The sequence below is a fragment of the Silene latifolia genome, chromosome 5, assembly GCF_048544455.1.
Source record: "Silene latifolia isolate original U9 population chromosome 5, ASM4854445v1, whole genome shotgun sequence".
In the NCBI taxonomy this organism is placed as follows: Eukaryota; Viridiplantae; Streptophyta; class Magnoliopsida; order Caryophyllales; family Caryophyllaceae; genus Silene; species Silene latifolia.
This window is the reverse complement of record NC_133530.1, coordinates 19,915,153-19,986,960: the sequence shown is the minus strand read 5'-3', so window position 1 is coordinate 19,986,960 and position 71,808 is coordinate 19,915,153. Positions and strand designations below refer to the sequence as shown.

The 71,808-nt window shown below is 42.0% G+C and overlaps 5 protein-coding genes and 1 long non-coding RNA gene across 8 annotated transcripts; 4 read left to right on the top strand and 2 right to left on the bottom strand.

Moving 5' to 3' along the window:
• Positions 1-11,951: 11,951 nt before the first annotated feature.
• LOC141654983 (putative E3 ubiquitin-protein ligase WAVH2) lies at positions 11,952-14,283 on the bottom strand. The gene is made up of 4 exons (XM_074462087.1): positions 14,226-14,283; positions 13,274-13,830; positions 12,359-12,743; positions 11,952-12,238 (listed from the first exon to the last, which is right to left on the bottom strand). Exons 1-4 carry the CDS (start codon positions 14,281-14,283, stop codon positions 11,952-11,954), a joined length of 1,287 nt encoding a protein of 428 aa, XP_074318188.1.
• A 6,527-nt stretch (positions 14,284-20,810) lies between these two features.
• On the bottom strand, positions 20,811-22,263 carry LOC141656997 (long-chain-alcohol O-fatty-acyltransferase-like). The gene has a single exon (XM_074464096.1). The coding sequence runs from the start codon at positions 22,007-22,009 to the stop codon at positions 20,915-20,917; it is 1,095 nt and encodes a 364-aa protein (XP_074320197.1). The 5' UTR covers positions 22,010-22,263; the 3' UTR covers positions 20,811-20,914.
• A 5,147-nt stretch (positions 22,264-27,410) lies between these two features.
• On the top strand, positions 27,411-29,264 carry LOC141656996 (uncharacterized). Its single transcript, XM_074464095.1, has 5 exons — positions 27,411-27,476; positions 28,001-28,064; positions 28,186-28,393; positions 28,508-28,587; positions 28,786-29,264. The coding sequence occupies exons 3-5, from the start codon at positions 28,308-28,310 to the stop codon at positions 29,016-29,018; spliced, it is 399 nt and encodes a 132-aa protein (XP_074320196.1). The 5' UTR covers positions 27,411-27,476; positions 28,001-28,064; positions 28,186-28,307; the 3' UTR covers positions 29,019-29,264.
• A 3,081-nt stretch (positions 29,265-32,345) lies between these two features.
• Positions 32,346-33,822, top strand: LOC141655974 (putative long-chain-alcohol O-fatty-acyltransferase 5). The gene has a single exon (XM_074462951.1). The coding sequence runs from the start codon at positions 32,446-32,448 to the stop codon at positions 33,547-33,549; it is 1,104 nt and encodes a 367-aa protein (XP_074319052.1). The 5' UTR covers positions 32,346-32,445; the 3' UTR covers positions 33,550-33,822.
• A 10,686-nt stretch (positions 33,823-44,508) lies between these two features.
• LOC141655973 (putative long-chain-alcohol O-fatty-acyltransferase 5) lies at positions 44,509-45,732 on the top strand. The gene has a single exon (XM_074462950.1). The coding sequence runs from the start codon at positions 44,541-44,543 to the stop codon at positions 45,717-45,719; it is 1,179 nt and encodes a 392-aa protein (XP_074319051.1). The 5' UTR covers positions 44,509-44,540; the 3' UTR covers positions 45,720-45,732.
• Positions 45,733-65,412: 19,680 nt separating this feature from the next.
• LOC141655972 (uncharacterized) lies at positions 65,413-67,265 on the top strand. Of its 3 annotated transcripts, XR_012548272.1 has the most exons (4): positions 65,413-65,516; positions 65,836-65,945; positions 66,269-66,436; positions 66,884-67,265. It is a non-coding gene; the product is annotated as an uncharacterized LOC141655972 (long non-coding RNA). The 3 variants fall into 3 exon arrangements; XR_012548271.1 differs by lacking the exon at positions 66,269-66,436; XR_012548270.1 differs by having other exon boundaries at positions 65,836-66,436.
• Positions 67,266-71,808: the final 4,543 nt, after the last annotated feature.

Below are 71,808 nucleotides of genomic sequence, written 5' to 3'. Positions count from 1 at the left end.
GGTGGATAGGTACCATTAAGCTTAAAATTCAGGATTGCTTGGAACCAGGGTTCCTGCGCAATTTCCTCTTCATTGGTGATTTGGTGGACATGAGCCGGCTCTGACCGTCGTTCGATGCACAAAGGCATTTCCACCATGTGATCTGGCATATTAATCAAAGATGCAAGTTTCGCAAGAGCGTCTGCAAATTATTTTCTTCCCGAGGTAGGTGTAGGTAGGTTACGTGATCAAAGAATTGGGCAACTTGGTATATTCTGCCTTGATAAGGTGCGAGGCTTTCGCTTCGGATTTTCCAAGATCCTGTAACTTGGTTGATGATCAGTGATGAATCCCCATGTACTCGGAGGTTTTTAGTGCCTAAGCTTACTGCCGCTTGTAGTCCAATGAGACAAGCTTCGTATTCTGCAGCGTTGTTTGTCACCTCGAAGTCGAGTTTGACAGCAATTGGTGTATGCTCGCCTTCAGGAGAAATGAGCAACACTCCTATTCCAAATCCTCTCAAGTTTGATGCTCCATCAAAGTAAAGGTCCCAGGAATCTACATCAGTTTGGAGTATATCCTCGTCTGGAAATGACCAAGTGTCTATCGTTTGTGCGTCATTGATGGGATTTTCTGCGAAGAACTCGGCGACGGCTCGCCCTTTAATAAATTTCAGTGGCACGTATTTGAGGTCGAATTCTGAGAGCATCAGGGTCCATCTTGCTAGGTGTCCGTTGAGGACGGGTTTCTCGAAGAGGTATTTGACTGGATCCATTTTGGAGTATATTTTGACGGAGTAGCTAAGCATGTAATGGCGTAGCTTCTTCGTTGCCCACACAAGAGCGAGGCATGTCTTTTCGAGTTGTGAATATTTGCACTCGTACTCCAGGAACTTCTTACTAAGGTAGTAGATAGCCCTTTCTTCACTTCCTACAGTTTGAGCCAACATGGAACCCATGGCTGTTTCGGTTACTGTGAGATATAAACCAAGAGGTTGATCTCGTTGTGGTGGCATGAGCACTGGCGGTTTAGCCAATATCTCTTTGATTCGGTCGAATGCCTTTTGACAATCATCATCCCACATGGTGTGGTCCGTTTTCTTGAGCTTCTTGAAGATAGGCTCGCAAATCATCGTAAGTTTCGATATGAATCGACTTATATACTGCACTTTTCCCAGGAATCCTCTGACTTCTTTTTCTGTTTGAGGTTGTGGCATTTCGATCAGAGCTTTGATTTTGGAAGGATCTATTTCTATACCTCTTTGACTAACGACGTATCCCAGGAGCTTGCCCGATCTTACCCCGAATGTGCATTTCTGAGGATTGAGCCTCATGTTGTACTTTCGTAGCCTTGCGAAGAACTTGCGAAGGTTCACAATATGCCCCTCTCTTTCCTTGGATTTGACAATCATGTCATCTACGTATACCTCAACTTCTTTGTGCATCATGTCATGTAAGAGTGTAGTTGCGGTGCGTTGATATGTAGCTCCGGCGTTGATCAATCCAAATGGCATGACCGTATAACAATAGGTTCCCCATTGAGTGACGAAGGCGGTCTTATGCATATCTTCCATGGCCATTTTGATTTGATTATAACCCGCATACCAATCCATGAAGGATAGTAACGCGTGGTCAGCAGTATTGTCCACCAATATGTCGATATGAGGTAGAGGGAAGTCATCTTTTGGACTTTCTTTGTTCAAGTCCCTAAAGTCAACACAAACACGGATTGTCCCATCCTTTTTGGGTACAGGTACTATGTTGGCTACCCAGTCAGAATAATCGGAAACTTTGATGAACCCGGCTTTGAATTGTTTGTCAACTTCTTCTTTAATCTTGAGAGCCCATTCTGTCCTCATTCGTCGAAGCTTCTGTTTCACAGGTTTGAAACCTGGCTTAATCGGAATTCTATGTTCAGCGATATCTCTGTAGATCCCTGGCATGTCTTTGTAGGACCAAGCGAAAATGTCTTTGAATTCGTTTAGGAGGTTTATGAAATCGGCCCTTTCGGTAGAGCTCAAGGTAGTCCCTATCCTAAGTTCTTGGGGTTCTAGTTCGGTTCCTACATTGATGGGTTCGGTGTCCTCTATTACTGGTCCCCCTTCCTCTTCCTGTAATATTTCTTTGGCTATGTAGGGGGGTATTTCGATCGAGTCCGGTCTTGGTCATCCTCAGTATCATCGTTAACAGAATTGCACTCAAGATAACACAAAGAGTAAGCAGAACCTGATTTATTCATATTAAAATTTGAGTAGAGTTGAAACAAAGAAGCCAACTGATCCATGGCCAGTCGTGGCAAAGGGACAGTGGTTGGGGCATTTCCCGAACTACTGTGACTACTCGAGGCTAAGCTAGGAGAAACAAAGGAAATGGGGATGACGACAGGAGGAGACTCTCTAATGACTTCTCTAGACTCCGAGTCTGACTCCGACTCCGGCTCGAACTCATCGTCTTCTAGTTCTCCTTTGAACATCTCTCCTTCTCCAGTGGTGAGCTTGAAGAGTCTTCCTTGATTGTTGGTCCACTTGATTGATTTTCTCCATCCTTTCTGCTGTCTTGAGTTGGTTTCTGTGATTAACGCGGTGGGGTTGAAGCGATCGTCTTGAAGTATCATGGTAATGATCTCATCCTGCGCGGCCCTAACAAATCGATCTTCTCCGAATAATAGGCTAACAGCTTGCTCGTCTAAGCAAGGTGCTTGACGGGTTTTGACGGTAGGAACCGTTTCTGGAGGGATAAAGTAGCAATCGTGAAAGATCTCGATTCCGGCTAGCTTCCTCTCGAGATAATGCCAAGGCTCGGGAAATCCGTGAAAGAGTTCTAGACTTCCTTCTTGAACGAAGTACCCATTTTAGGTAGGGAGATATGGTCTCATTTGAACTCCTACATGCTTACGGTTTTGGACTTGAGCAAGCATTTCGAGAACTTCTTCTTTAGTGGGTTTGTACCCGAGTCCAAGTGGTATCCTCTTTGAGTTGCCTTCCTTGTATGGTGCAAAGGTGTTTCTTTGGGTAGGGTTCAAAGGCATTCCAGGGAAGTATCCCTGGGTTTTGAGCATGTGGTTGACCACCAAGTTGGAGTAGGGATCATAGTATAAGGGTGCCAACTCGCTTTCTATGACACTTACACTTTGGAAGCCCCCAAGTTCGTATACGGGATCTGCAAGGACTTGATTGTTCGACTGTTTTTCGATTATTGCCTTGATGGGTGACGAAGTGATCGTCACTACTTTGCCATTTAGTGGGATCTTGATCTTTTGATGAAGGGTGGATGTTACTTCTTTGGAAAGCGTGAATCCACGGCCTTCCCAGAAGTATGTTGAAGGAAGCTTCAATGTCCACTATTTGGAAGTTAACCTTTCGTTCAATTGGCCCTGTGGCTATGGTTAGGTTAACAAGTCCTACCACCTTTCGTCGTGTACCATCATATGCACGCACACCTTGATTGGTAGGGGTCCAATCCGACTCTTTCATGCCTAGTTTGTATGCCGTTTTGAGGGGTATGACGTTGACCGCGGAGTCATCATCTACCAAGGTCATTGGCACGTTCTTCTTTAGACAAATGACAGTGATGTAAAGAGCTAAATTGTGACTGGCGCCAAAAGGTGGCAATCTTCGTCTGAGAAAGTTAATAGGATTACTTAGCTTCGGTGATTCTTGGAAGACCAAGTTGACTACATCTTCAGGTGTCGAGTTATGTGCTACATTTATTTTGGCCAAAGCTTGCAGTAAAGCTTGGCGATGTGGGAATGAGCTTACTACTAATTGCAAGACTGAAAGATCAGCCTTCGTCTTCTGTAATTGCTTGAGCAAATGGTCCGTGGAGTCCTCTTCGTTATCATTTGGTGTGACAACGTTGGTTGGACCGTTTTGAGTAGTGCTTTGATATGGACAACCCGAACGAGTTAGGTGGTCCACATCTTGGTCTTCACCATTTTGGACTATTTCCTTGACTAGGGAGTTTTCAATGAGATACTCGTCCTCATCATCGTCGGCCCAAACTCCATTGATTGCAGTTAGCTCTCTCATTCTCATGATTTCATCTTCCAGTCGTATGATTTGGCCAACTAGTTTATCAACCACGGTGACTACTTCTTGCATAGTAGCATTTTGAGAGAAGATTAGTGGCACATGTTCTTTGGGTGTTGCGTTGGGATCGCGTAAAGTTGTCACCATATTTTCTAACTCCCAAACTTGCCCATCTACACTCCTTGCCCATATGATGAAGTCGGAAATGGTAGGGGAGATAGTAGAGTAGAACTCTTCATTCTTGATTGCATAGATTTCATTTTCGATTGGAGAAATGAGGTGTGAGCAATCTAAGGTAGATTCGTCACTTGTAATTACTAGAACTCCAAGAGGATTCTGAGTGTTGTTGGGTTTACCTCCCGGTGGTATTGGCAATCGACCATCTTCAATCATGTCTTGAAGCACGTTTTTCAACTTGTAGCATTTTTCTGTGTCGTGCCCCTTGCCCCTATGGTATTCACAGTACGAGTTCTCGTCCCATAATTTGGATTTCCTTTGGGGTTCGGGAGTAGGTCCAATGGGTTGGAGTTTGCCTTACTTCATTAACCTTTTTAGAGCGTTGGAGTAAGTGTCCCCAAGATTTGTGAATTTCCTTGGTGGGGTACTTTTCTTGGATGGCTCGAGAAGGTTAACTTCATCGATCTTGCTAGTAGAGCCGTATGAACGACTTGTTGAACCTTGATATCCTCGACCTACCGTTTTGGACAAGAGTCCTTTACGGATGTCATCTTCAATCCTTGTCCCTAGTACGGTCAAGTCCTTAAAAGTTTTGATGTTTTGGTACCTCAAATGATTGGCATAGATGGGTTTGAGATTGTCCACGAACTTCTCCACAAGGGTAGCCTCATCCGGGCGTTCAAATAGTTGGGTACTAGTCTTCCTCCACCTACTTAGGAAGTCGGTGAATCCTTCTTTGTCATTTTGGGTAAGAACCTCTAGAGTGCGCATGTTAACTTGGATCTCGGCATTATCCGCATATTGTTTAGAAAACTCGATTTCAGCATCTTCCCAAGTAGCGACCTTCTTATGATCTAAGGAGTAGAACCATTGCTTCGGGATGGTGTCAAGAGATGAAGGAAATATCCTTAAGAACATCTCGGGTTTGATGCCTTTGATAGACATGTAATCCTTGAAGGCACGGATGTGGTTTAAAGGGTTATCGTGCCCCTTGAATTTAGGGATATCCGTCATATTGAAGTTGGTTGGCAATTTGGAATTGACGGCCTCGTACTTGCGATTGTTCTCCCTATAAATGTCATCCCCCTTAAGGTACATCAATTGCTCCTCTAAGTATTGGAGTCTTTTCTCAGCTACAGTCATCCCCATGAGAGGATTTTCATCCTTGGATTCATTATCATAGTCACCTAGTACTTCACTTTCATGAGGAGGCAACCTTCCCTCTACGGCATAGATACGGCCCTCGATGAGCTCAAGGCGGTCATAGACTTGGTCTTGGGTAACTTGCATTTGGGCTAGCGCGGCTAGGATTCGATCATTACCATCTTAAAGTTGGTGGAGGTTTGTTTCGCTGGATCCAGGCATCTTGAAAACTGGATAAGAGATCGGCGACGAATCAAAACACGATCGACCATTCTAACACACTTTCTAAAAGAAGAAATGTTTTGACTCGTTAAGTGGGTGTGTGCCACTTGTGTTGAGTGAGCTTTGAAGAAAGACAAGGTTTTTGAAAATGTGTGTCCTAGTCAACTATAGTGTAGTTGTAGGAGTGGACTCAAAGTGAGGTTTTGAAATGGGCTTGTGGCCCGAATTTTGACACGACAAATGGACAGAGTTTTGACTGGATTTTGCGCTAATTGAAGGCCTATTTCGAAATTTTGATTAAGAAAAGGGTTTTGATTTTTGAAAAAATCGTCATGGTTTTGTTTAGAAATGGTGATCACGTAAGGTACAAACATTTATACAAGCATTATAACGGGATGCTGAGTGCATTTAAAAGGGTTTTGGTTTAAAGGGTGGGTTGCCATACCGAACCATCAAACCCGAAGTCTGTGGAGAGGCTCGTGCCAAACAAGAGTAAGGCCGATTCCTAGTCCATTTCCTCAAGTAGTGAAGGCCCTTGATACAAACAAGAGTAAGCATCATGGTATGGATGACGTCAATCGCTATCCATCCTTAGGCCCAAATAAGAATTAGGACCGTTTAGACGGGACGATTGGTCGAATGGGTTGGGTTGTGTTGGGGCTGGTGTCCTTTACAGGTAGTGCAAGGACTTATAAATCTCTAAAAAGATCAAAGGGTATACTTTTGTATTATAATCAGTTGGTCCACGTTTATCAATAACGGTTGGCTTGCTAGATAAGTTTGACGTTATTGTCATACAGATGGCGGTGATCAACTGGTCCCTAAAAGTCACACCTATAGGTAACGTTTGAGAGATGTGACGGTATGAAAATACAGTCATGTTGATGCCAAATTTGACTAACCAGTTAGTCTGAGTTATTTGACTAATAATTAGTCAAAATGTGATGTTGAGATATTTTATTTAATACGGATTAAATAATAATGGCTAAGGCGAATTAAGCAGTTAATTCGTAAATTGAATATAAACGATTTATATTTGATTAATGTATATTGAATAAATTAATTATACGATATTGTCTTTGTCGGACATGTGTTAACATTTCAACTAATCCGTGTTATTAGTTGATGTTTTAATTACCGATAACCGATGACAATTTATAATTAAAAACCCGTCGTATACGTTTTAGCAATTCAAGTCGGATCACGAGTTTAATAAGGAGGAAGTGGAAAGCCCACTCCCTCCCTAATGAAACCCACGGACCGAGCATGGGTAGAACAAAAGGAGAGTTTCTCCTCCTTTCTAACCTAATTGTCATTTTGCAAAAATAATTAGGGTTTTGAGAAACATTTTCTCTCAAAACTTTAGATCTCACATCTAGCCAAAAACTCACACAACAAATTCTCTCAATATTGCAAGGCAATTAGAGAATTCATTTCTAGCACAAGGGCATAGTCTCAGACGGTCTTGGGTGCAACGATTAGGAGGAAATCTCTGTTGATTTCTGTTCTTTACGCCGCACTACGAAGGACCCGAGGTTGATTCTTATTCTTTATCGTTTCATTGTTGTTTTTCGTTTATGACTATAAATTGCATATTAAATTTACGTTATAGTCCTATAATTTAAGGGTATTATACGGATATTACCCCTCAAGTTTCCACTCCCTCCTTATTAAACTCGTGATCCGACTTGAATTGCTAAAACGTATATGACGGGTTTTTAATTATAAATTGTCATCGGTTATCGGTAATTAAAACATCAACTAATAACACGGATTAGTTGAAATGTTAACACATGTCCGACAAAGACAATATCGTATAATTAATTTATTCAATATACATTAATCAAATATAAATCGTTTATATTCAATTTACGAATTAACTGCTTAATTCGCCTTAGCCATTATTATTTAATCCGTATTAAATGAAATATCTCAACATCACATTTTGACTAATTATTAGTCAAATAACTCAGACTAACTGGTTAGTCAAATTTGGCATCAACATGACTGTATTTTCATACCGCCACATCTCTCAAACGTATCCTATAGGTGTGACTTTTAGGGACCAGTTGATCACCGCCATCTGTATGACAATAACGTCAAACTTATCTAGCAAGCCAACCGTTATTGATAAACGTGGACCAACTGATTATAATACAAAAGTATACCCTTTGATTTTTTTAGAGATTTATAAGTCCTTGCACTACCTGTAAAGGACACCAGCCCCAACAAGCTCCCACTTGTCCGTACAAGTGTATGTGCAATGACGTTATCCGCACTAACTGGAGGACACAGCTCGTATTAAATAAAATATCTCAACATCACATTTTGACTAATTATTAGTCAAATAACTCAGACTAACTGGTTAGTCAAATTTGGCATCAACATGACTGTATTTTCATACCGTCACATCTCTCAAACGTATCCTATAAGTGTGACTTTTAGGGACCAGTTGATCACCGCCATCTGTATGACAATAACGTCAAACTTATCTAGCAAGCCAACCGTTATTGATAAACGTGGACCAACTGATTATAATACAAAAGTATACCCTTTGATCTTTTTAGAGATTTATAAGTCCTTGCACTACCTGTAAAGGACACCAGCCCCAACAAGCTCCCACTTGTCCGTACAAGTGTATGTGCAATGACGTTATCCGCACTAACTGGAGGACACAGCTCCAACAGGTTGGGCCTAGGAAGGCCGAATAAAACGATCTAAGAAGACCGAGTTATGAAAACCGACAATTGTCTTGTACAAACTATTCCCTAACCTTGTTCAAGTTTCACCCTTGCTACACGTAAGTGTATTATCCCCAGCAGAGTCGCCAAACTGTGGACAGCGGGGGTGCCCACGGGGGCGCTTGGGAGAGAGGAGAAACAAGCGTTTGCATTTTTGTATGGAGTCGCCACCAATTTTTATGGGAAATTGGAACCATTCGAATACCTCGTGCCATGTCAAGACACAAAGTAGAGACATGAACACCAAGAACTCGTTGCCCTTAGCATTCTATGTCTAGAATGACTCTCGTGGATGCCAATGAACACGGGTGTTCACAGATATCTGGAGTAAGGGGTGAGGGTACGTATTAGGAAGCTCTTTTGATCGAACACCTAATCCCGCCCGCCTCGATAGCGGCCTCTACTAATGATTAGGGACATCATATATACTCGATATATCGTCGGTTATATGCATGCAATGCAACATCCAAGTTTTAATCCTAGCATATGAGAATTAGGCTAAGTCGGTTGACACGTAATTAGCAAACAATTGGGTCGAAGTAGGATTTAATGTTCAATTACATGTGAAAACATACAAATGGTACAAGAAATATGATAAATACAATAGGAAAAATACGATAAATAAAAATTACATTAATTACAACGGGATAGGAGATTTATGTCGAAAATACCTTTAAAACGGATAATTTGAGAAAACGAAATAATAAAAGAATTAACGAACAGAACAGAAGGTGATAATACGAGTAATAGTTAATTATACGTAAGCTAATTAAACTAGGTCAAGGCAAAAACGGAGTTCAGGGACAGAATTCAACCGAATAAAGTAGCAAAGCAGAGTGCGTCCTTTGAATAGGCGCAGCAGACAGCAAGCGTCGTGTTCTGACTTTGAATTCGGGTCGTGAAGCGGAATTGCGAATTGTTAATATCAATTGGTAAATTTAACGATTGATTAAATTATTTACTCGGATGAAAGTGATTAATATGTTATTTACATGTGATTAATGGGTCATAAAAACAACAAAACATGGATAAGACGGAATATTGCTAATTAATTTACACGAAAGAATGATTGATTAGTGACATGAGTGAATGAAATAGATTAATTATAACGAATTAGTGACAAATATACGATGGTGATAATAATAAACAGATGCAAATATGTCAAAGATGAATTCCAGAGACTCAATATTGATAAATTGAATTTCTACAACCCGGATTGAATTTAATGACGAAAACCCGCAAATATTGATTATAAGGGATTTAAGTCGGATTTAACAATGAATTATATGAACTAATGATGATGATTAATGATATACATGTGCAATTATTAGACTATTGCGTCGAAGAATTAACAAACAAACGAAAACAAATAAACACGACGAATTACAGAGGACGAATGAAGAAGAAAGGAAGCAGGAACTGCGGCAGCCTCACGAAGAGGCGCAGCAAGTACTGCGCTCCTTCGAAGAGGCGCAGCAGTTGCTGCGTCCTTTCTCGACGGTTATCTACTGGAAATCCGTAAAAAAGAGGTTTTAAACATGGTTTTAGAAATCGGTTTTAAGAGGTATTTTCGACATAAACCTTACAATAATGATACAATAATTAAAATACAATAAATAAAAGAGAGATTATACACCCTCAGACTTACATGTTGACGAAACGAGAAGGACTAAGATATCGATTAGTGATGCTCGACGCGAATGTAAAGAAAGTGCCCTCCTAAGAGGAAAACGATTAAATTAATTAAAGTTGATTGATTGTGGAGTTGGTCAAATTGGTCGGTCATGCAAACGAGGTTGGTACTCAGAAGGATCCGAGCTTACGTGGTCGAAAGTTCAAGCACGTAGACGCCAAAAAAGTAAGAACAAAGGTCTAGAATGCAAAGGGAGAAGAGAAGGGCGGACACTCGCGTGAGAAATATGAGGAGCGAAGGCTCCTATTTATACTAATCACGTGAAGGAATTAGGGTTTCGGAGACTCTTTGGAAGTGAATCTCGGAAAGATATGAAAAAGATACGAAAAATACGCGAGAAAGGACTGGGAAGAGGCGCGCGAATCGCGCGTCTCTTGGAAGAGGCGCAGCACCTGCTGCGTCTGTTCCCAAGTGGTTTCCTCCTGCGGAAGAAAGATTTCCGTGTTTAAGTTATGGTAGGACGGAAATAATTTGGTTTTCCTTAATATCTTATGTGAATATTTCGGGAAATTGTTTACCAAAAGATAAAAATTATGAAATATGGAATAGAAATATCCGGAACATTCCAGAACATTCTGACTCGGGATTTAACGGTTATCAGAAAATGGAGACGGTTTTAGGCCCGACTCCAAATGTACTCTAATTACTGTCAAAACGACCGTATCGGCACGTAGATGACAGCTAAGAGGTAGACATTAATATTTGAGCAATCACTTGACGATAAACTTACGAATTGTCACAAATCGTTCCGCGTACCAAACATGCGGCCCAATCATCATCGGGTTGTTTGCGAGAGGTGCAGAAATGAGGTATCTACAAAGTTACGCTCTCCTAAGGCACAAGAACCTTCAAAGGCTTCCATGGAGGTTATATGGTGAAGGGAAGGGAAGGAGGCGGCCTAAGGGTCTGAAGAAATGAGGCGGAAATGGTTTGCGGATTTAACAAAACGCGACTATAAACCCTCGCTGAAAACCCGTTACTCGATCGAGTGTCCCACATACTCGATCGAGTGCCACCCTACTCGATCGAGTATCCAAGCTACTCGATCGAGTAGCCTCTACTCTATCGAGTACCACGCACAACTCACAACCTAAGGTAACTTGGCACGCACTTCTAAGGATTATTACCGCTCCCAAGGTCAGTCAACGCTGGTCAAAGGGTCTCTAAAAGGACGGGTATTACAGCGACTCTCCGGTCTCTTGGAAAACGAAAAAACAATATACGGTTTCACTCTCTTCTAGTGAAGCTGAATATCGCTCAATGGCCGCTCTTGTATGTGAATAGAAATGGCTCAAAGGCCTCCTTACTACTTTGGATGTTACGATTTCCACTCTTATGCGTCTATTCTGTGACAATCAATCTGCCATTCATCTTGCTTAGAACCCGGTCTTCCATGAAAGAACGAAGCACATTGAAATTGACTGTCACTTTGTTCGCGACGCTATCACCGAAGGCCTCGTCTAACCGTACCATGTGCCCACTAATGAACAAATTGCTGACATTTTTACGAAGCCTTTGGGAGTTATCCAATCACTATCTTCTCCGCAAACCGGGCATTCTCGACCTCCATGCTCCGGTTGGAGGGGGTATTAGTCCGAGATATTAGCCCGTATAATATCTCGTCTTCAATATTATATCACGTCTAGTATGGAAGTGATTTAGTCAAACATATCTTGGTTAGTATGGCATTGATTTAGTCAAATATTGGTTTTGATATGATCTTAATTGATAGGATATCTTGTATTATATAAATATTGATTGACTAATGAGAAAGGCAAGCTTGAACGATACAATTCGTAACAACAGATAGGTATAGCCACTGCGACAATGTGGCGCTATAGAATATTATTCTTGGTTATTTCTCTTCATCTCAAAAATTTTCTCGATCAAACTCTACGGCTTGGTTAGCGAACAAGCCAACGAGAGGTATCGCCAAAGTGCAAGTAGTTGGGTTGCGTCCCCTCTTGCTTTAAAATCGTTGCACCATGAGACGATTCGAGGAAAGAGCAAATGCGCGACCTTCTTCACTATAAATCTCTGGTTCCACAAGCAACCTGAGGAATTCTTGGACTTCATATTTCAATGCCTTGATTAATGCATTTGACTCAGGGTTAAGCTTGTCGAGTGACCTCTCTCGATTTTTAAGAGAAGTCTTTGCTTCGTCGTAGTTGTGGATGTCGGCCTGTTTTCTAGCTTCTATAATTGAGTTAGCTGTATCTCCACGCACAACCTCGTTGATCAACTGGACTGGCTCCACTGTCACACGGTGTACTTGTACGTGTCATCAGTAGCGAATATAGGTGGGGCTTCATACAAGTCTTTCCCACCCCGGTTGGCCTGCACGTGATATCACGCATTTATGTAAGACTATTTTACACAAAGTCAAAGCAAAGTCAATAAAATTGAGGTGAGTAATCGACCTGAAGGAGTATGAGATTCTGAGAATATCAGATGTAGTTCGAGCTGGAACAAGAGGAAGACTAAGAAACACGGTCGTCCTACGTGTCTCACGGTTATAGAGATTCCCAAATGAAATAGTAACAGATTCATTATCACGAGTCTGGTCATAATTCCCTGCACGCACATCTTGGATATCAGAGTCGAGTTGGGTGACCGTCAACTCCAAGTCTTGTACAACCACGCTAAGGATCCCCGCCCGACACGATGAAAATGCTATATTCAAACTCGCCGAGTCTGGACCTTCTACATCCGCAATCGAATAAGTTCCCTTGTCACTTCTGCTTGCTATCTCGTAAAGCACCTTCACATAGCAACAAAACAAATTTATAGCCAAAAACCAAAAACAAAAATTACTATTTATAGTAAATCGATGTCTGTGACCGCGACTTTCATTACTATTTTTGGAAAGTCGTTGTCCTGAGCCCTGACAACGACTTCTTATTAAAAAAAAATAGTGCATGCTAAGTCATTGTGGGGCACATCGACTAGCTAGAAATCTGAGGGGAAAAAAAACGAAAGGCGATGACGTGAACCCATTTCTTGTAATTTGTTTGAAATGAGCTCCATTTTTGTAATAAGCTTCCGTTTCAACCCCATGTAAGCTAAAATTCTCAAATTATCTTCCTGATTTCTCAAAATACATATTGGAGTATATTGACGGTATTGGAATCTACCAACGGAGACAAGGCATACACGGAATGTGAAGGAATTACTTCACATTTCGTGTATGCCTTGTCTCCAGATTCCAATACCGTCAATATACTCCAATAATGCACGAAAAATAATTTAAGACTAAATAAAATGGTAAAGGTGTAAAGCTAAGGCTCGTACCTTACTGTCATGATCAGTACCGAGGCCAAAAGTGTAAACCGGGACACCACTAACGTCAACGGTAGAGGGGTGATCATATCCGCTACTCTGTTCGCCATCCGACACAAGCATGATAGCGGTCGTACGCCCCTCGTATTGCCTCCGTTGGGCCAACACACTTAAGGCTGTTTCTAGGCCTAATGTGATATTTGTGTAACTATCAGCCTCTAATTTATTAATTAGCATCTCAATTTTGGGTTGCCCATTCTTGTCCATTGTTGTCAATGGGCACAACCTGACCGCTTTCGACGAGAATGTGACAATCGATAAACGATCAATTGGGCTCAATTTCTTCACCAAAAAATTCATAGATGTTTTCAACTTCTCCAACCTTTTTCCCCACATACTATAACTCACATCCAATACCGCGACAATATCAACCCCACATCTTCGGTCCCCTGTACCCGACCCCATCAGCTCCACTACCAACCTATAGTCGGTTTTCTCCAACGCCGCGTCTGCCTTGTTGAATATTTCTACCGCTATTTTTTCTGATACGAATTGTTCAGGTGCTAATCCTGAAATATATTGCGAGAAAATAATGGTCAAAGTTATAACGAGTTTTTTTTACCCACCCTAGTCCCTTCGTCTCGTGTTTTTGACCTCACATTATGTCTTAAGTCTTAACCAAAATTCGCTATTTTCATGTCATTTAATTTTCATTTTTTTACCGCTGCCAAAAAAAATAAAAAATCATTTTTCGGATTGGATTGATGTTTAAGACCTATATCTGAATAGACAGACCTACGCATAGATTAACAACATCTCATATGTCAAATATGTTGCTGATGGGATTTGAACCCACGTCGCGAATACTGTACCCACGACTTTTTACCAAATTATCTTTAAATGACATCTTATTTAAAAAAAAAAAAAAAAAAAAAAAAAAAAAACATTCGATTGAGTAAATTACCTGAATCAGCTGGAAGTATTGCAGTTACTGGCTCGTCGTCGTTGTAACTGATCTTCATTTTTCTTGATAAATATGACTAGAACACCGGAAAAAATATAACTAATGATATTGATTGATCTTATATATTCAAATTGCATATACTAGAATTCTTGGATATTTCCTACTGCTGTGGCTGTGTATAAATAGTACTCCGTATTACGGTATAACCATTGATTCGGCATCAATCGTGTACGGTGTATATTGTAGACGTCGTTTTCTTGGTAGCGGAAGTCGGATTAATAAATTAATACTTCTGATTAGTACTCTGTAGTAATATATACAGAGTAACATACAAGTTGTTAAATTTGTTATGCAACTAAAAAGACATATACTAGTAAGTGGTAACAATTTCACTCCTTGATGAAAATAAGAACAATCAATTGTGAATTTGTGAGGGTAGGAGTAAAAACTACTGAAATAGTTATGGAATAAACCTTCGCCTTTTTCCTTTTTCAAAAGTGAATTGAAAAATCGTTTTAGGATAAATCAAAAAATAAAAGAAAGCGAATTAAAATTATTAATCAATAATTCTTATCTTTTCTATACCTCATTTTCACATTTTTACGTTGTAATTTTCATTTTAAAATTTCCGCTTTTTCTTAGTTTTCCGATGTAAATTTTCCTATTACAAACTACGTCATTGATTATGGATATTTTTGGTATTTACCTTTTGTTTAGCTAGAAAGATCATTAAGTGTTCTTTTTCAGGGTTGTTTATTGAGGTAATTTCAAAGGTTTTTTCAAAAATATATACGGAGTATGTATCAAAAATAGTGGCTATAGAAGGCAGAAGTTGGAATTTTTTTTATTATTATTAGTCATAGTCATTATTAAATCATGTTAGTGGCCAACTGGCCACGATAGTAGGATTGGAACTACGACAGCAATTGTAGTTTAAGCAAAATACCAACTTGACGAGTCTTAAAGTCAATGATATATAAAGAACCCTTTTCGTTACTGTCAATTATTTATCTATTTTGATATAAAGATCAAGGGATGAGGAGACGACAATTATTAGATGACAAGTGACAGCCCTATATCATTATCCGTTTTCCCACCTAAAAAATTTTCTTCTCCACTAGGGTCAATTCCTGGCTCCACCACTGGATGACAAATGTACCAAATTGAGTGTGAAAGATCAAATTGTTCATCTGACATTCCTAAAATAGAAAGATAAACAATTGACGAAAACACCCCAAAATGAAATAGGTAAACAAATGACCAGGAGGGGGTATGCATCATCCCCTTTGAGGTTGGCGGAGTAGTTGTTCACCTTATTTCTTAAATATGAGATCGTATTTGATCCATGTTTATAAAAGGTACTAATTGGTCAGTTGTTAACCTCTTCATGAAAAAAATCATTCACGACAAAAGGGTTATATACTGTTCTTAACGATGGATAATCCGATTTACACAGTAAAAATAACCATTTTATTGTCATACGCTTTATTTTAAGATAATAACTTAATAAATAGTGATGAAAAACGATTTTATCTCTTTAACTAGGAGCAAAATTAGAAAATATCATTTGCCATTTTTTTAAAATATCAAAAAAAAGGACAATTAAATTAGAATGGTGAGAGTATTTCAAAACTATGTTACCCTCAAGTAACGAAAAAGACAAAAGGGTCATTAACTACTCAAAGAGGCATCAACAGGGATCCTTATCTAATTTAGTGCTTTGGCCTTTGCCTACTAAACAATAATCCATTATTTTATATTTTTTGAGGATAATAAATCCATTATTTTATAATGACTTGCAAAAGTCAACTTAAATAGAAAAAAATTGACTATGTAATATACATATTACATATACATCAGTATAATTTGGATCTTTAGACTATTTGAAGTAATTTGGTAAGTTACCCGAGAGGGACAAGCTCTAAATTGGATCGAGGCTCAAAACTTAGAAGACATAGACTCAGGTCATAATAAATAAACACTTCACAAAATTGCTCTTTAGGAGGCTTGAACCTGAGTTCCTTGAGAATTTCATCCAAATTTTAACCACTGGATCTCAAAGTTTCACAATAGTTTTTTTTTTTTTTGGCAGCTGTAAAAAGAGGCATCCCTAACTAGTCATAACCTTACATGCAAGGTCATGAACAATATTATTAAACGACCTAGGTTCATAGCTAAGGGATGGGGTCGGTACATTAATTGCATAAGGAAGTAAACTACAGATGGGGTTGACAGCCAAAGAAGGTTTCTTAACGGGACGATCAGAGCTTGCCAATTGCGCGAATATTCCATTCCTCTTCTTCATTAACTGAGCTTCGGAGGAGTACCTCCAACAAGACATACTTACGCCACGAGGACTTAGAGATTTATGAGAGAGAGATCTACTTTTTGAGAAAGTAGATAAATTGTGTCTTGGAGGTTCATCCCCTTGGCTTTGATTCTTCTTGGAAGTGGCGATTCTCCTTTTCTCGTGCACATGATGAGTAGAGGGGTACCTGCAAAACAGATGAGTAAAAGGGGCGCCTGAAGGCTTCTTAAACGAGGGAATCTTACACTTCTTAGGGCGAGCTGAAAAAACGAAAGGCTGATGGTCATTATAATCATCTTGAGCTGGAGGGCAAATTGAAGAAGCTGTTGTATTCACCAAAAAGGCAACGTCGCTCGGATCATTAACAATACTCCCAGTGTTACCTTTGGGGAAATGAGTACTAGGAGGAGGAAAATTGTCACAAATTGAAGATGCGCAAGACATCACGCCAGGGACGAAGCTAGGGCCAAATAGTAAGGGGGGCCGGTTTATAGACATACGAACGATGAATTACCATCATATTTCGTATATTTTAGCATTGTCAATTAACATCACACCTTTATTACGGAGTACTATAGTTATGATTATTTTTGGAAGTATATAAATTAAAAATTGCTTTTTCCGATGTAATAACGAAGTTTCACACACGTTAATTTTTTTTTTCTTTTAAGATACTAATAAGCTTTCTATTGTCGAACCTTTATCAAAGATTCATTAGGTGCACAAAAATTAAGCCACATAAGGTATAAGATCATGATAAAAAAAGGAGTATGCACAAAATAAAACAAATTTGAAGATTATTATTTAGTCTAATTAAAAAAAATTGGCCAATTTTATTTTGCTTGAATTAGAATTTTTTTTAGTAGGACAATTTTATCTTAAATAAAGAATTTAAAAAAATTAGAGTTAAAAAGTCTAACCAAGATTCGAACTCAGGACCTCCTACACCTAAACAACAGCCAAACATCAATTACCATCTTTGCCAAGTTAAACCAATGCTTAGTTAACTACTAATAAATATACATAGTTTAACCCACGGCTGCCCGGGCCATGGCCCATCCGGCCATGCCTGTGCTTCATCATTGCATCACGCCCTCGGTACAGGACGAGCTCAAAATGACGCTATGAATATCAGGTTCCACATTGATAACATCAGAAGGGGTAATGTCTTCATTCATAGCCTCCATCATCTTAGATTTCCCCTTTTTAGTACCTCTCCTCTTCTTCTTCTTTCTCTTCTTCTTTTCATTACATCGTTCTCTTATAGAGTCTTTCTCCTTAGTAATCGCACCCTTAAGAATTCGAATTGTTAAAGTTGACAGATCTCCTTTACGGTAATAGCTCACCGTTCTACCTTCTAACAACTTTTAATAAGAATTTGCGGGGATCCTTAAAGTGGAACTACCACCTCCCTTTTTGGAGAACCCAAGAACCGACTTATTAGCACAAATACTTTGAACCTCCGTTCCTTCCATATTCACACTCAGAGTATCATTAATACTCACAACCTTTATACTCACATCACTTTGTTCTTCCAGCACCTCTGTAACCACGCTTTCACTATCTTTTATACTCTTACCAAATGCCAATGCCGAAACATGAACATGAACAGACTTCTTGTTGTTCCCATCCGAGCAATCTTCAGTAGCAACCTCGAGAACTTTTTTACCATTATCCTTGATGAGAAGGTGACCTTTTACCACCTCTAACTCCCTTAAGACATCCTTATTACTAGGTTCAACCATTAAGGCCTGAACCAGATCCAATTCAGCTTTCGAAAACCTTTTCAACTTCATATAAGCAACCGCCCTACGAAAAAGTGCCTTAACATTACGAGGGATAGTGTTCAAAATCAAGGAGCATAAACCCGAGGCAGCTCTGTATTCCTCAAGTTTCAGGGCACATGCAGCCATATTAGACATAAGGGAAACACCAAGATCAGATAGTACTTGAATATCTTCACCTTCAATATTTCCCAAGCTCAGAATAAGCAATTTACAAGCTTCATCGTAACATGCTGCGGCACTATAAAAAAAAAATTGCCTAAAAAGACCATTCCCTTTATCTTTAAGCTCCTTCACCTCAGCTAAGATTAACGGTGCTGACCCGTGCAAATTCATAAAGTAGCCTAACATCCTATCCCCATCAGTCTCCATAAACCCATCGCTAACATGGGCACTCGCAAAAGCTTCAAGAAACTTATGATAAACGATATCGGAAGCCATAAATACACAGTTCTGAAAAAGGGGGTACAATACACCACAACAAAACTACTCATAAAAACTGATAAAAACGGAAGCTAAACCCCTCGACACAGAGCAAACACCCAGCAACCAGGCTTGAAAAGAGAAAAACAATTACCCAGAAAAACAAGCTGACAACAATAGAGAGAAGACGATTGGAGAAGACGGAGTCCCCGGTGATTATCAGCCACGAAATTACCAACAACAGCAGGAAGCAATCGATCAGACGATCAGACTATAGCGAAAAAGGAAACAAACCTGAATCTTAAAAAGACAAAGATCAATCTAGAGGGAAGAAACGGAGATGCGATGGTAGGTATTGACAGCCGTCATGCTCGCAGGCGACAAAGCGCATGTCCCCAAATCCAATCGCGATTGACAAAGTGAAGCGAAACTAAAGCGATAAAAAACTCACCGGTTAACAGTGAGGGGAAGGAAAAGAGAAGGTTAAAAGAGTCTCGCCGGCGACCCAAAGTGGCAGTCGGAGTAGCCGCCGGCGAGGAGAAGGTGGATATTTGGGGGTTTTTATTTTTGGGGTTTTTTTGGATTTTCTCTCTCTTCGATTGAACTATCCTTAGGATAAACAAACAAACACAAGTTTCACAATAGTTATCTCGCTATTTTATTATATTATCTTGATTACAAATTTACAATAATTACGTTTGTATTTGTAACGTTATTAGCTTAATTAGTGAAGTGATAAAAGATAGTGTTTATAGCCTCTGTTCAAATTTCGTTAACATTAAAATTGTCTTTAATTATGACCCTCTACGGCTCTACATCAACATAAAAAGAAAAACGTAACTTAAATAGATTTAACAGAGCTACAAAACAACCTTGTAACTTGTAAGTTGTAACCTTATTGGATTGGGCTTGCTCGTTGTTCTTGCAGTTGGGCTTATCTGTAGAACCAGACACTAACTCGCAATATAAGATCCATTTATCTTTTGTGGAAGACCCAGACATTGAATAAATGTTAATCCCTCCGTCCCGGATTCTCTGTCATTTGTTTACCTATTCTATTTTTAGGTATATCGTTAAATTATTTACCTTTTTATATTAGGAATATCTTTAATGGGTAATTTGATCATTCACATTCAATTTGATTCACTTGTCATCTTATAATTGGACATCTTCTCTTTTATTGGTCTTTGTGTCAAAACTTTTTTGAAACTAGAGATAAACAAATAACTAGGACGGAGGAGTATAATTCTATATTGTAACACATTTTTTTTTGTTAAAAACTCCATTGAGATCAGATTTGGTGGTCCGGCACATGTAATGAATGTTTTGTGTAGGTGCTAAACAACGTAATACCTCTGTTTCGGTCATTTATTTATCTTTGCTTTTGGCACATAAATCAAAGAGTGAGAAGGAAATTATTTGTAATTCTTGTTACTAGTAGACACTAATATAAATAGATGAGCAAATTATCTAACCAAAACATTCCTAATTTAGAAATGTAAATAAAAGACTAAGATACTAAAACTGATCAAACAGCTAAACATATGACCGGGAGAGAGGAGTCCAAGCAACTTAACAAGTGCATTTTCGGAATGCTTGACAAAACTATTCACAATAGTTGTTGAAAATATCAATGATGAGCCTTTGACGGGTGAACAAGCTAAGACCCAAATCGAACAAGTGATGAGGAGCATGAGGAAATTAACGATCAAGTCGAACACATGAGTCATGACTCACGAGCGATCACATAAAGCAAGCCCTCGGTTCTGTTCAAATAATTCGGGGAAATACTAAGCGATTATGTGTAACAACATACCGAGTTTGAAGATGAAAATGGTTACTCAAACGATCCGATTCATTCCAATAATGTTAAATCCTTAGACGACCATTTCTTTGATTTCTTCCACTTTCTCGCTTAATCTTTCATTTCTCTCTCGACTCTCATGTAAGACCGCGCCTAGCTACTTTGTCTCCTCTTTAATTTAGACCGTATTGTTTATGATTTAATTCAGATAACATGACATTATAAAAACGAACGAAATCAAAGAATAGAGAGTATACACAACCTAATTCATGAATTCGATTCAAACACATTTAAAAATGGTAATCCACAAATACGTTCATCATTGTACAATAATAATCAAATTTAATTACAATCATAATCGAGTCACAAATTACAAATCCGAAATAAATATCCCCTTGACAAACCCATAAAACGTCTTAAACTCCTCAATAGTCCTAATATCAACTTGATTCCTCGTTAAAGGAGGAAAAAACCACAAATAAGCCGTAGCCATAACAAACCCGATCGTCAACGGGCCGGTCACAACCCGACCCAATCTCACCTTCCGACCCAACCCATTCTTCACCACAACCTCAACAACCACACACACCCCATGCAACACAAAAAACCAAGTCACCTCCCACGACGGCCTAACACGTGTCATATAATAAAATATCAACTCATGCACAAGCCCAGACACTAAAAACGACGTCGCTTGAGCCAATCCTAGGGCCAAATCTTTTCCAACGTACTTTGACGAAAATACCCTTACGGGTTTATATACCGTGTGACGCAGTGTATCCGTTACCATGAGGTTCCATCTCCTGCCCCAAAAATCTTGGAGCGATGTTGACATGTATGGTTCATCCGACGGCGGAACGAGCTCCACGTGTAACAACGGGCCCACCAATTTATTCGCGATATCAATTACTAAGTCAACGAGTAAATATAGTAAAACACAGTAAATTACGAAGGTAACTCCTGGGTGTAATTGAATTTTGTAACGGTCACATATTGTGATCAATATGGACGAAATTAACGTCTTTGACCAGAAATTTAAGGGAATTACTTTAGTTGGTTTTTTTGCAAGGGTAGTTTGGTCATTTCCTTTGACAGGAAATGCTGCAATGAACATGAATCTAAAAAGTGATTTTATTGGTTCGCGATCATTTTCAAGGTTGTGTACATCTGACCCTTCCTTTGTCCCTTTTTCTGTCCCCTTAGGGACAGTTAAGGGGCCGAGGTCAAAGGCGAAGAGGAGAAGCTTGGAAGAGGCTAGCCAGGTTATGAAAAAGGAAGTTATTCCGGTTGGAAGAACCGGGTATATCGATAAGGGGAGTAGTATGTAGAGACATATGATCGGAATAAGCGATAAAAGACGTAATTTTCCTTTGGGTAATTTAGAAGAAATGAAATAACAATAACATAATGATGCAAAAATAATTGACCATACCTTAATGAGTGATTTAATTGCTTCATTTCCCATATGATTGATAAATTGATTGGTTGTGTTTATGAGAAGTTGTTGGCCTTGTTAGTTGCCTTGCTTGTTGTCTTGTTGTTTATTGCTTTGTTTTGAACCTTTGGTGTGAGTTAGTGGATGCTTTTTGGAGATTGTGGTATTGGTTATGATATATTTGATGTGGATCGTCACAAAATGCACATTTTTGTTGATAACTTTAGACCATGATTTTGGTAATTAGTTTTGGTCAAGGTGCCACAATGTGACTTTAATTTTGGTATGGGTCAGGTTGTAACCAGGATCGTAATGGTTGTTAAACCCGTACTAGAATGAATTGACTCGTCGTAATGTGTATTAGAGGATAAGATTTAAAATTATGGAGGGACATACTTAAAAATGGCTCAATTTTAGTTGTCTTGTAGCAAAATAACTTGAGAATGATCTGGTTTGTGTCAAACATTTGGATCTAGATCTGATTTTGTGCAATCCAAATCTTTTTTTTCAACTTCTTAATGAATCGATAAAACAAATTCAACCCCGATGCATATCCAAACACTCTGCAATTTATAGCCAATCCACTATATTTTTTTATTATAACAAGTCTAGTAGTTATGCCTTCAAAAAAAAAAAGATCGAACCGGGTTCATCATGAATGGATTGATAATCATCTGAATCGAGGTTTCAAATAGTGAATTTAGGTATGAGTTGTACAAACTCTTATTTCAGTTCAGCTCAGAATAGTTCACTTAAGTTCAGCTCCAATAAATTTAGACAGTTTCACATCATTCTCTCTCTAGTTTTCTCTTCCCCATCTCTCTAAACAAAACAAAACCCTAATTTTATTTTTGATCCGCCGCCACCGCATTCCACACACTACCTCCCTTCTCCTCCCCCAACCTTTCGCCGGAGATGGGCGGATTCGGTCCTTCATTTTCTTCTTCCTCCGTGGCTCTCTTTCCTTCGAGTTTTTTTGATGATCGACCTTGTTGACTGCTCGATTGGTTGTGAAGTTCGGCCTTGTTGATCCACATTACTACTCTTCTTCCGATTCTCCGCCTTGTCTGCGTGAGTCTTACATGCATCCTTGGTCAGGGGGTGTTTCCCCTACCCCTCGCCGCTTTCCCCACCTCCTGGTAAGGCCTCTGTTGTCCTTAATTTTAATATGTCTTGGTGGTCGGTTGATGTCAGGCCGTCTTTTATTATGTTTTGTTGATGAGCTTTACTTTTCGGGTCTGTATTGGGACCGATTGGTGATCTCCCCATTTCCCCACCAATCGGTCCGTTGTCTGGGGTGTCAGTTGCAGTTTGGGACCAATTGGTGATCCCCCACATTTCCCCCACCTATCGGTTATCTGCATTGTCTGTCACTTGTCTGGTTTTCGGTTGTTGTTTGTCGGGTTTATGGTCAGTGATGGTATCAAGTTATACCTTGCAAGTGCACGATATGTCGATGCACACTTTAGAGGGTCGATCCCACAAGGAGTAGGTGGACTACTAATCGTTCTAATCCACGAGCTTAGCTAAGTCGGAGAAAATAAGGATGAGTTGATTAACTAAAGGCTAGACTAAAGAGCAAGATATAAAAATACTAATTAAATTCTAAAATAAAGAAGCAAGCAAATTGGTATGGTTTTACTTGATTGATAAAAAGCCTAGGGCGTGATTAAGCGGCAAACAATCATGATTACCATATTAATTCCGTCAATTAGTCATCATGGGGTAATTAGTTAGGGGAAAACGCCTCTAACTCGCCTATTAACTCCCTCCCGGGCTCATAATAGAACACTAGACCTACCGACTCACCTCTCTTCCGGGTTCGTGACTCGGACCCATCCTATGCAAGTTCTAGGATCCGAAAACGCGCGCCATCCCCAAGATCCCCGACTCGATGCTAGGAGGCACTAAGTACGCGATTAATTCCCGGGTTTTCTAACCCTTTTTCCAAAGGTGAAAGTCAACCCGGTTCCCCAAAGGCACCCTTTCGAGGTTCTCCCTCCCGGGTTCAACCTAGATTGGCAATGAATGTAAAAGGGTGGTCAACTAAGTACCTAACCAACTCCCATTGGTGGACAAGGGTACCCAACTAACCAAGCTCCCAATTAAAACATAATCAAGTAAATTCCCTTGGAAAACCCCACTAATCTCCCCTTAACAACCAACTTAAATGGATTCAATTATATTAATCACTCATGGTAATGCCTAACCACACCCTAGTAAGAAACTACTCACTAATCATGTTTATTAAGACAAAAGAAACAATAAAGATGAAGTCTTTAAGCATAAACATAATGGGAGGATGAATTCTACTTCTAAACATGCAACAATCCAACAACAAATATGAAGAAAGATAATTTAAACTAATAATGAGGATGATTAGACTAAAAGACACAACTTTTAACAAGGAGCAACTCAAAGATTCAATCTTTGACACAAGGAAATCAAAGACTTAATCTTTGGGTGTAAATAACAAGGATGAACAAAGGAAAGATGAACAAGAGTGAAGATAACAACAATCAAACAACAAGGATGGAAATTATTTAACATAAACAACCAAACAAAACTTAATGGAAGAGCAAATGTAAACTAATGAAATTAGGAAGAGAAACAATACCAACTCAATAGCAAGAAAGGAATTTGGATTGAACAATAAGGAAGGAGAAACCTTCAATCTTCTTACAACCCAATTTCTACTACTAATAATTGAAGAACTTGTCTAATTAAGGAAAGATTAACAAGGTAATTAACAAGGTTCAAACTTGGAAAAGGAAATTAATTCAGATCTGGGAGTGTGTGTACAAATGGTTAAGGGAGGGGGTATATATAGTTTGCACCAAGGTTAGGGTAGGATTTGTAAATGGGCTTGAAACACGAGTTTGTACTCCCGGCCGGTCAACCGGCTGCCGGGCCTATGGCCGGCTGGGAGGTTCCTGGAAGTTGAATTATCTTTTGGACGTCATCAGGTGTCCTTGGTCGGGCAACCGGCTGCCGGTCACTGACCGGCTGGGGGCACGTTGACTTCAATCTTGACTTCTGGGCTCTAGGGGAACTCTCAGCCGGGTGGCCGGCTGCCGGCCTTATGACCGGCTGGGAAGTTCCTGTAACTTCCTTAATATTTTCAGCTCACTTGTTCTCCCAGCCGGCCGGCCGGCTGCCGGGCCACCGACTGGGAATCCTCTTTGCTTGGTTTTGACTTGAATTGTATACATTTGGTGTTCCAGTAATGGACCGACCGTTAGGTCTACCTACTGAATACTTCTCAGCATCATTTCCTTCCTCTTCCATGCATAGTTTAGTCAACCCGTCTTCTTCGCTTCATTTCTTCCGTTCCCGCCTCAATTTCTGCAAGGAAACCACAATGTCATAGTAACGGGAATCGGGACACGAAATGCGAGAAAGGACGTACAAAACCGACTCAAATGGAGTCGAAAAGCATGAAAATAGAGGGGAAAAATGGTGCAAAAGGATCCTATATCAGTCAGTTTATTTTTTGGACTTTGTTGGTCTTGTTGCATGTGAGGCTGCGGTCTCGGGAGGCTTTTTTGAGAATCGCGTTTTGTTTTGGGTTTATTGTGGTCACTGTGTCTGACCGATCAGTTTCGGTAGTCGTGTTGTGGTCGTTGGGTCTGTCTTTTCGTTTGGAATGAGTATACGGTTGAAGGTTTTTGGGTATGTGAAGTGTCACGGTTGGGTTGAGTTGGGGTATGGTATATGTGTTGGTTTGGTCGGCTGCGGTGGTCTCTTATACAAGCTTATGGTGTTTAAATTTCTTGTCAGTCTTTTTATGTTTTTCCGAATAATTTTAGTCGTTCATTCAAGGATGTCTTGGGTGTCCTGTCCTTGTATCCTTGGGGTTTTGGCTATCATTGCCTCTTCACGGATGTCTTGGGTGTCCTGTCTCGTTATCCCTGGGGGTTTTGGTCATTGTTAAGGAAGATTGGTGTCTGGTTCAGGTTGGATCCGTCAGTAGACGGTGCTTAAAAGCAAATATGGACAAAATATTGGATGAGGGGTGTTCCTTGAGGTGGTTTGTAGGCATGTTGGGTTCGTTGATCCGTCGTTCGTGTGACTGTCGAGTTTCTTTGTCTTGGTGTAGGAGTCCTTGCTCCATCGGAAGCAGCATGTTGTCTGCTATTCACCTTTCTTTTCTACGCTCTTGTGGCGTAATTACACCATGCCATCGTCACTTCGCTACTCACTCGCATCAGGGGCTTTCAGGAGATGTTAGATGCTTGCAAGACGAGGATAAGGGGACGCGCCTCAACTATTTCGTACTCCACCAACCTGGTTTTCCTTCCCGACATTGTCTTTTGCTAGGTTTTAATAGTTATTTTGTAGTGATATTTGCTTACAAGTGTAATAAGGGCATTCTATGCCTGAACATTATGTAGGTATAACTTTCTTTACTGCTGCAAAAAAAAAAAATCGACAATTTCAATCCAAAAGAATCCTTACACCTTAAAAAGAGACAACTTCAAGCTACTGTAGCTATGAATAGTTCCCTTTCCATCCTCACCCTTGATCTCTCCTTCAATCCTAGCCTTCCATTCTAACTTTTTCTAACTTTTCTCTCTTTCATTCACTGCCTTTCATTTTTGCTTTTCCATCTTACTGCTCAATTTCCAACCCAGTTCAGGTATTCACCACCAAAAACCCTCTTCTCACTTGCTCACCCTTTTCTCTGGACCGCTCAATTCCATCATCGACATGCCCTGCTTCTAAATCACGCTCATTTGCTCATCTTCATCCTCACATGGCAATTACTTTCCCAATATCAGGTATTTCGTTACTACTATTTCTCATCAATTTATTTATTTTTTTATTTTTTCATTTTCGACCTAATTCACAACCTTAATTGTTAATGTTGTTCCATTTTTGTTGTTGTTTCGGTAGATTTTGTTATTGTTGGGGTATTATAATGATTTTTTGAGTTTGAAAATAGTTGTTTTTGGTACTGTGTGCGATTCCTTCTCGTTGTTGTTGGGGTTCCCTAATCTGCCAATTTCATTGTTTCCTAACCATTTATTGTTGGTTTCGAGGTATTCGCATTCCTGATTGTTGTTGTGTTGTGTATCTTTGCTGTTTTGTTTAGCTTGATGTTTTATTTAACTTGTTTGATTGCACAAATGGTTGTGTGTTTCATTTAAGAGGTTCAATTGTCTACCCGTTTCTCCTTCTTATCGTCTATTATTGTTTGTTTTTGGTTTCTAGGCAATGAATATGAACAAAGAAGATATCTTTAAAGCCCTTGAAGTGATAGAAAGAGACTCCATTGCCATTGCTGACAGTTATACTTCTCTTTTTGCTTCTCTTCGATTAGCACTTTGCTGTTATCTGCTAATTGACTGATTCTGGAATGTTTGCTTGTATGGATAGGAGATGAATGAATGTTTGCTTGTATGGATAGGAGATGAACCTTGGCTAATTTTTGAACTACCCATTTGGGATATATGTAACAGCCAAAGTCAGCGTGATCTATCTACCAAATATTAATGTAAAGCCCTTGTTTTTACCTTAAACTTCTCTTTGCACTCCTAATCTTAGTCGTATTGCTTCCCTTTGCTGCTTACTCACAGCCACCTTCATTTTCTCACTGCTTATCTTATTGTCTCTTCTAATCTCCAACACTAAAGCCCTCTTATCTTCACTTAAAATTTACGGATCGCTCGCAAATCATATGCTGTGAACTTGGTAAAGTTCTCAATTACTTATATTTAAATCTTTTTTCTGATTGTGCAATTCCGGTAAGAAAGGTCTTCCGCTTTCTTAAAATTAGGGTCTTTATTTCGATTTCGATTGCACCTGCATTTCTATATTTTTGTAATTATTTTTTTGTTAGGATTTTGATTTCAGGTTCCAAACTGAATGCAGGGATCCCGTTTGTGAGAGAACTAACGTGCTGTTACTTTATAAACGTTCTGATCGCGAATTAGAAAGCGAGTGCAGATCCGTTAGCTATGCAAATGTAGATCACGATTTTACTCTTTTTTTTTAACTAAAAACTGTCCTTTTTCTTAGGTCAGAGACTGGTGGCTGCTTTATGCAGTGACATCTGTAGTGGTTTTGTCAGCCCAGATTTCCGGTGAGTATTCATCTAATTAGATTGGTGCTTATTAGAGTCTTGATTTTTTGGGCGGAATCGCCATTGCTTTGGGATTAGAGTATGAACGTGCCTTTATACAATGTCATTTATGTTTTTCGAGGTTCCCCAATCTGCCGATTTTATAGTTCACCTCTCGCTCAAAGGTATTTACTCCTCCTTATAAGCGATTTTGCGTTCCATTTGTTTTTTTTTCTCCTCAAAGGTATTTACTCCTTATTAGCGATGATTTTGCGTTCCATTTTTTTTGTTTGTTTAGGTTTGGTTCCGTTTTTGGGAAGTTTCTCACTGTTTTATTCCGCTATTGTTAGGTTTGTTTTCAATTGTTATTTATTGTTATTATTGCTTTATTATTACTACTGCTCTTACTATTATTATTACAATTTAATTTAATTCTGATCACTTTACTATTGTTAAAATCCTAGGGCTGGAGTTGGCATTGGTCAGTTTGAGTTATTTGGAGCTTTGAGGAGAAACTTAAGTACTAGGGCCATTGTTTTGAATGGTGAGTTAGAGTGTTGTAGTGTTGTTGTGTTGTTGGTTTTGTCGCTTGCCAAGTATTGTTAATATTGTTATTGCTATTCCTTCATTAAACCTGTATAGACTGTTCAATTGGTGTGGAGTCCCTTTGGTCTTGTGGTATGATCAGCCTTGTTCTTGTTGCTTTATCGATTGTATAATGGCTTTATCTTTGTGAGTGCAGTTATCGTGGGATGCGGTGTTCAGTATAAACTGGCCTTGTATTGTCTTCTCCGTCCAATTCATCAGGGTGTGTGTAGTGGACACGGGCATGAAGTTACTGCTGGTGAGCGGTCCCAGGGATGGGTTCGTGGGTGTAGTGTAGACCTCGATAGTCTGTTCATTGGGTTACCGTGTAATACCTACCAGGTTCGGGCGAGTCTACTGTTGCTGGGCCCTGTCTTGTTCTACTTATAGTTGACATTGTGTTTTATTAAGCTCACCGTTGCTATCCTTCCCGACAGTTCTCATATCTGTGATGTTTTTCCTAAGTATCAAGTTTGTGCGCCGGTGGAGCCGAAGAAAGATCGTTCATTTCAGATTGGTCCTCCGACCGTGGTCTAACCGCTGCCTTATTTTTTTCCCTAGAAATCTATTCTCTCTGTATTTCGGTTGCATTGCGCATGGATTGGGAATAGTGTCTTATACACGGCCATTCTGGTACACTGATTTGTTTTCTCTTGTCTGCTAATAATTATTTATGATGCGTAGGTTCAGGTGTGGCCCACCAATGTAATACAGTTGTTCTGTGTGGGCAATTTCACATCGATGACAGAGAAAACCATGCTCCCGCCCCCGTCTTTTGCGCTCTGTATGATCTCCAACTTTAAATAGTGCCATTTAACCTGGGATGTAGCACCACCTTCTGTGGTCTAACGTCTTGGTTATGATTTCACTTCGCATCCCGCTTAGTCTCTCACATTCCTGATCATACTTTTTGGTGTTTTATGCGTATCTGTTGGGTTGCGCTTTGGTTGGGATGGTCTCTGTGTTTCAGGATTGTAAGTTTTCCTGAACCTTAACCTTTCATCGTTAATATTAGCTTGCCCTTATTTGGTGCTTTTAAAGGCTTCCTCTTAGACATATTTGTGTTGTTGTTTACCCGTCCTGAGAGTTGCAGACGGTTTCTCGCGGTACTGAAAGAGGGCGATGCTGGTTGCAGCAGCGCAACTGATGGTGGTGGTTTTGAAGGTGACTCGCGTCGGAGAGGCGGATGCGAGATGTATTAGGTGATGAGGGTTGGTGAAAAGAAGTCATTAGTTTCAACTCTTGAGTCCTAGACAAATCCAGATAAGGTACTTAATCCCCAACTCCAATTCATTAGTATAATTTTCATGTGTGGTTTTTTATAGTCATATTGAGTTTGGTGAAGGATTGATTAACTGGACGTGCGCGTACGGGGTTGGGAGTAGAGGTTCAGAATAAAAGAATATTTTTGTTTTGGACAGCTTGACTTAGGAAATTATAGGGGTCAGACAATAGTTTTGTGGTAGTAGACACAAAGAAGAGAGCGAAGGGGTCCGATTTTTGTGGGTTTCTGGGAGTTAGAATCTTCACTTCATAGTTAGTATTACAGAATTGTAGTTAGATCAAGTAAAGCAGGTCCCTTATATTGGGTTCTGATAAGCTTATCATAAAGAGAAATTATTATTTATATCCATGTGCGTAATTGGTTTCAGTTTAAATCCTTCATTTTGGGTTGTTTAAGTCCATTTACCACATTGACTCTTGACATTATCACCTAGCCCGAACTCATGAAGATCAAAACTAATCTTGTAGTTGTCTTTATACCCACAAAAAGAAAGGCTTAAACTCTAAAAACAAGTTTTTCGAGAGGCCCTAATTTCTTATTTAAAGACTTGGACGCTAAGATAAGCTCCCTTTTTATTCCTGTGCAGGCAGCCATTCATAACCGGCAGGGTCTGTTTCTCTATATCGCAGAAGTCGTTTTCTGATACTCTTGGTTTTGGAACATGACTATCATTAATATCTGCCGAACGAGTATGTGTGGTACCATATTTGGGTTTTAAATTGCACTTATTATGATATTAGCTCAACTACCAACAACATGAAAAATGGTCTTTGTGTAATACACCAGAATCTCAAGAGAACATATTACTTGACGCATTGCTTAGCCCTCTTCTTTTCCCTATGTCAATAAAGTCCTTAAGCATGAAGAACTGCAGGGTATATAGTTGGCTAATTTTAGGTATTCACGTTTTCTAAAATCTTCAATTTATTTGCTAATGTTTACCTTTCAAATAATACAAGTGACTCAATCCCCTGTAGTGCCAAGCTTCTCGCATGATTCATCATCACATTTACTTTTAATATCAGTACAAATGTAACTTAGCAAATACATTACACGATATCTCCAGCGTACTCTCTTGGCGTATAACGGTCACATTAGCGAGGATTCAACGAGTTTGTTGTACATAGTTCGAAAAACAACTCATATTCAGTGCCCTCCAAAAACAATTAACTTATAAATGTTTTTAAATTATATTGGGTATCGTAAGAGGTATTACATAAGTTAGATCACGTATATACAATCCGTAAACAATTGGCACAACATATATAGTGACCTACAGTTTTTTTGGCACCCGTAAGCCAGGTAGTTTGTGTGCAAGTAATCACCGAAGGCAACAATTGTAAGGGCTATTACTATTCGCTCCAAAACCCAACTTATAGGACTCCTTTGCATATGAAGGAACTACGTTGTTTAGCGCCATCCGTGTTTCATGTCTGGTTACCTCTAATTGATAAGATGAGCCTATTTTTACTACAATACTCAAGACGTACTAATCTGTGTTGTGTTGTATACCCTCTACGATGCTATTAATTCCAATATTTACATTATGTGCAGTACGTAGTGTATTGCTTACCGTTTAATACATAAATCGTATGGACTGTCAATCGTAATAAGAAATTTCACTGTGATACGTGTTAATGAGGTTGTTTACACGATTAACCAAATTGGGGCACCGCGCCCGGTAGGGCGCGGAGCAACAACTAGTAAGGTCTAAAAGTACCAACATATTGATTTTCGATTGGATTTTTTTCCTTTGAATCAATTCGATTTTCATTCAATTTATATTTCTGTTGTTATCTACATCCAATCATCCATGGCAATAAAATGAAACACTAATAAAATACTGAATACATTCTTGTAAGGTTCAACTCGCTTGTTGAATCAATTTTGCCCAATTTATATTTTCCGTATATTATGTAGATATCAATTCGTTTAGCCATAAAAGTTGTGAAAGATGGTGGTCACAACCTAGATTCAAATCTCACCCAAAATCAAAATCATTCGTGTAGTTCACTTAACCCTAAAAAAACAGTTATTTCCTCATTACATAATTGTTCCTGTAAGGTGTGAGTACTAATTTTTTCCAACCAACAATTATTAAATGCATTCAACAAGTACCGTTACACATGGCCGGTGTATTAAAATTCCAACTTGCATCATCACCATTATAGCTAGTTTTGCTTAAAATGAATGTATCTATCTTAAACTTAAGACGTGTCAAATATCATATCACATAAATATATAGAACAAATGTTTTGTTTTTCTCTATACAATTAATTTGTTATTATCCTATTTATTTCACATTAATATATTTAACCGGTCTTAAGCGGATAAACTCATCTTAAATGAAAATTTGTGTCTCCATTAATCATTTTTTTTCCCTACACACATATTTACAAGGTCAACCAATCATACTACAAAACATTATAGCACGTTACACGTATAACATTAAAAGTCCAAAATTAGATTTCAAATCTGTTTAGACAAAAAAAACAAATAACAAACTTCTCTTAAAAATCTGATCTAAAAAAAATGTTTGAACAACAAGAAGAAGAAAGTGAAATCAAAGCATTGTTAAAGGTATGGTTACAAGTTTTTATCTCATTAATTTACTCATATTTCTTGGTCTCTAAGTTACCTAAGGGTAAATTTAGGGTTTTTGCTCTATTACCAGTTTTTTACATTTTTACTCTTTTACCACTTTCCCTTTCTACCCCTACAACATCTGGCCTTTCTGGGTTCTTTTTTACCTGGCTTGGTAATTTCAAGCTTTTACTTTTTGCATTTAACCTTGGTCCATTATCCCATGATTTACCCAGAAATTCATTTTTTGGATTTGTATTGGTAGCTGCATTTCCAATTAAAATTAAGCAAGATGGAAATTACTCTTCTACCCCTAGTAAAAAAAAGAAGGTGCAATTGCCTCTTAGTTTGTGGTCAAAGTTTTTTATGTATGTGGTGTTTGTTGGGAGTGGAATATTTTGTTATTCCAAGAAAAATGTGAATCCGAATATTTTATTAGGGATTTATTGTGGAATTATTTACTTGAGTTTGGAGGTTTGTTTGGGATTCTATAATAAATTGTTGGGATCTTTACTCGGAGTAGAGTTATCCCAGCCGTTTAATGAACCGTATTTGTCAACTTCGTTACAAGATTTCTGGGGTAGGAGGTGGAATTTGATGGTATCGGATGTATTACGTCAAACTATATATTTTCCCGTAAGGACATTTTGGGGAAATTGGGTCGGAAAAGGTTGGGCTCAGGGTGTGGGGACGATGGCCGCTTTTGTCGTATCTGGGTTGATGCATGAGCTGTTGTTCTACTACATCACACGTGCGAGTCCCACGTGGGAAGTCACGTGCTTCTTTTTGTTGCATGGGGTGTGCTTGGTTATGGAGATTGGGTTGAAAAGGGCTTTAGGTTTGGAAGAAGATTGGGCTTTGAATTGGGCCTTGGGTGGGCCTTTGACTATTGGGCTTGTAATCGGTACCGGGTTTTGGTTGTTCTTGCCACAGCTTATAAGGAACCAAGTTGATGTTAGGTCTCTTGAAGAAGTCAAGGCTATTGGTCGGCTCGTAGAAAGCATTTCAGGATGGAATCTCACTCAGGTTGTTGGTGGTGTTGGGTTAAGTTGACAAATTTTTTTGATTTGATTGTTGAAATTGTTTTTGTATAATGAAATACGGATTTGTTTAGGAAATGTTGTTAATCGATATTTGAAAGTTGTGTATTACAAATGTATTATATGGAAATGCATGAATTGTTATCATGTATAGCCTTTAATTTTATTTTAATTAGATCTCAAGTATACAATGGCATTTTTCACAAGGAAATTGATGCATAAACAAACCCTTGTTCAATATCTCGATTCGATTGTACTCTACAAATGTTATACAAGTACTTTTCAAGGAATTCAAGGTGATTTACATTTACAAGTTAGAGTGCAAAAAATTTGAGCTTATTTGCACAAATTGAGCATTTTTTTTCCTTCTTTTTGGTTTAAATAAGCGCATTTATGTTACGGGTGAGAATCGAACTCACCGTAAAAGAGTTCTTACCAGTTAAGTTTTTTTTTTTTTTTTTTTTTTTTTTTTTTTTTTTTTGGCAGCTGTAAAGATAACATACTACCATCCCAATTTAGCCCGAGCTAGGTTATGGGCAACCTTATTAAGACGACGCGGTACGAAACTAAAGCAAATACAATGAAACAACAAGAGGTCGGACTCAATATCATGCAGAATCCCCCTGACCAAGTGGTGCAAAGATTCCACCCTAGCAAGTTGAAGAAGTAGTTGAAGACAATCAGAGGATAAATCCAAATGAAGTAAATTACTTCTAGCAGCCCATCTCAAAACTTCCCTAATGCCAATCGCTCGACTTGAATGCGATTCAAAGATCAAAGCTTATGGCAAAAGTCCCATAACATTCCCCATTAGGTGCATAGACAATCCAACCTGCAGAAGCATGTAAAGAACTTACCCAACTCGCATCAACTTTAACTCGGAAAGGAGCACAAGTTCCTTTTTCTCCCACCAAAAAGAACGGAAAATGATTACGATGGGGCATATTCTCGCACCCGGCCGACCGAGTCGACATATTGAGCAAGGTCAAAGATATCCACAAAGAAGTCAACGTGTTAGACAAACCTAACCGACGCACTGTCGGCTGTCACACACTGGGTCTCGGCTAGGCAATCACCAAATAGGGATACATATCCGCGTACTCATATCCAAGACCCCTCGGCATATAGCCAGCCGGCCTGCCATGGGTCCCTCGGCCGAGGGTAGAACCGTCTTTCCACCTGCTAGCCACTTGGCCACTACGTGACAAAAGGTGAAAGTCTATAAATACTCCTCAACCCTCATTGAGGAAAGGATCCGAAAATATAACCAAAACATCTCACAATATACTAATCTGGTATAAACTCCCTTATCTCTCTACAACATACTTTGCCAAGTAACACACAACTTAATCCCTTTTAAGTTTACTGACTTGAGCGTCGGAGTGAGTACGCTCGGTGCCAAGCCGAGCCCTCAGTTTGTTCATTGTTTCAGGAGAGGCCGAAAGGAAGAGTCAAGCAAGGTCATCATTCTACAAGCTTACGTGGTCACAAATAACTGTTTCGGAATTATACCCGGAACAATTGGCGCCGTCTGTGGGAACCTATACTAAAAGCTAGTCAAATCCCTTACAAAAAAAAACACAAAACAAAACCCACCCAGCAAGCTAAGAAGATGTCAAAACAACAAGAAGTAATTGTGAGCGACGAAACCGCATTCTACCAGGATGACACAGTACCCAATTCTGAGATCGTGCAGTCCCCCACCGGTCGAGTAATTCAACCGGCGTACGGGATGCCGATACTACCAGAAACACCGCTGCCCGCCGACCAAGTCACCATCATGGGACATGTGGTTGATGCAACAAATCAAGCTATTCCCCGGACTGATGGGTAGTACGCCGCTAACCCCGTCGGAACGACGGTTCTGAAAGAATAAGACCCACGGGTGCCCGTGAGCCCATAAAGTGACTCCGAACAACTTGACCGGAGCAATGCAAGAGGTTGGGCGTACCAAAACGCCCGGCGGTGCCCGTGTTGCCGGTGGCGACCAAAGTCCTTCCCCCTCGCGGGAGGACAGGCGCCCGCGGCACCAACGAGGCCACCCCCGAAGAAACGAAGAAAGGAGCCCGACTCACCAGAGTCGGATAACAAGAAGCCCTTCCCGCTACGAGGAGAGAAGCCGGACTAGAAATGCGAGGAGCCGATCGCCGCGTGTCATTCGGCATGTGGTCAGACAGCCCCTCCATGACTACGTTCTCGAAGTCTCGGTGCCGACCAAGCTGAAGCTGCCGTCCCTATCATACAAAGGGGACAGTGACCCAACCGACCACGCCGAGGCTTTCGAGTCTTACATGTCGGTATGGGAGCAGCCTGATGAGATATGGTGCCGAGTCTTCCCAACAACCCTGCACGGGATGGCCCAGAGTTGGTACAAAGGGCTACCTAATGGCTCGGTGTACTGTTATGCCGACCTCAGGGATAATTTCATAGCCCAGTACGCTTGCAACAAGCGAAGGGCCGTGGAGACCTCGGATCTCCTGACTATCCGACAGGGGGATGACGAGTCCCTCCGGAGTTATGTCAAGAGATTCGACACTAAGGTTCAGCAGATCCGAGAGCTGAACACTGAGCTGGCGGCCTTCGCACTGATGAAAGGCCTGCCGAAAGGTGAGTTCAAAGATGAGCTCATCAAGTGCGAGGACCTCAACTTAGACTCCGCCAGAAAGATGGTCGACCAAGCCATCAAGGTGGAAGACTATCACAAGACCTGGGTAGGCCACGGTGAAGCTAGGCACCCAGAGAGGAAGAGCCGCCGGGACAACGCAGAGGAAGGACGCCGTGACGAGAATAGGTCACGGCCTGACAGATCTAATAGGAAACAGAGCTCGGCGGGCGCCGAGGGGAGTTCGGGACCATACTACCAGAAGCATTACAGTAATCTCACCCCCCTGGTCGCCACTCCGGCCGAGGTCTTCACCCTAAGCAAGAACGATGGCCAGAAGTGGGCAAGGCCCCCCAAAGCAAAGGGGGACGGCGACATGAGCCAATTTTGCGAGTACCACGGCCACGCCGGCCATAAGACCGACAACTGTCGGCATCTGAGGAACGCCATCGAAGAGCGGGTCCGAGATGGGGCCCTCAGCAAGTATGTAGTTGCCGGCCCAGAAACAAGCGCCGATGGGGCGAATAAGAAATCCGTTTTTCAACGAATGGGAGTAATCCAGTAATGCCCATCCGGGCCCTGACATTGATGTACGTCTTGGACAGGGGGGAAGCACGAAGGCTCGTCTCAAAAGACGAGAGAGATGAAATAGTCAACATCCGAGTGTCGGCCAGAGGGTGCAACATGCAATCCCTCAAAGTGGTTGAAGAAATGAGGCCGGGGACGTACCGGCTGACACACATGGAGGGAGTTCCTTTAATAAGCCATCGGAACACAGACAACCTAAGGGAATATTTCATATAACGGCGGAGGTGTCCAAGACCGTTGTGGACACCCCAACGTGTGATTACACCTTATAAAGAAAAATCCAAGTTTTCCATCAAAATGAAGAATCCCCCTCTATAGTCCTACCAAAGTGGACGCCACGGCAGTCACGAAAGACGCAGTCGAGCCATAACCCCGATTACCTCGGCCAAAGCCGTGAGTGACGGGGGAACGAGCCGATATGCCAAGATGTTTCAAAAGCGTATGAGCACTGTTGAGACGCAAGTCTGACTGCCCCGGCCAATTCGGGAGTGGCAGAGGAAGCGATCAATATGTCTATAGATACGGAAAGCAGTCAAAACGTAAACTCGGTTGCCTCGGCCAAAGCCGGTTGCAACGAGGGAAACGCGACTTGCCAACAGCAGTTGTTACTCGCCACAACGACCAACATGCTTAGAAACGTATAAGTACGGTTGAGAAACGCAAATCGGACGCCTCGGCCAGACCGAGAGTGAAAGAGGAAGCGATCAACACGTCTACAGATACGAACGCTGTCACGCCGTAACCCCGATTGCCTCGGCCAGACCGAGAGTGACGGGGACACAACGACCGATACGCTAACATGTTCACAACGGTGGTTGGGAAACGCAAATCTGACCGCCTCGGGCGGTGGAGGAAGCGACCGACATGCCAACATGTTTAAAGACGTTAAGTACAGTTGAGATACGCGTTCTAACTGCCTCGGCCAAGCCGAAGGTAAAAACGAACAGAAAAAAAAAAGCGCTCAACTAATAACGCAAGAAGACAACTCAGATAAAAATAAGATAAAGACCTCGGCTAAGCCGGAGGCAAAATAAGCAAACTCTTATTGAAATGTTTACAGGTAATACAAAGAAAGAAGTCGACGGCCGTCCCAATAAGGATAGCCTAAACTCAACCTACCAAAGTTTTACAAAAAAAGAGAAGGAACAGCAAAAGGTTACAGACATAAGACATTAAGTGCCAAAAGATGGCAGGGAGGAAAGGCTCAATAGTTGGCCCCCGAACAGCTGAAGCTATCCGAGATGTCGGGTGAATCTGGTGACGACCGCCCGTCTCCCTATGCCTGATTCTGCTCGCCATCAGCAGCAGTAACGGCATCACCATCAGTGGGCGACTCAGAAGCCGGCTTGGCAGCTTCAGCTGCCTTCGCCCTCTCAGCTTCCTCCCTGGTCGCCTTCACCTATTCAGCATGGGCCGCCTTCTCCGCAGCCTCCTCTTTCTCCTTCTTCACCTCTGCCTCCTCCGCAGCCTTCGCCTCCGCAGCAGCCGCCTTAGCATCAAGCTTATCATCAAGCATCTGGTCAAATTTTTGCCATCGGAAGGAGCCTTCAGGAAAGAGCTCTCCGATCACTTCTCTGGCGGCTTCTTCGGCCTGGTCCCGGTATTGGGCGCACATGTTAGGGATGACGACACTTTGGAACGTCTCAATGTCCTCCTCCCTCTGGGCGAGGATAGCCCTCGTGTTCCGATGCGCCTTCGCCTGAGCCGTGTACAGAGACTTCCATTCTTCCCTCTTATCAACAGCAAAGTCGAAAGCAGCCTGAAGCTTGTCACGCTCCTCCCGCAGCTTAGCGGCGTCAGCCTCCGCAGCCTTAACCTTGGCCCTCTCGGCTAGGACCGCCTTGTCAGCTTCCTCCCTAAGCTCTCGCTCAGCAAGGAGGTCTTTCTTAGCAGCCTGGAAGTCCTTCGCCGACCCCTCGGCCTTCTTCTTAGAGGCGGCAAGCTCGAGCTTAAGCCGTTCAAGCACAGGGGCAGCTTCAGCCATGACTTTTTCTTGTTCCATAATATGAGCACCGGCCATATCAACCCACTTCGCCAGCATCTGGGACAACTTTATGCCCTCCGCCCTAATCTGGGCGGGGGAAGGCTTCGGGGAGGAGGGGACGACGGCGGCATTTTTATCGCCCCACTGCATAGGCCGCTTCCCCATTTGCCGTTCAGTTGGACCGGCAGCCGGCAGCGTTTGATCTACAAAAAATTCGGACAAAGCATCCACGTCAACATTCATTGACATGCCAGAGAGCCTGTCATTAGGAACGCCTAATGAACCAGCTAAATCTGAGTCACAGGTTAGATCCGTACCAGGCTTGGCCTTCTTGGTTGGAGGCCCCTTTTCTTTACCGGCCTCGGTGATGTGGCAAGAGCAGACGCATCTCTTTTCTCTTATTTGAAAGAGGAGGACCCTCAGCAACGGTGACCTCCTCTTCAACGTCGACGACCACCACCACCTGCTCCTTTTGGACAACGGGGTTTGCAGATTGGATTGGGGTTGATGTCGTTGCCGCCGTAGACGTTTTCTTTAGTTTCCGCGCGACGTTCCCAAAGAATCCGCGCTGAGCCGCCACAAATCCAGCTCCTTCAACTTCTGCTCCATAAGTTCGTTTGGGGCCGGTCTGCGATCACGCGGCAAGGCCTTGGGGTGCAACTCAACAACTTTCCCGTCCTCGTCAAGTCCAAACCTCTTGAGGATCTCGGCAGACAGTCCCGGGCCAAACCGGTCTGCAAAAGAAACGAAGCAGAAGTTAAGCAAAAGAAATAAAACAAGTTCAAAAACAGAAGCATAGAAAGCAAAGGTGGGCCTCACACCGACCCCACTCACCCCGTTCGAGGGCCGGTATGAGGCCGACGTGGCAGAGCGGCTTATCCTGAAGAACGATCTGCGTCGGGGGCATCCATCCCTTCGCCGTCCCATCACTCTCGGCCTCAAACAGCCTCATTGCCCGTTTTTCGTCCTCATTAAGAGGGACCCTGTTGGCGTCCATCTTAAGCTTACTCCGGAAGACGTATTTATCATGCTCCCCTTTGCTCTCGCACCGCAAATTGACGCGGTGCTGGAAGGACCGAGGCAGCGGATAATCCTCCGGAACCTCAACGTACACCCACCGCCCCCTCCAGTCCTTGCAAGACGTCAGCTTGGTCACGGTGGCGGCTCCGGCTCGGTTTGTATGCTATACCATCCATGGCCGCCTAGGGTAGTCGGTTTGAGATGGTGGAGCCGGCGGAAGAGGTTCACCGTTGGGGCCTCCCCTTTGAAAAGACACAACCATACAAAACCAATAATCGTCCTGATGGCCAACGGATGCAGTTGGGCCACGGCGACGTTCATCGCTTTAATAATGGCAACGACGTAGTCATTCAGAGGATACCGGAGCCCGTACTCCAGGTGTCTTATATATACGCCGATACAGCCCTTGGGAGGGCAACAGACCGCCTGACCCTCCTTAGGGATAACAATTCTATACTCCCTGCCGAAGGAGAAATGGTGTTCAAAAAGGTCGGAGCCGGAGCAGCTAGCGAACTTATTCGTCCAGGCACGATCAGGGCTGATCGAACAGGCGTCGCCGTGATCCAAGAGATGCGGCCTCTCTATGGCAGAAGGGGTCGCCCCATCATCATCATCATCATCATCATCGTCCTCATCATCATCAATACCCTCCATGTATCTCTCATCAATCTCAGGAGAAAGCGGCCTGGGACCCCCAACGGTTAACGGGGTGACAATCAGTGCCTCCTCTTCATCAGGGCGCGACGGGGAGCTCCCCGGCGCAGAAGTACCAGGTCCAGCATCAGCAGAAGACATGACAACAAATACTTAACAAACAAAAGTTGAAAAATTTGTTTGATTACCTTGAAAAGTGTTACGCCGAGTAAACGCTTTGAAGACTAGAGAGAAGTTTCGTCGAAAAAAACTAGAGAGAAGAGATTTTTTTGAGAAGATGAATTTTTGGTGGCCAAAATCAGGGGGTAACTGCTCTATTTATAGAGCAAAGCCCATGAGACGGACCAATCAGGGCAAAACCCATGAAGCGTCAACCAATCAACACCGAGCCACGTGTCAAGCATGCAGCCATGGAATGTCAATCGACAAACAGTTACAAAACTTCTTCAACACGCTCCTTGACAGAATGCCAATCGACGTATCTTCTTCAAACACGATCCTTGGTATCTACTTGCCAAACGGCCCGCTGTTCAACCGAACTTGACAGCACCGGCTGGGGGCAATCAAAAGCACACGGCACTCACAACCTCGGTCTCAGCCAGCGCCATTTTTTTTTCCACATTTGATGTCCATTACACATCCATGTGGAGGGGGGATATGGTACGGCCTAAGCAGAACCAAGCCGAGAAAGAATAAGCCGGGGAAGAAAATCAACTTGCGCAGAATACGCTCAACACTCATCGAAGGTCCATACCACGGCATAGACTACGCTGGGGGCAAATTGATGGGGCATATTCTGCACCCGCTGACCGAGTCGACATATTGAGCAAGGTCAAAGATATCCACAGCAAGTCAACGTGTTAGACAGCCTAACCGACGCAGCCTGTCGGCCTGTCACCTGGGTCTCGGCTAGGCAATCAGCCAGCCGGGATACATATCCGCGTACTCATATCCAAGACCCCTCGGCATGGAGCCAGCCGGCCTGCCATGGGTCCCTCGGCCGAGGGTAGAACCGTCTTTCCACCTGCTAGCCACTTGGCCACTACGTGACAAAAGGTGAAAGTCTATAAATACTCCTCAACCCTCATTGAGGAAAGGATCCGAAAATATAACCAAAACATCTCACAATATACTAATCTGGTATAAACTCCCTTATCTCTCTACAACATACTTTGCCAAGTAACACACAACTTAATCCCTTTTAAGTTTACTGACTTGAGCGTCAGAGTGAGTACGCTCGGTGCCAAGCCGAGCCCTCAGTTTGTTCATTGTTTCAGGAGAGGCCGAAAGGAAGAGTCAAGCAAGGTCATCATTCTACAAGCTTACGTGGTCACAAATAACTGCTTCGGAATTATACCCGGAACAATTACTAATCTCATTCCTCAAAGTGCCCAACGGATCATGACAGTCAGACCCCATAGCCGAGGCTGCGGAAGCAAGCCGTGACTCCGCTTCCAAAGCCACAGTAGTAGAGTTCGAAAGAAATGCAAAGAAGTACTCAGGCGAAAAGGACTTTCCTGAGAACATAAATTCATTCCTGATGCGCCATAGACTCCACAAGGCAGAAAGGAACCGAATGACAGTATTAGATGAATCCTCCTTTGTGAAGAAAAAATTTATCCAATTTTTAATCCAATCACATAGCCGAACAGACGAAGAAAACTCAGTAGAAATACCAATCGAGGAACACGCCCAAAGACGCTTAACCAGAAAACAATCCCTAAAAAGGTGCTCCAAAGTCTCCACCATACCATCCTCCCCACACCAAGGACACACCGACCCTATAACGAGATTCCGTTTAACAAATTCAGCTCCCACTGAAAGTGAATCCGTCAAAATTCGCCAAACAAGAATCTTCCAAACATGCGGACCTGGTAAGCGCCATAACCGTTTTTTACAAAAAGCCTTAGTAGAGGCATCAATTCTACTGCCATCCTTAGACGAACTATGAACACTTAGATAAGAAGCAAGACAGACCGCATACCCACTTTTGACGGAATAGATCCCCGAAGAAGTAAGCTTCCAGAAAATACAATCATCAACCGCAGTTTTACAAATCGGCATGGCACAGATCCGACGAGCCCACTCGGGTTCAAACAAATCAAAGATTAGGTCATGATTCCAACACAACGAAGGAGTAAGAAGATCCTTTACCGTAAAATGCAACATAGATCCTAGCGGCGGAAAACCCAATCTCGTCTTTTGAGGCGGTACCTCACCACCAACCCATCCACAATTCCATATACGCAGCGATGAATTGACACCAGGTTTCCAGCCCAAGTGAGCCAAAAACAACTCCATTCCATAAGATAAACTCTTGCAACCCCAAGATTGATATGAGCAAGATTTTAAGGACCCAGACATCACAAGATTGTTATTGCAAATGAGCTTATCATAGAAAACTCGACTTACCAAAGAGTCTTTCATAGACAGGACTTTCCAAGCTAACTTACCCAACAGAGCCTGATTCATACACTGAATATTTCGAATTCCAAGACCACCTTCCGACTTTGGAAGACTAATAAAATTCTTGCTACACCAATGAATCGTGGACCTTAATCTCGTTCCAGCCCACCAAAAATGTGACAATAAGGAATTAATCTTATTTGCCACACTTACCGGTATTTTAAATACCGATAGGACATAATTCGATAAAGCAGACAAAACAGAAGAGATCAAAGTCAACCTTCCCGTAGGTGAGAGAAAGAATACGGCGTAGTACCTTTTCAATGAGCGCATTGAAAATCTCCTTTTTAGACGAACCAAAATCAGTATCAATACCCAAGTAACGACCAATACCCTTATTGTCTGAGATATGTAAAACCCTCAGACCTTCCCGCACAGAGCGCATCGTGGTACTAGGATCGAATGAATACCGATTTAGACTCATTCATAATCGACCCGGCGCAATGTGTTAGCCAAAATCAGTTTAAGCTTACTGTAAGCCTCCTCCTTATCAAGAAGAAAGAATATAGAATCATCCGCGAATAATAAGTGAGAAAGAGGGGGCGCATTTCTTGATAACTTAATACCATATATAGACCTATTGGCTTGAGCTGCTAGAACATTTTGAGACAGGATTTCCATACATAAGATAAAAAGATACGGCGATAGCGGATCTCCCTGACGTAAACCGCAACTAGGCTGAAATTGCTTCAAAGGAGCACCATTAACCAAAACCTCATACGAAACTGTTGTGACAACACTCATAATAAGATTAATCAAACCAATAGGAAACCCGAAACAAAAAAGAGTACGGTGTAAAAAATTCCATCGAATACGATCATAAGCCGTACTCATATCCGCTTTAAAAGCAAATCTCCCGCAGGCCCCAGATGAGTGCTTATTAATATTCTGAATTGCTTCATGAGCTAGAAGAACATTATCCCCAATATGCCTACCAGCAACAAAAGCATTTTGGTAATCACCAACCAGATAACTCATAACCCTAGACATCCTATTCGTAATGCAGCGCGTGACCACCTTCATAATAACGTTGCAAAGACTAATAGGTCTGAAATCCTCCACCCTTTCAGGACTCTCACATTTCGGAAGTAGTGTAATAAAAGTCCTGTTAGGTTCTTTTAGAACCACACCACCATTAAGAATATTTAAAACCGCCGCAATAACATCATGCTTAACAAAATGCCAGCCTTTCTGGAAAAACAAGGCCGGAAAACCATCAGGACCCGGGGATTTCAAGGCTCCGAGTTGAAAGACCGCCCGTCTCACATTTATTTGACCATTGAAGTGTAGAAATTTTGTACTTCCGTATTAGTAAACTTGAAATTTGCCATTTGTCGAGTCTAATCACCTTCGAAATTGTCTAACACTCCAAAAATTACGAATAGTGATTATACTTGATATATTTACATCTAAAAATGACTAAAATTCGAACTAACATAAGTTGTACACTTGTACCGGACCTGTTTAACCCGTTTGCTAGATCTAATTAGAGATATACGGAGTAATATTCTAATTAAAATGGAGCTCCACTACAAATTATTTAAGCAACCTCCACCCTGTTACCACTACATTTCTCTGATTATTTTTATTGAGCTTCGCATTTTAAAAAAACTACCAAAAAAAAAAAAAAAGATTATATCTGAAATCATAGAACTAGTCAACTAACTAGCTCAAAATTCAACCTACAACAATGGAAGATGAAGCCATAAATTTCATGAAAGCATGGTTAAAAGCCATAGCATCAATATGTTATTGCTACTTCATAGCTTCTAAGTTTCCAAAGGGTATTTTCAGATTTTTCTCACTTCTTCCCATTTTTTACTTCTTTACCATCCTTCCTCTATCTGTTTCTAGACCAATTCCTTCAGTCATCCTTGGTGGATTTTTCACTTGGATTGCCAACTTTAAACTTCTCTTGTACTCCTTCAATCTTGGTCCATTATCAACTAACTACCCACAAAACTCCTTCCTCATGTTCTTTTTCCTAGCCGCTTTGCCGATCGCGGTCAAGGACAAGAATATCAACTCAGATGTACGCAGCCTTACCCTTGAATCAGATGTCCCTGATATTGGCATCAAGGACCAGAATATCGATGCAGATGTACGCAGCCTTACCCCTGAATCATCTAATTCTGCAAATATAGACCAGAATATAAATTCAGATGTAAGCAGTCTTACCCGTAATACGGACATCAAAAATGATTCTACCAAGAAGGTAATACCCCTAAATTATGGGTCAAAGGTCATAGCTTTTGTCATCTTAGAAGTAGTATACAATCACCTACAAAGCATGGTAATTTATTGTTGCTTAATGTACCTATTCATAGACGTAGTATTTGGTGCATGTGATTTATTGGTTAAGTCAACTCTTGGTGTTGAGCTAGAACCACCCTCCGATGAACCATATTTGTCAACATCATTACAAGACTTTTGGGGGAAAAGGTGGAACCGTATGATATCAAGTGGGCTGCGTCAAACCGTATACAACCCAGCAAAGTCAATAGCTACAAAGTTAGTGGGTCGTAAGTGGGCCCCATTGGTTGGTGTGATGGGCTGTTTTATAGTATCGGGATTGATGCATGAGTTGGTGTATTATCACATGACACGTGTCCGTCCGACGTGGGAAGTAACTTGGTTTTTTGTGTTGCATGGGTTTTGTGTGGTTTTGGAGATGGTGGTGAAGAGGTGGTTGGGTCAAAGGTGGAAGTTGCACTGGGTTTTATCCGGCCCGTTGACTGTTGGGTTTGTGATGGTTACAGGGTTTTGGTTGTTCTTCCCTCAGATTATGAGGAATAATGTGGATAAAATGGCGACCGAAGATATACTGGGTTTTGGAATATACATGAAGGAGATAATTAACATAGGTTAGATTGTTTGAATTTAGAGAACGATAGTGATAGGGCGTCACCGGGTGACGCCCAAATTGGGTGTCACCCTCTCACAATCATTTTTAATTGGAGGGGTCCCCACTCATCCCATGTGAGAGGGTGGAGCCCAAATTGGGTGTCATCGGGTGGCGCCCTTTCATTTTCTTTAGGGAAAGGAAAATGAAAGGACGTCACCGGGTGTCACCCAATTTGGGCGCCACCCTCTTACATGGGGTGAGTGGGGACCCTTCAATAAAGAATGGTTGTGAGAGGGTGACACCCAATTTGGGCGTCACCCGGTAGCGCCCTATCACTATCCGCATAAATTCCATGGTAGGGGTGTTCTTTAACTCGGGATCATATCATGACCGATAGGAAAAACTCGTTGGACCGTATAAATGTGGAATAAATGTTGGACTAGGAACCCAACAACACTTATATTGAGTTGGTTCGGTTTGGACAAAAAATGCGTAGGCCGGATCAGATAGACCCATACAAACCAAATGATATTGGCGTTTCTTATATGATTGTTTGCAACGCTTGTCAACTGCAGTAGGGCGTCACCGAATGGCGCCGAGATTGGGTGTCACCCTTTTACATGCATTCTTTATTGAATGGGTTCTCACTTATTGCATGCGAAAGGATGGTGCCGAAATTGGGTGTCATTCGGTGACGCCAACTCATTTTCCCTTCTTAAATGACTTCCTAATTTATTCACCAAAAAAAAAAATGGCTTCCTAATTTTCCTCTTACACCGTATGTGCTTCAATTTTGCAATCTTGTAGTTGTAGCGAAGAGAGTATATTATTGGATATATATAGCGATATGAACACAACTATGGCATTCAGGTAGGATTAGAGTTGCTTCTTACCCTTCCCTCACTATTAATATAGCTGTGGACAACATCGTCAAATTTCACGTCTTCAATCTCTACTAGCATTCATTTACCGTGTTCATATCATTAGCGCCTTTAACTCACAACCCAACAAGAAACAAATGATGATGCTTCTAGACCTTACGTCTGGGTAAGGTTCAATAGGTCGTATAAAGTCAATAAATCTATCAAATGATTTACCCTGTTCCGGTTATTTGTTGTCCTATTTTATTTTGGGTGTATCGGTCAATTATTGTCATTTCTATTTTAGGATTTCATTTGATGAACAATTTAATCATTCACACCCAATTTGGTCCACTTATCATCTTATAATTGACTCTCTTCTCTTTCTTTGGTCTTTATGCCAAAATCAAAGGATAACAATTGATCAGAACGGAGGGAGTAACATTCACAATAGTTTGATAAATCCAGCTAAATTCGGTATCAATATATGTCGCGAGTAAGAATAGTTGGTATCAATATGTGTCGCGAGTAAGAATTGTAACAAAACATGACCAAAAATTTTAAGTGTTTGGAATATGTATGAGCAAAAACAATCCAGGCATTCTCCCTATTGAGCTACTTGTATGAAAGTGTAAACGATGATGTATGTCAAGTTATTTTGATAAGAAAATAAAAAAAAATATTATATCAATGAAGAAACAATAGATGACAAGCGATACTGCCATACAAACCATTAATCCCTACAAAGAAGTCCCCATTTGACGCCGACAAATATAACCAGCACTTGAGTAAAGGGCGAGTAAGGGCACTGATAAATGACCATAATTCTAGCTCGGCCCGTCCGCTATGGTTTTAAAGGGTCTATGTCCGACTCGCTCAAACCCCTCATTTGAACAACTTATTTGAGTGGTACGGTGTTGGAACTCAAATCTTATACCTTATTTTTGATTCAACTAGTTGATGGTCATCCCTCAATTAGCCCAAAGGCCCCAAACTCATGTTTAAGATATTAGACATGTATATTCTTCTTATATTTAAAACGATTTAATAAATATATAAAAAAAAAGTTGATTGTCTAGGAAATAACAAAGCTTGCCTAATTTTATCTAAGGACGTGTATTTTGACTTATTTTGTACTTTGAATATTGACTTTTTAAGAATGGATTTTTCTCATGGTACCCCTGTGGTTTGTCACTTTGTCCATGGTACCCCTTTTTTTAAGAATGTGTCTATGGTACCATTGAGGTTCATTGTTTGTGCCAATGGTACCCTTGTTGGGTTATGGGCGTTAAATTAAGACTAACGGAGTTAAATTAAGGCCAATAACTTTTCGGAAAATTCACGTGGTACCCTCGAACTTTGCCATTTTGCACGTGGTACCCAACTTTTTAAGTTTGTGTACATAATACCCTTCATGTTTGATTTTCATGTACAACATGTCATTTTTGTCGCTATAAAAAAACTAAATTGCGCATAACTCTTAGACCGGAATTCAGAATCGGACAATTTTTTTTCCTAAAATGATTATCTTTTCATAATCTACGATTTGAGAAAAAAATTGTCGACTGACATTTTATAGGGTTTTTTTAAACGAAATCCTAGAAATCAACCACATTTTCGATCTTAAATTTCCGAATGACCATTTTTGTTTTATAAACCTATAGATCGCGAAGAGATAATCAATTTGAAAAAAAAATAGTCAATTTCGATTTCTGGTCTATGATTTATGCTCAATTGAAAATTTTAATAACGATAAAAAGGGTATGTTGTGCTTCAAAATCAAATCTCAAGGATAACATGTGCACAAACTTAAAAAGTTAGGTACCACATGCAAAATGACAAAGTTTGAGGGTACCACATGAATTTTCCGATAACTTTTTTTGGTGGGAAAATTTGTTTTTTAACAACTTTATTAAAAAATGGAGTTTGCACCAAATGCCTCCGAGGTTTGCAATATACCATTTTCTCATCCAACAGCTACTCATCATCTTTTTTTCACTATAATAATACACATTCAACACCTCCATTGAACAACTCCATTCAAAGTTCATGTCACTAAAACCTTAATTTAAACAGGAAAAATCAATGCATGTTTAAGGAAAATTACAACGGAAAATTCACGTGGTACCCTCAAACTTTGTCATTTTGCACGTGGTACCCAACTTTTTAAGTTTGTGTGCATGATACCCTTCATGTTTGATTTTCATGCACAACATGCCTTTTTTGTCGCTATTCGAAAACTCGATTGCGCATAACTCCTAGACCGGAATTTAGAATCGGCCAATTTTTTTTCCTAAAATGATTATCTCGTCATAATTTACGATTTGTGGAAAAAAATTGTCGACTGACATTTTAAAGGGCTTTTTTTTAACGAAAATATTAAATCAACCATATCTTCGATCTTAAATTTCCGAATAACCATTTTCATTTTATCATTTTATAGATTTCGAAGAGGTAATCAATTTGAAAAAAAAAATTGGTCAATTCCGATTTCTAGTCTATGATTTATGCTCAATTGAAAATTTTAAGAACGATAAAAGGGGCACGTTGTGCTTAAAAATCAAATCTCAAGGATATCTTGTGCACAAACTTAAAAAGTTGGATACCACGTGCAAAATGGCAAAGTTCAAGGGTACCACGTGAATTTTCCGAAATTACAATCATCAAACCACTATTAAGCATATAGAATATCATGTTAATTTTGGTTTGATGAAAAATTAATAATCTATTTCGGAAAAAAAATCGACTTTTTTTTTTTATGAAGATAACCTTTGATGAATAATCAACAACAAGGAAGAGATTAATTTGCTTACAATCAAAACGATGAAGATAAATTAAGGAGAAATTTTGTTTGATATGAATGAATTAAGGAGGAACTTTGTTGAAGGTGAAAAAAAAAAGAGTACACATGAAGCTTTATGGTTCTTTAGGGTTTTTGGTCTAATGTGTTTGTGATAAGGAAGGATAAAGGGGATTTATTAGAAGTATAAGAGTCATTAGGAATAGGTTTTCTTGCCCAATTGTAGACTATAAACGGATATAGTAACGGCAGTGGCACACTAGGCACAAATAGTGAACCTGAGGGGTACCGTAGATACATTCTTAAAAAGAGGGGTATTATGGACAAATTAACAACTTACAAGGGTACCATGCGAAAAAAACCCTTGTAAGAAAGACCAACTGCCTAAAAGAGTACATGTAATTTAGTTCTTCCATTTTTTCGGTAAACATAAGGATTCATAAGATAAGAGATTACGGAACAATGTATTTTGCCTACACTTTGAGAACAAGGCATCTTCCATAATTTACGAATTTAATTAGGTAGCATTTGTTAACCATCATTTAATTTGAAATTTTTCATTTGAAATATGTATTGTTAAATGCCAAATTCTAAATTCCAACCCGATGTTAGGATAGGCATTAGTATTGTATTTTATTTATTTAACTCAATATTAGGGTAGATCCCGCGCAAAAGCGTGGTTTTTTAGATCACTTTGTATATACTCCATCTTAACAATTAAATTAATTGTACCAATCGTTGGTTGGCGCAGGGGTAGCATGAGGCTGCGCTTGGTAGGGAGGTCTGCGGATTGATCCCCTACAACTGCGATTGGGAGGGGTTTAAATACCGTAATCCTTGGACACGCCCCGAAATCCGAATTAGTCGACCCAATGTTGTTCGGATTACCGGATGGTTTAGACAAAAAAAAACAATTAAATTAATTGTATTTAGCTATAAAACTAACAATTTTAAATATGAATTATTAGGAGGTAGAAAGAAAATTTTAACACTTTTAGCCCTAGACTTTTTTTTTTATAGAAAAGTTATCCATATAAAACGTTTTCGGAAATGTGTAGCTATTATTGTAATTTTTGTTAGAATATGCGAAGTAAAAAAAATATAAAGAAAGTTGGAATACATAAACTAATTTAACAATATGAGTTAAATTTGTATATATGTAGATATATGAAGAAACTGTTTAATATATGAGTCAAAATATTAAGCCGATTATGAAAGTTTTATTATTTGATAAGGAGTTTTTTGTCAAAAACTACCTTATATTTAGGGGTATTTGTAAAAAAAACTACCTTATATCATTTTTCTTGTTTTAGACTACCTTTCTTTTCTCATTTTTTGGTCAAAAACTACCTATCTCACATGATTTTCTTAACATCAAACAACAATGATCAACTGCGTCCAAACCAAATTTAACTTCAGATAAGCAAAATTAATAAATTTCACATTTCAATAATAACTACAAACATCTACTAAAGTTTAACGTAAGTACTTTATGACTTCCTAAAATCGGGCCTTAGTAAGATTAAAACATAAAAGAGTCATGTGAGATATGTTAAAGCTGGAAAATAGATCAAATATGTCTAGATTCTTAGCGTAGGTAGTTATTGACCAAAAATAAAGAAAACAAAGGTAGTTGAAAACAAAAAAAATAATATAAGGTAGTATTTTTACAAATACACCTAAATATAAGGTAGTTTTTGACAAAAAAACCTTTTGATAAGATATTCGAATACATTATATATATATACTAATAGAATAATTTTCTAAATTAAGACCCAACTTATAGCTAAAACATTTTAGGCGGGAAAACTCCAAGCTTTTCCTAATCATTACAATTTACAATGTATTAGCTAGTATAGACCTCGCGCAATAAATGCGCGGTATTTATAGAATTTTTACTTTTTTTTAGTGTGTATTGCTTAATTCTTTTCCAAATTTATACCTTGATATTTTCATATTTCACCGATTGTATTTTGATATGAGAAAATACTTTAACTGCAAAACTAATAAATAATTGAGTATGTCATGAAATTTGTATTTTAAAGAATACTTTTATTACAACGTTAATGATTTAATTTTATAATTTCTCTTAAATATCATAATGATTTTTTTTTTCACAAAGATAATAATATTAGTTTATCATAATTTATAATATTAGTTTATCATAACTTTTATTCTCTTAGTATATAGGAGATTCCAGAAATCAAGGGACTTCCATTTAATTAAATAAATCTATACATATTAATTATACTATATAGTTTTAAATCGCTAGCGCCATGTGATGGACCTGAATAAGGGACTTCAATGTAAATATTATATAGTTTTGGTTAAAAGTATAAATTTAGAGAATATTAGAATATGACGAGTTTCCTTAAAATAGATGGGTCCCACTTATGATATTAATTAGTATAAATATGTTAATTATTTAACATACATAAATATAATATGTCTATGTTATATTTTGGAAACTATTAAAAGGTAAGTAAATCAATTCAGATTTCCAAAAAAATATAATATTCCATAATTCATTAGATTTATAATTTAATTAGTAAATAATAATGATTGCTCTTAAATAATATTCTAATGTAATATTTCATATTTATTTAAATATATAACTCTAATACAACTAGATAATCAACTATTATGATAGTGACCTTCCATGTGAGTAGTAAAAGCAACAATAATATATAACAACGGGAGTAGTGAAAGTCATACTAGCAGCAACGGGAGTAGTGAAATTAACAATAATAAATGCGGGAGTAGTGAAAGAAAAAATAATGACAGCGGAAGAAGTGAAAGTAATAGTAGTCACAACACATGTAATGAAAGTAACAGTAGGAACAACGGAAAGAGTATGAAAAATTAACTAACAATTCGATTTTAAGAAAATATTAATTTATTTAAATATATGAGCTTGACAAAACTAACGGGTTAACCGTAAAAACAACAATTCTCCCTTGTGACGGACACAATTTGCGACGGGCAAATGTGACTACTTTTTGATAAAATGTAACCACTCAAGTATTGTTCATAAAATGTCACCTATAAAAAAATGGTCACATTTTCTCAGAAAATGGTCACATTTGGCCCGTCGCAAATGTGAATAGTACTTGTGACGGAATAGTACCCGTCACAAGGGAGAATTTGCGCCGTAAAAATAGCAGGAATAGTAAAACAAACAACAGTAACTGAAGAAGTAGTGAACGTAATAGTATTAACATGGAGATGTAGTGAAAATAATAATATTTGATGGGGCATATTCTGCACCCGCTGACCGAGTCAACATATTGACCAAGGTCAAAGCTAAAAGACAACAAGTCAAGAGGAAGACGGCCTAACCGACAAAGCCTGTCGGCCTGTCACTTGGGTCTCGGCTCGGCAACTAGCCGGCCGAGAGACATATCCGTGTACTCACATCCAGTCCCCTCGGCATGGAGTCAACCAGGCCTGCCGGCCTGTCATGGGTCCCTCGGCCGAGGGTAAGACAGTCTTTCCACCTGCTACGCCACTTGGCCACTTGGCCACTACGTGACAAAAGGTGAAAGTCTATAAATACTCCACTTCTCTCATTGAGAAAAGGATCCGAAAAACATCTAAAAACTGGTATCAAACTCCCTTATCTGTCTACAATATACTTTGCCAAGTTAACACACAACTTATCTCTTTAAGTTTACTGACTTGAGCGTCGGAGTGAGTACGTTCGGCCCCAAGCCGAGCCCTCAGTTTGTTCATCTTTACAGGAGAGAGTGAAAGGAAGAGACGAGCAACGACATCATTCTACAAGCTCAAGTGGTCATAATCCTGCTTCGGAATTACACCCGGAACAATTGGCGCCGTCTGTGGGAAAACGTACTAAAAGTTAGTCACCTACATTAAAAAAAAAACCAAAAAAAAAACCCATTCAGCAAGCTAAGAAGATGTCAAAGCAACAAGAAACTGTGAGTGAAGGAACTGCATTCTTCCAGGATGACACGTTCCCTAATTCTGAGATCGGGCAGTCCCCCACCGGCCGAGTCACCGAACCGGCGTATGGGATGCCGAAAGAGCCAGAAACACCGCTGCCTACCAGCCAAGTCACTGTCATGGGACATGTGGTCGATGCGGCCAAATTAAAGCTATTCCTGGACCTGATGGGTAGTACGCCGATTACCCCTGTCACGACGACGGGGACGGCAGCGCATCCACAGGTGACCAGGGCCCATAAAGTGACTCCGAACAACTTGTCCGGAGCGATACAAGAGCCGGGCGTGCTAAAACGCCGAGAGCCCGTGGTGCCGGTGGCGCACCCGAGTCCTTCCCCTACTCGCGGGAGGACAGCGTCGCGCGCAACAACGAGGCCAACCCCGAAGGAATGAAAGAAGTCCGACTCACCAAAGTCGGACAACAAGAAGCCCTTCCCGCCAGAGGGAGAGAAGCCGGACTAAGGTTGCGAGGAGCCGATCGCCGCGTGTCATTCGACACGTGGTCAGACAGCCCCTCAGTACCTATGTCCTCGAGATCCCCGTGCCGACTAAGCTCGAAGCCGCCGCCTTATCATACAAAGGGGATAGCGACCCGACCGACCATGCCGAGGCTTTCGAGCCGGTATGGGAGCAACTGATGAGGTGTGGTGCCGAGTCTTCCCAACGACCCCGCATGGGATGGCTCGTAGTTGGTACAAGGGGCTACCTAATGGCTCGGATATCTTGTTATGCCGACCGAGAGACAATTTCATAGCCCAAAGACGCTTGCAACAAGAGAAGGGTCGTGGAAACATCGATCTCCCGACTATCCGACGGGGAGGACGAGTCCCTCCGAAGCTACGTGAAAAGATTCGACGCTAAGGTTCAGCAGATTCGTGAGCTGAACACCGAGCTGGCGGCCTTCGCACTGATGAAAGGCCTCCCGAAAGGCGAGTTCAAAAACGAGCTGATCAAGTGCGAGGACCTCAACCTGGAATCCGCCAGAAAAATGGCCGACCGAGCCGTAAAAGTAGAGGACTATCACAAAACCTGGGTAGGCCACAGTGAAGCTGGGCACCCAGAGAGGAAGAGCCACCGGGACAACGCAGATGAAGGTCGTCGTGACGGGAATAGGTCACGGCCTGAGAGATCTAATAGGAAACAGAACTCGGCGGGCGCCGGGGGGAGTTCGGGACCATACTACCAGAAGCGGTATAGTAGTCTCACCCCCCGGTCGCCTCTCCACCCGAGGTCTTCACCCTAAGCAAGAATGATGGACGAGAAGTGGCAAGGCCCCCAAGGCGAGGGGGACGGTGACACGAGCGCTTTGCGAGTACCACGCCACACCGCCATAAAACTGACAACTGTCGACATCTGAGGAACGCCATTGAAGAGCTAATCCGAAAGGAGAGCCTCAACAAGTATGTAGCCGGAGGCCCAGGAACAAGCGCCGACGGGGCGAATAGAAAATCAGTTTTCCAACGGATGGGAGTCATCCAGGTTGTCATCGGGGGCAACGAGAACGGTGGGTCAGCTAATGGGCACAAACGGCATCTAAATGAGTTGTACCAAGCCATCAACTTTGTGCCCAAAATTGCGATCCCCGCTTCCACCATCCCCGATATAACCATTGGAAAGAAGGACTACGAGGGAGTCGTCGCTCCGCATAGCGACCCGCTTGTAGTCCACCTGGATATAGCCAACCACTTGGTCAAAAGGTGCCTGATTGACACAGGCGCCTACACGAACATCATGTTCAGGGAGTGCTTTCTTAATCTCGGTCTGAAGATTGGAGACCTAAGCCCCTGCGCTAACCCGCTATACTGACTTCTCCGGGGGCCGACACGGTACCCCAGGGTCAATCAGACTGCCGGTGATATTCGGCCAAGCGGATGCGGCTAAAAATGTTTTATCTGAGTTCGTGGTTATCGATGGTTCGTCTGACTACAATGTTCTCATAGGCCGGGTCACTTTGAGCGAGGCCGATGCAGTGATGTCCATCCGGGCCCTGACATTGATGTATGTCTCGGACCGGGGGGAAGCACAAAAGCTCATCTCAAAGGACGAGAGATATGAAATAGTCAATATCCAAGTGTCTGCCAGGGGGTGCAACATGTAATCCCTCAAAGTGGCGAAGAAATCGGAGAAGGGGAAGAGCCCATCCTTGCAGCAGGAGGGCGATCCGATGAATACTAATGTCGGCATGGTCGAAGGAGCCGAGACCGAGGAAGTGGAAATTGACCCAGGGCGCACCGTAACTGTCGGTGTCGGCCTGAAGCCAAAATTCAGAGCTGATCTCCTAGACCTACTGAGGAAGAACAAAGATGTCTTCGCATGCTCAGCCGCCGAGATGCCAGGCGTGAGCCGGGAGGTGATCGTTCACAAGCTGAACGTACTCTCCACCGCTCGGCCTGTCAAGCAGAAGATGAGGATCTCCTAGGCCGAGAAGGATGAGGCCATCAATGCTGAAGTAGACAAATTATTAGCGGCGGGCTTTATCATGCCTTGTACTTACCCTGAGTGGCTAGCAAATGTTGTAATGGTGAGGAAATCGTCAGGGGCGTGGAGGATGTGTGTTGATTTTACCAATCTTAATAAAGCGTGCCCTAAAGATTGCTATCCATTGCCTCGAATAGATAGTTTAATTGACGCCACGGCAGGCTACACTATGCTAAGCCTGCTAGACGCCTTCTCAGGGTATCATCAGGTATTTATGGCCGAGGAAGATATGTCTAAGTGCGCATTCATCACCAGTAACGGCACATACATGTATAAAATGATGCCGTTCGGTTTGAAGAACGCTGGCGCAACTTACACTAGGTTGGTGGACAAAGTGTTCCAAAATCAAAAAGGGCGAAACATCGAGGCTTACGTCGACGATGCTATTGTAAAAAGCAAGTCCGACAAATGAGCACTTAGCCGATTTGGGCGAGACATTTTGTTCACTAAGGAAATATAAAATGAAGCTTAACCTAAAGAAATGCAACTTCGGTGTCCGGGCCGGGAAGTTCCTCGGTGTGCTTGTCAGCGCCAGGGGAATCGATGTCAATCCGGAGAAAGTCCAAGCAATACTAGACCTACCGGAGCCGAGAAATCGAAAAGAGGTTATGACGCTGACCGGAAGGATGGCGGCTCTCGCCCGCTTCATCTCTCGGTCGGCCGACAAAAGCACTCCGTTCTTTAAAGTGTTGAAGGGGAATAAAAACTTTAGCTGGGGGGAGGAACAGAGCACGGCTTTCAGCAACCGAAAGCCCACCTTCGACACTACCGACCCCGTCCAGTGCCGACGCCGGGGGAGACGTTATATCTATACTTAGCGCTTACCTCGGCCACGGTCCGCGCCGTAATCGTCGAGGAAGAAAATAAGCAAAGAATACCCAATTTACTTTATCACCATACACCGCTGGGCCGAAAGAAACTACCCACTAATCGAAAAGGCGCCCCTCGCCGTCGTCGTTGCCGCAAGGAAGTCGAAACCCTACTGACGACATCCCGTGACGGTCTTAACCGACCAGCCACCGGAGAAAGCATTAGAAAAATTCAAAAATCCGCAGACTTATCAAATGGGCAGTGGAGCTCTCCGGCTTTGGCATTCAGTACAAGCCGAGACCTTCGATAAAGGGGCAAGCGCTTGCAGATTTCCTGGCCGAGTGCACGTATCAAGAAGAATCACATCCCGGCGTGTAGGAAGTGTATACCGACGGGTCCTCCACGGCGAACAGCTCAGGAGCCGGCATCCTTATCATCAGCCCTAACGGAAACGAGTTTGAGTACGCCTTGAAGTTTTCCTTCTCGGCCTCAAATAACGAATCTGAATATGAGGCGGTGATAACTGGAGTTGAGTTAGCTAGAGCTGCCGGGGCGGAGCACATCATGTTGAAGACAGACTCGCTCTTAGTGACTAATCAAATCCGAGGGGAGTATGAGGCTCGAGACGATGGGATGGTAAGGTACCTGGAGAGGGTAAAAGCCGACACCTCAAAATTGAAATCTTTCCAAATACAGTGCATCCCCAGGTTTGAGAACAACCGAGCTGACGCTCTCTCAAAACTTGCCAGTTCAAGCATCAAGAATGTCAGTCGAACCGTGCTGGTGGATATCAGAAATGCTAAAAGCATCACTGAGACCGTCGGCATGGTGGGCGACATCGAAGCCGAGACGACGTGGATGACTCCGATAATGAAATACAAGCTTACAAAAGAGTTGTCGGAGGACCGCAGTCTGTCTCAGAAGATAAGAAGGATCGCTGCAAGGTACTTAGTGTTCGAAGGAGAATTGTACAGAAGGTCCGTAATAAGACCACTCTTGAAATGTGTCGGCCCAAACCGACGCGAGCTTATACTCTTGTGAGAGATTCACGAAGGCATCTGCGGACATCACATGGAGGCGAGAACGCTAGCCCACAAAGCTCTCCGAGCTGGCTACTTCTGGCCTACCATGCTGAAAGATTCCAGGGCAAAAACCAAGAAGTGCAAGAATTGTCAGATGCATGCTCCGGTAATACATGCACCTTCCCGAGACCTGCAACCCGTACTTAGTCCCCTACTATTTGCACAATGGGGGATGGATTTATTATGACCATTTCCGACGGCCTCCGGAGGAAGGAAGTACCTGATTGTCGCCGTTAACTACTTCACCAAATACGTCGAGGCTGTCGCGGTACCTACCAAGACCACGGCGGCCATAAGAAAGGTGATTTGGGAGAACATCATAACTCGTTTTGGGTTACCCCAAGTCATTGTATTTGACCATGGCCGAGAGTTCTGGAGCGACATGGTGATGAATTGGTTGGAAGAGCTCGGCATCAAATTTGCATACTCCTCCGTCTGCCACCCTCAGAGCAACGAGCAGGCGGAGGCAGCTAATAAAACAATACTGAACGGGTTGAAGATCTAAAGGGAAGATGGGCTGATGAGCTACCCGGTGTCCTGTGGTCCCTTCGAACCACGGAAAAAGAAGCAACAGGGTACAGTCCATTCCACCTAGTCTATGGGTCTGAGGCCGTCCTGCCAATTGAAGCATCGGTGCCGACATACAGAACGCAAACCTTTAACCCAGCCGAAAATGAAGAAGGCCTGAGAGCCTCCCTAGATCTGGTCGAAAAAAGTCGAGATACGGCACGGCTCAACTTGGCAGTATATCAAAACCGAATGAGAAGAGCCTACAACCGCAGGGTCCACAAAAGGGACTTAAGAGTAGGAGATCTAGTCCTGAGAAAGTCGGCCGCAACCAATAAAAGAAACATCCATGGTAAGATGACGGCCAACTGGGAGGACCCTACAGGGTAGTTGAAGAAAAGGGGCCGGGAACATACCGGCTGACAGACATGGAGGGTGTGCCTCTGATGAGCCATTGGAACACAGACAACCTTAGGAAATATTTCGTATAGCGGCGGAGGTGTCCGAGACCGTTGTGGGAACCCCAACGCGTGATTATATCTTATGAAGAGTGATCCAAGTTTTCCATCGAAGTGCTTGTCCCCTCCGTAGTCGTACCAAGGTAGACGCCACGGCCAAAGCCGGGCAGTCACTACAAATGCAGTTGATACTCGCGAAAGCGACCAACATGCTTAAGAACGTATAAGTACAGTTGAGAACGCAAAATCATCGCCCGCCAATCCGGGAGTGGCAGAGGAAGCGATCAATATGTCTATAGATACGAATGCAGTCGAGCCGTAACCTCGATTGCCTCGGCCAAAGCCGGGAGTGACAGGGGCACGACCGATATGCTAACATGTTTACAACAACAGTCGGGAAGCGCAAATCTGACCGCCTCGGCCAGACCGAGAGTGGAGGAGGAAGCGACCGACATGCCAACATGTTGCTGAGCAAATTGGGGAACGTAAACCTTGTTGCCTCGGCCTGTTCAGGTGCAGCAGGGGGCATGACCAATATGCTAAAAACGTTTAACAGTTGAGATACGCAGTCTAACTGCCTCGGCCAAGCCGAAGGTAAAACGAAAAAAAGCGCTCAATATGTTTAAAAACGTAAGAAGACAACTGAATGGAGGATAAGATCAAAGCCTCGGCCAAGCCGAAAGCAAATAAACAAACTTCATTAAAAATGTTTACAGGTGAGACAAAATAAAGTCGACGGCCGTCCCCATAGGGATAGCCTAAACTCAACCTACCAAAGTTTAACAAAAAAGAAGGAACAACAAAAATTACAGCATTCAGACATGAAGCGCCAAAAGGATGACAGGGAGGAAAGGCTCAAAAGTTGGCCCCCAAGCAGCTGAAGCTGTCCGAAGGACCAGGTGAGTCTGGTGACGACCGCCCGTCTCCCTATGCTTGTTGCTGCTTGCCACTGGCAGCAGCAGCATCACCGCCGGTGGACGGCGCAGAGGACGACTTGGCAGCTTCACGTGCCCTTGCCTTCTCAGCCTCCTCCCTAGCCTCCTTCACCTTAGCATCATGGGCCGCCTTCTCCGCAGCCTCCTGAGCAGCCTTCGCCGCCTTCGCCGCGGCCTTGGCCTCCTCCGCAGCCGCCTTCTCATCCAGAAGTCTGTCAAAGTCTTGCCACGGAAAAGTGCCTTCAGGAAGGAGCTCCTTAATTGCATCCCTTGTAGCATCTTCAGCCTGGTCCCGTGCACGGCACACATTTCAGGGATGATAACGGTTTTCAGCATCTCAATATCCTTCTCCCTCTGAGCAAGGATAGCCTTTGTGCCCTTATGCTCCTTTGCCTCGGCCGAATGCAGGGTCTTCCATCTTTCCCTCTGCTCAACCATGGCCTTATAACCGCCTTCAAATTTGTTTTTCTCCTCCCGCAGCTTAGCGGCATCAACCAACGCAGACTCAACCTTAGCTCTCTCGGCCAGGACCAGCTTCTCAGCTTCCTCCTTAAGCTTTCGCTCAGCGAGGAAGTCCTTCATGGTGGCCAGGAAGTCCCGCTTCGTCTTCTCGGCCTCCTCCCTAGAAGCGGCAAGCTCAAGCCTAAGCCGTTCGAGCGTAGGGGCAGTTTGAGCCACGAGCTGTTCTTGCTCAATAAGATGAGTGCCGGCAACTTCAGCCCACTTGACCAGACTTTTGGCCAACCTTATGCCGTCCGCCCTGAGTTGAACGAAGGAAGCCTTCTCGGACGAGGAGTCGACGGCGGCATTTTTGTCGCCCTTCTGCACAGGCTGCTTCTCCAATTGCCGTTCGGTGAGAACAACAAAATGGCGACGGGCCGATCTATAAAAAACCCAGACAAAGCGTCCATGTCAACATTCATCGACATATCAGAAAGCCTGTCATCAGGAATGCCTAAAGAACCTGCTAAATCCGAGCCATGGGTTAGATCCGTACCAGTCTTAGCCTTCTTGGATAGAGGGTCGGCTGACCCCTTTTCTTTCCCTGCCTCGGTAACAGCAGCAGCAGGCGTTGGTTCTTTCCTCTTATTTGAAGGAGGAGGACCCTCCAGAACGGTGACGTCCTCGTCAACATTGATGACCACCTTATCCTTTTGGACTACGCGGATTGGAGATCGAGTTGGAGTTGACGTCGTAGCCGCCGCAGACGTTGTTTTTGGTCTCCGGCGCGGCACGTTACCGCCAATCTCTGCTTGAGTCGCCCCCACGTCCATTGCCTTCAACGCCTGCTCCATGAGTTCGTGAGAGGCTTGCTTACGACCACGCGGCGCGGCCTTAGGGTGCAGCTCAACGACTCTCCTGTCCTGATCAAGTCCCAACTTCCTTAGGATGGAGAGAGAGAGATCCCGGCCAAATCGATCTGCAAGAAACAAAGCAAGAGTTAAGCAAAAGAAGTAAACCGGGGAAGAAACATCGAAGCATAAAAGCAAAGGAGGGCCTCATACCGACCCCACTCACCCTGGCTGAGGGCCGGTATGAGGCCGACGTGGCAAAGCGGCTCGTCTTGGAGGACGATCTGCGTCGGAGGCATCCAACCCTTCGGCATGCCATCCTTCTCAGCCTCGAACATGCTCATCGCCCGCACTTCGTCGTCTTTAAGATAAACCTTCTTGGCGTCCATCTTAATCTTATTCCGGGAGACATATCTCTCATGCTCCCCCTTGACTCTCACACCACAAATTGACGCGGCGCTGGAAGGACCGGGGCAGTGGATAGTCCTCCGGAACCTCGACATATACCCACCGCCCCTTCCAGTCTTTGCAGGATGTCAGCTTCGAGACGGTCACGTAACCCGGCTCGGTCTGCACGCTGTACCACCCCATGACGCCTTGGGTAGACAGTCGAAGATGGTGGAGCCGGCGGAAAAGGTTCACCGTTGGGGCCACCCCCTTAAAGAGACAAAACCATACGAAGCCTATAATCGTCCTAATGGCCAACGGGTGCAGCTGTGCCACGGCGACGTTCATAGCTTTGATTATGGCCGAGACACGTTCATGAAGAGGAAAATGGAGCCCATACTCCAGATGCCTAATATAAACGCCTATACAGCCTTCGGGAAGGCAACAGACTGCCTGATTACCCTCAGGAACAATAATTCTATACCCCCTGCCGAAGCTGTAATGGTCTTCAAAAAGTTCAGGCCCGGAGACACTAGCGAACTTGTTCGTCCAAACGCGATCGGGTTTAATCGAGCAGGTTTCGCCGTGCCACAAGTAATGCGGCCTCTCCGAATCAGATTGGGTCTTGTCCTCCTCCTCATCATCAAAATCTTCGAGATATTTCTCGTCGATTTCGGGAGAAGGCGACTTGCGACCCCCGAACCCTACCGGGGTGACAACCAGTGGCTCCTGTTCATCAGGATGCGACGGTTCGCCCCCCGGGGTTGAGGTACTAGCCGGAGCGTCAGCAGTAGACATTATGGCAGAGAATACTTAACAAAATAAAAGTTGGGGAAGAATTTGTTTTACCTTGAAAGAAAAGTGTTACGCCGAGTAACGCTTCGAAAACTAGAGAGAGAAAACTCTTCGAAAACTAGAGAGAGAAAATTTTTCTTGAAAATGAAATTTGATGGTCAAAATGAGGGGCACACTGCTCTATTTATAGAGCAAAGCCCATTCAATGGACCAATCAGAGCAAAGCCCATGAAACGTCCACCAATCAATACAAGGCCACGTGTCAAGCATGCAGCCACAGAAGGTCAATCGACATACAGTGACAAATCTTCATCGACACGCTCCTTGGTATCTACTTGCCAACGGCCAGCTGATCAACCAAGCTTGGCGGCCGACGCCGGGGCAATCAAAAGCACACGGCACTCCCAACCTTGGTCTCGGCCAGCGCCATTTCCTTTTCCACATTTGATGTCCATTACACAACAATGTGGAGGGGGGATATGGTACGGCCTGAACAGGACCAAGCCGAGGAAGAAGTTCGACATGCGCAGAATACGCTCAACACGCATCGAAGGTCCATACCACGGCATAGACTACGCTGGGGGCAAATTGATGGGGCATATTCTGCACCCGCTGACCGAGTCAACATATTGACCAAGGTCAAAGCTAAAAGACAACAAGTCAAGAGGAAGACGGCCTAACCGACAAAGCCTGTCGGCCTGTCACTTGGGTCTCGGGTCGGCAACTAGCCGGCCGAGAGACATATCCGTGTACTCACATCCAGTCCCCTCGGCATGGAGTCAACCAGGCCTGCCGACCTGTCATGGGTCCCTCGGCCGAGGGTAAGACAGTCTTTCCATCTGCTACGCCACTTGGCCACTTGGCCACTACGTGACAAAAGGTGAAAGTCTATAAATACTCCACTTCTCTCATTGAGAAAAGGATCCGAAAAACATCTAAAAACTGGTATCAAACTCCCTTATCTCTCTACAATATACTTTGCCAAGTTAACACACAACTTATCTCTTTAAGTTTACTGACTTGAGCGTCGGAGTGAGTACGTTCGGCCCCAAGCCGAGCCCTCAGTTTGTTCATCTTTACAGGAGAGAGTGAAAGGAAGAGACGAGCAACGACATCATTCTACAAGCTCAAGTGGTCATAATCCTGCTTCGGAATTACACCCGGAACAATATTAACAGCGGGAGAGGTGAACGTGTCTCATAATTTGTTGATTAATTTTACTTCTCATCATAATTTCAATATATAAATTGTAAATGTATGTGTTAACCAAATTTAGAGAAATCATATTTCATAGCAAATAAAATTTAAATGTTAAATAAAGGTAGCCCGGGCGTAGCCGGACACCAAACCTAGTCATTTAGTAAATAGAGGATTGTTGTTTAAAATCAAAAAATCCTTTTTAAAAGTTGCAAAATAAAAAATATCAAAATTGAATCCCTAAAATTTAGATTTTGAAGAATAAAAATGCGGGCCCCATTTTACTTGCACAAGCCACAAGTAGGGCTGGTCAAACAGGTGGGTCAGTTTTGGAGCGATATTAGCTCGGGGGACCCGAAACCTGCCCGAGATAGGGGCTGGACCGGGCTATGGAGGGCCGGGCAAAGGGGGACCCAAGGGGCGGGCCTAGGGCGCGTCCGGGTTAGGGGCGGTTCGGGCTTGACATTCGGGATACGTAACCGGCCTGGGATAGAGGGCAAGTCGGGCCAAGCTTGGGGTGACCTGGTGGGCAGGTTAGCCCGTACTTTTGACCACCCCTCCCTAGCCACAAGCCCATTTTGAAGAAAATAACTTAAGTGGCATACAATATTTTAGAATGACAAGAGAACCACTCCAAATTTTACCAACGGTCTCAACGAAACGATCAAAAGCCTTAATTTCTTCAAGAGACATATAATCAAATATTTAGGTCCAGATTGGATGGACCAAAAGTTACCCTTTTTAGGATCAATCTTTGAAACTTTGTACAAAAATCAAATATTTACGCATAAAAAATAGGGCTATTTACTAGGCATAATCCAAACTCTTGATTGTCTTATCATAATATACGAAGTTTGTTTTTAACTCATAATACACCGTACCATTGCCTTCGTTCTCTTGTATCAAGCTCACCCTTACCAAAATGCCCATTAATCGAATAAGACAAAATAATATAATATTTTTGTTAATCGAATAAGAACAATTACAAATATATAATAATGAATAATAACAAAGAATTAAAGAGCATGATACAGTAAATAAGAGGAAATAGTAAATATATTCACTCCTTTATGGAATCAATATAAACGAAAATGAAAATAAAAAAGCACCATCTTGACTCTTGAGTTATATATAAGACCGTGAAACAAGACAATTTGTATGTGTAAAGAAAAAGAAAAAGGAAACGAAGGAGTTACGGCACCGTCTCCACGCAACTTTGACTGGCATCAAGCAAACAGTGAAGAGCAATTTCTCGATGATTAGGGAGCTCACCGGTTACCTTTGCAGCTGCAGAAAGTACTTTTACATCCGCATATACAGCGGCGTTAGCAGGAGTGGCAAATGCGACAACAAGAGTAATTGTAGCAAATAACACGAATAACTGGGTGGGGGTGAGACTAATATGGTACTTATTTGTCGTCGCCATTGTTAGTATTGTAGTAGTAAAACTTAAATGATGATGAATGTGTTTAATTTGTGTGATCTGTGACTATAGACCGTCTACAGGATCCAGTTATATAGGGTGTTTTTCTTCTACTACTACGCGCTTGCTTTATCTTATTTTCAATGTCTTGTACTCTACGTCACTACTACAGGAAAGACATATTGGGGCGCTCTCATTACGGCGCTTAATCCAAAAAGTGCTGAGTTGGGTTGAATAGCCCATGAAATGAAGCGCTTTTCGAAAGCGCGGCCTAATAGCGTCTTTATGAATAAGTCGCGGGACGAAAATGAAAATTTAACTTTACCGCTTCAAATCACTCTAAAACTCACACACACATTGACACATACACAGTAACCATTAGGTATAGACTAATCTCACTTATACCCCTACTTTTTCGCAAAACCCACTTGTACCCCTCAACTATCTAATTATACATATCCGTGACCATTACCTTACACCGTTAATACTGACGTTAACTCACACTTGGCTAATTAAAAGAGCATTCTCTATTTTACGCTCCAAAGTCCAAACCCTTACTCAAACATACTCTGCTTCAGAATTTCAAAAACCCTTCAGCTTCCTTATTTCTCCTTCTCACTTATAATCATCCTATCATCTAACAATCTGCCAAATTAGTAGTCAAGTTGCTCTTGTTGTTCCTTTTTTGCTATATTATGTAAGTAATCTCAAGTCCACCACTACTCGCTAATTCGCTATCTTCAACGAGATTACTTCATGGAGGCCATGGAGGCCATAGACAAGAGATTGAATACACAGCTGCCAAGAATTGTTTCGGACGCTATATCATTTTAAGGTGTGATTTCGATTTTTTATCTGAAATTTTGATAAATCATTCTTCCAGTTGTCTATTTTCCATTTACTCCGATAAACAAATTAGAGTTTTCAATTGAAAGTTACAGATCATATTTAATTAGTTTAATTTGTGATGTTCTTATTCTATAATTGAATCACATGATGACAAATACCTTTAAGATTGCCTATTAATATCATCTTTGCTTATATGTTTGGGTTCTTTAAATTGGGCAAAACGAAACAAGATAATAGTGTTGTTCTAATTGTCTAATGTTGTTGAGTTGAAATTCGACCGCTCACTTTATGATTGTTTTTCACAGCGGATGTTGGCTTCACAAATTGTTGATCTCACTATTACGGTGTTTGTGTTCTCTCATGAAAATCTCAGGGATGTGTAGGTCATGCTATCGAAAATAATACGGAGTACTTTGTAAGAAACTGTTAAATCTCTTTTTTTTTTCCTTATCGTAAATCTTAGGTTGCTCAGTCGGTATCATTTGGTTATTACTTCTGGATATGTCTTGACAACTTTTTTGTTAATACTCCTTCTGTCCCATATTGATTTGTTTACCCTTTTTATTCTTTGTGAGAAATACTTTAATCAATGGTAAAACAAATAATTGGGACGAAGGGAGTAATAATATTTTGATTTCTAAGTTAAATTTCCGTCATTGCTTTTACCTTCTGTTTTCAATGTGCACTATGGGATTGTAATTGTCAAGTCAAAGCTATGACAAAATCGATTATGGTTAGGACTATGTTAAGGATTCAAGAAAGTGATTCTCAACCAGAGCAAGGGTACCATCAAAGAGATCAAAATTTCAGAAGAACTCATTCTCCAGAAGTTAGGATGAGTGTCAAGATGTAGAATTAGTAGCTGCATCAAAATAAAAGTCGAACACTAAAAATATACTCTTACAGGTGTGATTAACTTGCACTTACTAATTACATTGGTGGGCTCTTTCTTTTTATAATACGAAAGCATGCTACTAGTTACTCATCGATCTATGTGGGAAAATACTTTGGTATACATAACAATTTAGTATGTGTTTTTCCTCTTTATATGGTATGCGGGAAATATTTCTCTATCGTAAAATACTTAAATGACTATTGAAGTCCATTATGTGTTACTTGCCATCAATTTTAATTGTAGTCGACATGGCATCCAGGAGTTTGGAGATCTTTTTTTTTAGTAGCTCACCAACTCTCAATTGCTCTTAGAAGATCGTATGCTAAGGGATTATGGACTATTTATTTCATGTGGTCATAGTACAACTTCCTACATGTTTTTATGGCCGATTCTCGTAATAGACTTATTTCTTGTTATAGTTTTCCTATGAATACTAATTGTTTTAATATGTTTTGCAGTTGTACACTTTTACTCGTCTCAGTAGTCTGTACTACCTTGTACTACCTTGACAGTACAATCAGGTCCGTTTTCTCTCAAGCTTATATATCTAAGACAATCACGACAATTTGATATTTCATTTTGATACCTCTTTAAACTTGTTAAGAGTTATTTCGTAGTCCTAATAATTTATTTACCTTTGATTAAAATACACTTCATCACAAAAATAAAAAGGTAAACAAATGATTGGGATGCAAGGAGTAGTTGATTTCAAAAATAGACGATAAGAGTACATGCTCAGTCAGTACCTATCTGAATCTAATCTAACCATTCCTGGTGGAGTGGAGATGCTAATTGTTTGTTGTGTGTAGAGTTACGCTTGTTGAAATGAGAATTTCATTCATTCGTGCCAATGTTCCTCAAGCAGCATTGTGAGAAGAGTTTAAAGGGTCAATAGAGTTATATGCTGTAGATGGTGAAGTTGATGAAGAATGATTTCAATAAATTACTTTAGTTATTCAGTTCATATTGTATTATTGTTTTTCTTATACATTTTTCTCTTTTATCTAAAGTGAAGTTTGATTAAGAAATGTATCTTAGCTAGGTTACATTATATTGAATTCTTTCTCATATAATTGAGAAAATACATTCTCTATACAAATTAGTTGTGTTGACAGAAAAATTTGAATACAAAAGCTGTTTATTAGGAATTTTAGTTTATTATGTTTTTTTGGTAGTATTGTCATTAATTGGCAACTATTAAAAGATAAAGCTCCATAAAAGCACAATTGTGTCGGCCTCTTCAGGTAAGATTAATTAGCATTGTCACCAACTAGCAACGCTTAAAATGCACCGCCAGTCACTGTACATAGCGCGTCAATCTTTGCGGCGCTTTTATTTAGTTTATACCGACGCAAATAATAAGCGCCGCTAGAAGTGATAGCGGCACGACCTAAGCCGACGCTTTTTTTAGCGTCGGTAAAGCCCCTCGCGGCGCTAAATAGCGTCGCAAAAAGGCATTATCAAGCGTCGCTAGAGGCCAGTTTTTTAGTAGTGCGTCTCTACGTATTTTACATGAAGAATTACTATGTCACGCACGATCAATAATAAAAGGGTTACGAAATACAAATAAAAGGATGTGAAAGACTGATTTCGCAATAACTTATTCAAATACCGTCTCTCCCAAGCTTTGAATAGTATTAACTTTGAAGAAAACAAGTAATATCTTATCTAAATAAGCCTACCATGACAATAGCTTTTTTCAACCAATATGATTTTATACCTCTAATTCTTTAAATTTGTTGTACTTTTTAAGATTTGTGAGGAGTTTTTTTTTATTATTTTTTAAATCGGAGAGAGAATGATTTATTGTAACCGTTTTGTAGAAGACCTGCTTACTTAATTATCGAACGGTCATATTGTTAAGCACAAATCTAGAGAAGATATGCATTTTTATTTAATATTTATTTCGGCCAGGAGGCCGCCTGTCTAAATACCGGATCAAACTTGCAGGGCGTGCAAAGTGCAAACATGCCAAGTGTCACGGTCCGCTACTTTTGCCGGACCGTGGCGCGCACCTTTGCCCCTTCTCTAGGCAAGATGCAAGCGACAAGGCTCTTCGTACTAGTGAGGGATCGCCCACTAGCACGATACTCGGGTCTCGGGGTGTGAGTCGGGATCCTAGTGTCGATCCCACAAACACGGCTTGTTAGTAAAGTGAAGGCTAAGAGTCGTTCACAACAAAGCAACAACAAGCAATACGAAGGCACAAGGTAGGAAGTAGATTTTCATTCACTAGTACTCCCTAAAGAGGGAAATTTGATATTTACATCCTGGTAGCAGGAAACATTGATTTTACAAGTTTAGTTCAGAATAGCGATATACCTATTTATGGAAACCTATTCTAAAACTACTAAGAAAATACTTACTACAAATGTACAAGAAAAATGAAATTACATAAGCATAAAATAAATCTAAGGGCTCAAGTGTGCGGATCGTCACACTCTCCCCCACCTAATCTGTTGCCGCCTCGCAACACAAAAATCTTGAACGGTGCTTCAGTGAGACATCCTCGGTGAGCTCGATCGTCCATGCAAAGTGTTGGGGATTGGCTTGTACAACTCGGCTTGAATGTGCGCTTCGTCCCAAACAATGACTGGCCTCTTCGTCCCTTCAAGGATAGGCTGGAGTTCCTTGACATAGAAGTTGCCGAACATCATGTTCTTCAAGTCCACCACGTGCTCCTTGTCTCTCGGGAACGCCCACTTTGCCGCTGCTTGAAAAGTGCTCTCTCGGGCTTTCTCCAAGTACTGGCCCCAACGGACCTTCGTCTTGTCTCTCGTCACTTCAAAGACTCGCATTCAAGGGAATGTGAGATCTCCAGACGCCGAATCGCATTTCGGCGCGGCCCCCCGATGGTACGAGGCCTTCTCTCTTGGGTCGACTGACCCGCAAACCAGGACGTCGATTCAACACATCGACGCGCCCCCGATGGTACGAGGCCTTATCTCTTGGGTCGACCGACCCGCAAACCAGGACGTCGATTCAAAGACATCGACGCGCCCCCCTGATGGTACGAGGCCTACTTCTTTGGGCATCTCGGCCCTCATTGTCTACTCCTCGGTGAGAGGGTAGACTCTTCTTTCGTCCCCCAGGCCACTTAGCATCGTAGTTAGCCTGGGTCTTGTTCGCCCTCGGCTCCACCGAACCTTTAGGCATTCTCCAAGGTCGCATCCCTTGTTTCGGCGTCGGTATCACCCTCATAGCCGAAATTCGATACTGCCCCTTGTCTTCGTCGCCGTCTACCGTATTCACTACGATAGACCCCATTAGTAGCATCGATCCGTCACTTGGTTTCAATACTACCAATGCTTTCTGGAAGAACTGCATCCCGAGTACTAACTTGAAGTCATCCAATGAACGGTGGTGAAGTCGAGCTCCCCCGCCCACTCACCCACTTGAACCGCGACCTTCTTAGCCACTCCTTGGACGCGTCTCATTTTCCCATTGACCGGCTTCAGTAACCGTTAGCATCCCGCAGAACTAGCCCCAACCGATCCGCTTCCTCTTTCGTAACAAAGTTATGGGAGGCGCCCGAGTCGATCAGGGCTCGTGCTTGCTTCCTATTCACCATCAAGTCCACGTACATGAGCCCGTTGGATTTCTTGGCGGAGGAATCTTCGTATTTCCCCATCGCGCTGATCCGTTGGAGTGAGCCCATCCGTGGTTGGTCTTCACCATCACTCGAGTCTTCGTTACACTCTTGGTGATAGTCGGCCAACGCCCCATCAAGACGTTCTTGAGCCCCTTTCGGCATCTTCTTGAACATAGCATTGAACTCCGCTTGGTTCGGGCAATCGGCCATCTTATGAGGACCCTTGCACACAAAACACGCGAACGGTCTCTTCGTTGTGGAAGCAGTAGAGTTTCCCGCCTTCGAAGCCGAGCTTGAGGGCGAGTTTGTAGTGCTCGCCGATTGGGCTTGACTCCCTTGCGAGCGGAACCGACTGTTCCCAACGGAAATGGCGCTGTTTTGTGGCCTTTGTCCATTGTACCCACTCTGTGACGCACCAGTATTCCCCGTTGGTGCCACCACTCTTGGTGCCTCTCGCTCTCCGTGAAAGTCGAGTAGGCGCTCCGCAGCCGATATGGCCGAAGACAGAGTTTTGGGATTCTGCCTCATGACCTCTTGTTGTGCCCACCTCTTCAACCCGTCAATGAACTCGAATGTCCTATCCGTCTCGGACATTTCGCTAATCTCGAGCATGCAGGCTGAGAATTCCCTCACATATTCCCGGATTGATTTGGTGTGCTTGATTTCCTTCAACTTCTTCCGAGCAACAAACTCCGTGTTCTCGGGGTAGAAGTGATCCTTCAAGATCCTCTTGAAGTCGGCCCACGATGTCACCGTAATCGTGCCCGCATCGATTTCCTTATACCTAGCCCTCCACCACATCTTGGCATCGTCGACTAGATACATGCTTGCCGTGACAACTTCCGCGTCTTCGTCGAGCCCACTTACTCGGAAGTATTGCTCCATATCGAAGATAAAGTTATCCACCGCTTTCGAATCCCTCGCCCCATCGTAGGCACGAGGTGGGGGGGCCTTCACCTTATGGCTCCCCACAGATTTCCCGTCATTGGCCACCGCTTTCACGAGCGTAGCACACGTGTTCTCTAACATCTCAACCTTTCGATGCAGATGATTGATTTCTTCCTCCCGATCGTCGGGGATCGCACCACTGATCGCTTGGATGCGGGAATCCATCCCGTCCACCTTCGTCTCAAGGTCACAAACCGTCTTTTGCAACTCCTCGAGGCTCGCAGCCATCCGCATAACGATGCTCTCGAGTTTGGGAAGCTTGACGTCGATTGTGTCCATTAAGGCATCCACTCGGTCCTCGATTGTTTCGCCCATTTTCTCGATCTCGATAAACAAATGCGGCTTGCAGACGCCCGTCCGAAGACCGGGCTCTGATACCAAATGTCACGGTCCGCTACTTTTGCCGGACCGTGGCGCGCACCTTTGCCCCTTCTCTAGGCAAGATGCAAGCGACAAGGCTCTTCGTACTAGTGAGGGATCGCCCACTAGCACGATACTCGGGTCTCGGGGTGTGAGTCGGGATCCTAGTGTCGATCCCACAAACACGGCTTGTTAGTAAAGTGAAGGCTAAGAGTCGTTCACAACAAAGCAACAACAAGCAATACGAAGGCACAAGGTAGGAAGTAGATTTTCATTCACTAGTACTCCCTAAAGAGGGAAATTTGATATTTACATCCTGGTAGCAGGAAACATTGATTTTACAAGTTTAGTTCAGAATAGCGATATACCTATTTATGGAAACCTATTCTAAAACTACTAAGAAAATACTTACTACAAATGTACAAGGAAAATGAAATTACATAAGCATAAAATAAATCTAAGGGCTCAAGTGTGCGGATCGTC

Coding starts and splice junctions, on each gene's coding strand:
- LOC141654983 (XM_074462087.1), bottom strand. CDS start 14,283: ATGAAGATCAGTTACAACGACGACGAGCCAGTAACTGCAATACTTCCA. Junction 13,831..14,225: donor AATACTTCCAGCTGATTCAG/GTAATTTACTCA, acceptor AATATATTTCAG/GATTAGCACCTGAACAATTC. Junction 12,239..12,358: donor TGACTTTGCTTTGACTTTGT/GTAAAATAGTCT, acceptor ACCGTGTGACAG/TGGAGCCAGTCCAGTTGATC.
- LOC141656997 (XM_074464096.1), bottom strand. CDS start 22,009: ATGGGAAATGAAGCAATTAAATCACTCATTAAGGTATGGTCAATTATT.
- LOC141656996 (XM_074464095.1), top strand. CDS start 28,308: ATGATTTTGCGTTCCATTTTTTTTGTTTGTTTAGGTTTGGTTCCGTTT. Junction 28,394..28,507: donor TTTTATTCCGCTATTGTTAG/GTTTGTTTTCAA, acceptor TTAAAATCCTAG/GGCTGGAGTTGGCATTGGTC. Junction 28,588..28,785: donor TAGGGCCATTGTTTTGAATG/GTGAGTTAGAGT, acceptor TTGTGAGTGCAG/TTATCGTGGGATGCGGTGTT.
- LOC141655974 (XM_074462951.1), top strand. CDS start 32,446: ATGTTTGAACAACAAGAAGAAGAAAGTGAAATCAAAGCATTGTTAAAG.
- LOC141655973 (XM_074462950.1), top strand. CDS start 44,541: ATGGAAGATGAAGCCATAAATTTCATGAAAGCATGGTTAAAAGCCATA.